Raw genomic sequence first — 72089 nt, 5'->3', positions numbered from 1 at the left:
ATGGAATGCTAATTATGAGCAAATAGTATAAGTATAGAAGTATTTGCTATTCTAGTTTAGTATGTACAATTCCATGATATTTTATGAGATCGCATGGATTGCATGAGATGCATGAAAGGGAATCATTGAAGGGTTTAGATGATGTTAGGAAATGGAAAAATGATAATTTTGTTAGATACCGCCATACGGTGTTGCTGTGTACAAACTATGATGGTGAAGCTTCAGACCTTGCGAAGGGGACACTTCGGTGTTCGAGCATCAATGTTAGGAATGGTTAAACAGAGGAATGGATGGAATACAATAGGAAGAGTAAAATCACGGCTAGGTTATGGGTTTGATCGGAGGCTATATGCCAGAATTGAGTAAGATTATAGCTAAAAGACGCTATGGCGTCTTCTTTTAATAGTCTGTCGAGACAATAAATACGGGTTATATTATGTAAGAACATAGTTGAAAAATGCTTCGACATCATAAATAGTCCATTAGGACATTAAACCAAGATAGTCCGTCTGGACAATAAACACAAAATAGTTCGTTGGGACGTGAAACAAAAGGGGATAAAACCCTAGTTTGGAAATGATAAACAACAGGGTTCACTAGGACGTTTGAACACATGGTAGATCCATAGGACGACAACATGGAAATGCATGAATAAGAAAAAAGGGTTAAAAAGGAAAATGTAAGTAATGATGAATGAGTTGAAGAGTCCGTCGAATAAGTAATAGCCCGTTTTTTAGTGGCGTCAGAAATAGTGATTTTGGGACCAAAATTCTGATGTGTGAGTTAAAAATATTAATTATTTAATATTTACGAGATCATTAGTATTGTATTAAAATTTGGTTTAGAAATTTAACGTTTGAATAGTTAATTAAGGAAAAAGGACTAAATCGTAAAAAATGCAAAAGACAATTACTATTAGAGTTTTAGTGCCAATTGGGTGATTAAGTAAAATAGAATGGGTTAATATGGCAAATAAGCCATTTCAATAGTTAGTGGACGGTAGGTAATTGGAAATGGATTCGAAATATAAGGAATCACATTTTTGTAATTAAGTTGAAATCAAAATAAAAGGAAATAAAAGAAACTGGTCATCATTTTAGTTATATTTTTGGCTGGAAAATAGAATGCCATTGTTGGTAGAAGAATAAGCTTTGGTTTGCTAATTCTCCCTTGCATGTAAGTGAGTTTTTATGAATTTTACGTTTTTAGGATCGTTGCAACTAGGTCCAACTAACTCGTACCTCTATTTTCGAAACTGTCAAATGTTTTGGAAGATGCCATTTATGAGTTTAGGGTGTTTTTGAATTTGAATGGTGGATTTCAATTCTTGGGTGTTAGTTAAAAATACTTTGTTAAAAGATTTTATATGATTTTTAAGTTTACGGATTTAATTGGAAATAAACGAAAATATGTATGGTTTTCTTGTGAAAGTTTAGCATATATGAAATATTTTGATGTGGTTAAAATTTGGTTCTATGGGTTGAGGATTAAATTGTATAATTAAGCTTGATTTGGTTTTATGAATTAAATTGAAGAAAGTGTAAAAGTTTGGCTCAAATGTGCAAAATTGTAAATAGGAAGGTATATGCATAAAATTGAATAGTATATGAAGTTAATATTAATAATTAAAATAAATTATATTATAGATCAAGAACAATTTGAAAATCACGGAAAAGGGAAGGTTACTGAGTAGTTCCTGAACTTTTGTCGTTACTACAGTTTAGCCTTGGTAAGTTCGTTCAGTTTATTTTGAAATATTTTACAATATGAATTGAATGAGAATTTAGTTGCTGATTGTTAAATTAAATATTTTGATGTTAAATTAGTATGAATGAGAATAATAAACTATTAGACTTTCTTTAGCGATAATATCGCCTGAACCGAAAAACGTAGGATAGAGTACGATTGGCATGCCAATAGGTTATGGTGCACGCGGATGTAAAGCCAATAGGTTAGAGTACAATTGGCATGCCAATAGGTTAGAGTACGATGATTCCTAACCTGTGATTTTACACTTAATATACTGTAGTCCAGCATTTGTTGCGGCCTATCGTGATATATTACAGTGATTCTGGCTTAGGCAAATGTAAAGCCTTCAGGCTTGACACTTAGTGCCTAAGCGTGTTTTCAAAGGGATGATAGCCTACAAGCTAGGCATTTGGTGTAACGCCCTGATTTATTTAACTTTGTTGTTATGAATTTTGTCATAAATAAGTACTTGTTTTAGTGGTTAAGTGTTCTAATTGTGTGTTTGAGGTCTTGGGTTCAAGTCTCATTTTTGGAAAATTACGCTATTTTTTATCCTAGCCTTATCTTTAGTGGTTTGGCTTATATAATACTTTCGGTCAACTCATATCAGAATGAGCCTGTTGGTTCAAGTGGTAAGGTATTAGCTTCTCTTAAGGTCTTATGTTCGAACCCTTGTGTGAGCGAAAGATGTTAATTTTTGCTTTTGTGAGTGTGTGCCAGTTGTGTAGTAGAAATTCGATGGGATTGAAAGTCTTTGGTAGTTGGATGAGGTTAGTGGGTAGGATCCTGTGTGGGAGTTTTAGTTTTTTTTTTAATTTTAATTAATTAATTTTGTTTAATTTTAATTTTGTTTTCCAAAAAAGCCCCCTCTTGATTTTACATTATTTTTTTGTTTTCTCTTCTCTTCTCTATATAATTTTCTTTTTTTCCTTCTCTTTTTGAGTTTCAAATCAAAATTGTGTGTTACCTTTGTGGATCGGCGTCGCTATTTCAATTTATCATCTTCTTGTGTATAACTTTAAATTGCATTCATTTCTGTAAGTTTTGTATAGGTGTGGTTTTATTATTTCTTGGCTAGTAATTAATAGAGGGTTTTTTATTTAACTCTCGGTTAGGGAAAAGCAAGAAGCAATTGGTGCTCCTCCAACGAATTAAGCGTTGAGAGTTTCCTGTTCATTGTCAGTAAATGTGCAGATGCGTTGAATGTTGTTGTGAGGCTTTGTTTTTTGGATAATCTGTGTTTGAGTTTTGTAAATGTTTTTTGAAATTGAGTGCTGGAATGTTGTTTTTAGGGTTCGGTGGTCTTGGGGTTGATTTTGCATCAGAATCGAACTAGGTGTGTAACAAAAACACAAAAAAAGCGATCCGCAAAAGTAAAAAATCTAGCATGTCGACGCCACAAGGGCTTGTGTCTAGCTGTGTGGTAGGCTGTGTGCGACACACGGCCGTGTGATGGGTACGTGTGTGGCCGTGTGGGTCACACGACCTAGGCCAAATTGGGTGTGTAGGCCATACGAGCATATGGGCCATAATTTTAGAATTTTTCCCTAAGGTCGTACACGTCATTTCGATTGACTGTGGGCTTTCCATAGGGTTGGTATGAGCTTAGATAGGCCTTAAAGCACGAGGTTTGATAAACTACATGTATGGCATCTAGCATAAGCAATACCTAGATGCATGTAATGTAATATAAAATGTGTGATCTGCTATGTATATGCATGTTTGTTGTCTATTATACGAGCATGTTGATATAATAATTCTGGTATCTGGTATCTGGTATCTGATAATCTGTTTTTATCTAGTATCTTGTTGTATTTCACTGTGGGGCAAAATATGTGATATGTGGAGGAAGTATTTTGTGAGGCGATATCTCACCAATATACTTGTAGCACGGCTGCGATTATCTTGATAAGTGTTGTATGGGCGCTATGTGGTGTGTAAGGTTGGGTGGGTGTTTTATACCCCACATAGTGTAATGGGATGGTCAGAGTTGGTGTGTAGAGGATGAGGGTAGGACTATGCATATCTGTATCTGTATGACTTTGTTTAAAATCTGATTCTGAAAAAATGTTTATGTTTGTATCTGTTCTGTTATGCGATAAAATCTGAATTTATGTTTCCGTTGAGTTACGCATTGAGTTTTCTTAAAAACTCAATCTTTGTTTATCTTTTCTGTTCTATTCAGGTAATCATCAAGCTTAGGCGGGTTGTTGTGATAGAGGCTTAGTAGTGACGACACATCCGTAAACTTTATTTTCATAAAAAGTTTATTTAATTTTTTTTGTTTATTTTGAGAGTTTAGTAATTTTGGGACTCTCTGGATTGTTTGGTTTTAATTTTGGATTTGTTTTTTTGAAATTTTCCTGCAACGTTCGACAAAATGGTTTATAAAAATAACTGTTTTATACGATCAGACATTTTTGTGAAAATAAACTCAGTTTTCAAAAATATAATGACTTTTAAACTTCTGCTGCAAATTATTGTTTTGTCCGAAAGAGTAAACAATCGGTGGTTTTATTAATGAATATAATAACAAGTTTTTAAATAGGTGAACTCTTCTAATAATAAAGTATACGATGTTTTAACATGATAAGGTTGGATTCTTAACCCTTCTTCGTAATATTCCGGATCCGGCCATTACCCCTAGGCCGGGTTTGGGGTGTTACATTTAGTGGTATTAGAGTTAAGTTGTAAAACTCGAGCTGTGAAATTTTGGGTTCAAAATTTTGTAAAAACTAGTTTTTAAGAAAATTTATTTTGCAATTTGAAAAGTATGTATATGGTACACCGAGTCTCCAGCGTCGATTCTATAAGTACTTCTAACCTAGAAAATTTTAGTTAGAAGACGTTGAAATGACTGAAACTGCACGAAGTTAGTTTGAGACTGAAACCTTCTGAAAATTCTAAACCTTCTAATAAATATTTGAAGCATAAAATACTTGCTAATAAACACTGAAACTGATATATAAAACTTTGTAATGTAGAGAAAACTATGATTACAATGAGCGCTAGTGAAACTCGTGGCCGTGGTACTCGTAGACGTGGTAGGCACCATAGAGGGACTCGAGCTGAGTCTTCCTCAATGGGCAGTATGCCTAATTTGGATATGAGTGAGACACCGGCTACATCTACTGTTGAAACTGAGTATTAAAGTCACTCAGCTAGAGATGACGCATTGTCCCAAGCCATACTGAGAGTGTTGGAGAGGGTCGCTAGACCCTATTTTGGTTTTGGGGGCTATGGGTCAGTAACTGAACGACTCTGTTCTAATGGTGTTGAACTGTTTAAGAGTGCCACTGGAGTCGCTCCAACTGTGGCCGAATACTGGTTAGAAGCCACCAAGAGATTAATGAATGACATTGACTACACTCTTAAGCAGAAATTAATGGGTGCAATATCTCTACTTCGCGATGAGGCGTATTAGTGGTAATTATAGGTTGAGGAGGGTACTCACCCAGATCGTATTAGTTGGGAGTATTTCAAGAATGCCTTCTGAAAGAAATATGTAGGGGCGAGTATATGGATGCTTGCAGGCTCAAGTTCATGAACCTCACTCAAGGGGATAGGGCAGTGGCTGAGTATGAGGCCGATTTTCTAAGATTGAGCCATTACGCTCGAGGGATGGTGGTGTCTGAATACGAAAAATTTGTCACTTTGAGGATGGCCTAAGAGATAGTTTGGGAGTTTTGATAGCTTCGCAGAGGGAGCGAAAGTTTGCTATTTTGGTGGACAATGTGAAGATCGCCGAAGAGGTTTATAGTGTTAAGCGCCAGAACAGGGATCGTGAGAGAGGTAAGAACTAGAGGGATTCACAGCCCTCTAATTCTGTTCAGAGCCCAAGAAATGGGCTAGACCTGATGGGCCTTCTAGAGTTGGAGTTTCAGCCGCTCCTACTGTGGCTCAACCGTGTAGTGACTGCGGTAGGGGCTATCTGAGCGAGTGTTGAAGAAGGTTGCGAGCGTGTCTACGACGTAGGTCATTGGAACATCGTATCAAAGATTTGCCATAAGGTTTCTATAAGATGCAAGCTTCAGTTATAGATTTTATTCAGCTTCAAAGGGCAGTTTAACAGCCACCTAGGGGTTGTGGTCCGGCCAGAGTTGGTAATGGTATGGGTAAAGGACAGAGAGCACCAGGCGAAGTGCTAATCAGACTGAGGCGAGATAGCCTACACTGGTTTATATTGCTCGACGTCGTAAGGATAGAGACGCCCCTGATGTGCTTTTGGGTACATTCCCTATTTATGATGTTTCATATATTGCACTAATAGACATAGGGTCAACGCATTCCTACATAGCTACTTCTGTTTCTTATAACTTAAAGATTCCTGCTGAGAGTACTTCTGGTGAAATTTTTGTACTGAGTCCGTTGGGTCAATATATTCGGGTAAATATATTGTATAGGAATGTACTGTTAGAAGTACAATGGGTTATATTTCTGGCAAATCTGATGGAGCTACCGTTCGGAGAATTTGATTTGATTCTGGGTATGAACTAGCTTGTGGAGCATCGAGTCAGTTTGGATTGTGCAACCAAAAGGGTGCTTCTGAAATCTGAGAATGAAGTGGAAGTGGTTGTAATCGACGAGCGTCGGGATTACTTATCCAATGTAATCTCCACTCTTATGGCCGAAAAATTAGTTTAGAAAGGGTGTGAAGCGTATTTAGCCTATGTGAATTTTTCCTTCTGTGGACTTTTTTGTTGATAACATCAAAACAGTTAGGGAATTTCTGGATTTTTTCTCAAGGAGTTTCCAAGTTTACCTTTGAATTGGAAAGTTGAGTTCGACATCGAGCTTCTACGAGTATAGCTCTTGTAACCATCGCTCCTTATCGTATAACACCGAAGGAGCCTATGGAGCTGAAGGCTCAGCTTCATGAGCTTTTGGATTGTGGATTCATCTGTTCTAGTGTGTCTCCGTGGAGGCACCGATTTTGTTCGTGAAGAAGATGGTACTATGAGAGTATGCATCGACTATTGACAGTTCAATAAGCTGACTGTAAATAATAAGTACCCACTTCTGAGGATCGATGACCTGTTTGATCAATTTTGTGAGGCTTCGATATTTTCTAAGATAGATCTCCGTTCTGGGTATCATCAGTTTAAGGTTAAGGAAGTGATGTTTATAAGACAGCTTTTAGGACTCATTTTGGGCACTACGAGTTCCTAGTCATACCCGTTGGTTTGACGAATTCTCCAGTTACATTCATGGATCTGATGAATCAAGTTTTCCAGCCGTATTTAGATCGGTTTGTCGTAGTCTTCATCGACGATATTCTGATATAGCCTAAGATCGAAGATGACTATGATGAGCATCTTAAAGTAGTTCTTCAGACACTTTGAGAGAAACAGCTCTACGCTGAGCTGAGCAAGTGTGAATTTAGGTTAAGAAAAATAACTTTTCTGGGCATGTGGTTTCCGCTTAGGGGATCCGAGTTGATCCTAAGAAGATTAAAGCTCTACTCAATTGGAAATAGCCTAAGAACGTTTCTGAGATCCACAGTTTTCTGGGTCTTATAGACTACTACTGTAGGTTTGTCAAGGTGTTCTCGTTAATTGCAACTCCTCTGACTAAGCTATTGCGGAAGAACACTCCTTTTGTCTAGACTGGTGAGTAGCAATCGAGCTTTGAGAAGCTCAAATATGTTTTGACTCAGACTCTTATTCTGATATAGCATGAATCTGGTAAGGAGTTCATAGTATATAGTGATGCGTTGCATGTCGATTTAGGATGTGTTTTGATACAAGATAGTGAGGTTGTGGCTTATGCATCCCGATAGCTTAAGTCACATGAGGGAAACTATCCAATGCACGATATTAAGTTAACTACTGTGGTTTTTGCCTTAAAGATTTGAAGACACTATTTGTATAGGAAGGAGTGTATCATCTACACTGATCACAACAGCCTTAAGTACCTCCTTACTCAAAAGAAATTGAACCTTAGGCAGCGTAGATGGATTGAGCTGCTCAAGGGTTACAACTGCACTATAGAGTATCATCCTAGTGAGGCCAATGTGGTGGCCGACGCTCTTAGATATAGAGCAATGTCTGATTTAAGGGCGATGTTTGCTCGCCTAAGTCTGTTTGATGATGACAAGTTAAGCCGACTTCGATTGATCAAATTCGGGATAAGCAATTAGGGGCTGATTCACTAGTTCTATGTTTTTTTCAGGTAGAGAGTGGTAGTACGTTTGATTTTAGGCTAAATAGTGATAGGGTTCTGTGTTTTTGAGGATAGGTTTGTATACTAAACGACTCTAATTTGATACAGTTGATTCTGAGGAAAGCACATAGTAGCTCTTATGCTATGCATCTCAGTGTAAATAAGATGTATTGGGATCTTCGTGAACTGTATTGGTGGCCAAGTTTAAAACAAGAGGTAACAAATTTTTTTTCGTTATCTAACGTGCCAGCTAGTTGAAGCTAACCATCAGTTGCCTTCAGGTTTGCTCATTCCCGTTAAGATTCCTTTATGGAAGTTGGAACATGTGACTACGGACTTTATTAGTGGGTTGCCTTTAACACTTACTCAGAAGGATTTTGTTTGGGTCATCATGGATCGGTTCACCAAGTCTGTGTACTTTATTCCCGTTCAGACAGATTATTCTCTTTAGAAGTTGCCTGAGCTGTACATTTCTGAGATTGTGAGACTTCATGGGGTTTTAGTTTTGATAATTTCGGATAGTGATTCAATTTTGGAAGAAACTTCAAGAAACTCTGGGTTCGATATTGGACTTCAGTACTGCGTTCCATTCTCAGACTGATGGTCAATCTAAGTGGGTGATTCATATACTAGAGGATATGCTTTAGAGTTGTGTGATTGACTTTCAAGGTAGTTGAGAGGATTTTCTGCTATTGTCCGAATTTGTCTACAATAACAGTTTTGAGTTTAGTATTAAGATGGCACCTTATGAGACTCTATATGGTTGTATATGTTGGACTGAGTCGGATGAACGTCGAGTTCTGGGTCTTAGGTTGGTTTCCGAGACTGAAGATAAAGTGAGCTTGATTCAGGATCGTCTTAAGGAAACTTCTGATAGACAAAAGTCCTATCCAGATTTGAAAAGAAGGGATATTGAGTACTCTATGGGCAATTTCATATTTCTTAAGTTGTCTCTATAGAAGAAGGTTCTGCGGTTTGGACATAATGGCAAGTTGAGCCTTAGGTTTATTAGGTCGAATCAAATTCTGAAGCTTGTAAAACTGGTTGCTTATCAGTTGGAATTACGTCCAGAGTTAGACTGTATCCATGACGTATTTCATGTCTCTATGTTGTGACGGTATTGGTTTGACCCATCTCATATTGTTCCTGTTGAAGAGATCAAGGTTAGAACAGATTTGACATTTGAGGGGGAGTGGATTCAAATTTTGGATTGAGACGTTAAGGTCTTAGGTAGAAATATATTCCGTTGGTTAAGGTTTTGTGACAGATTCATGGCACCGAGGAAGCCACGTGGGAACCTGAGGTCTTGATTCATCAATAATGACCTCATCTGTTTGAATCAGGTAAATTTCGAGGCCGAAATTTCTTTTAGGGGTTAGAGTTGTAATGCCCTGATTTATTTAACTTTACTTTTATGAATTCTATCATAAATAAGCATTTACTTTAGTGGTTAAGTGTTCTGATTCTGTGTATGAGGTCATGGGCGTTGGAATGTTGTTTTTAGGTTTCAGTGGTCTTGTGGTTGATTTTTCATCAGATCGAACCAGGTGTGTAACGAAAACGCGAGAAAATGACGATTGGTGAAAGCCAAAAATCTAGCATGTCAACGCCACACGGGCGTGTGTCTGGTCTTATGGTAGGCTATGTGCGACACACGGCCGTGTGACAGATGTGTGTAGCCGTGTAGGTCATGCGACCTAGGCCAAATTAGGCGTGTTGGCCCATACAGGCAGTTCAAAATTGGGCGTGTGGGCCAACACGAGCATATAGGCCCAAATTTGAAAATTTTTCTTTAGGGTCATACACGTCGTTTCGATCGACTGTGGACCTTCCGTGGGGTCAGTATGGGCTTAGATAAGCGTTAAAGCACAATGTTTGATAAACTATGTGTATGGCATCTAGCATAAGCAGTACCTAAATGCATGTAATTTAATACAAAATTTGTGATCTGTTATGTAGATGCATGTCTGTTATCTGTTATACGAGCATGTTGATATAATAATTCTGGTATCTAGTATCTGATAATTCTGTTTTATCTGGTATTTTGTTTTATTTGACTGTGTGACGGGATATGTGATATGTGGAGGAAGTATTCTGTAAGGCGATATCTCACCAATATACATGTAGCACGGCTGTTATTATTTTGATAAGTGTCGTATGGACACTATGTGGTGTGTAGGGTTGGGTAGGTGTTTTATACCCACGTGGTGTGTAGAGGATGGGGATAGGACTATGCATATTTGTATCTATATCTGTATGACTTTTTAAAATCTGATTTTGAAAATGATTTATGTTTGTATCTGTTCTGTTATGTGATAAAATCTAAATTTATGTTTCCGTTGAGTTATGCAGAGATTTTTCTTAAAAACTCACTCACTATTTACCTGTTCTGCTAAGATAATCCTCAGACTTAGCGGGTTGGTGTGATAGAGGCTCAGTAGTGACCCCACATCCATAAACTTCATTTTCATAAAAGTGTATTTAAATTTTTGGTTTACTTTTAGAGTTTTTGTAATTTTGAACTCTCTGAACTGTTTGGTTTTAATTTTGGATTTGTTTTTTTTTTAATTTTCCTGCGACGTTTGACAAAATAGTTTAAAAAAACAAATGTTTTATACGATCAAACATTTTTGAGAAAAGAAACTCAGTTTTAAAAAATATAATGACTTTTAAACTTTCGCTACAAATTATTGTTTTGTCTAAAAGAGTAAACAATCGATGGTTTTATTAATGAGTATAATAACATGTTTTTAAATAAGTGGACTCTTCTAATAAAAAAGTATACGAGGTTTTAACATGATAAGTTTGGATTCTTGACTCTTCTTCTTAACATTCAAAAATAGGTCATAACGTCTAGGCCGGGTTTGGGGTGTTACATTTGGTGTCAAGGTGTGTTATCGGTTGGATTGGCTCGTTTGAGCGTCCGATGTGTTTCGAATGGATAATTGTGTACTCATATCTGTATATCGTTCATTGGGCAATGTTTCTTGTGTTAAATGTCTTGTTGTTAAATTCGTTGGATGATTATTCATGAATTTCTTGATAGCATTGTGGCTTGTTAATGAATGATCTCGTATAAGTATCTCATACTCGTTTGTATATATACTCATCTGTTATGGATTGTGGTTGATAGGAAATTCTGACTTTTTAGTATTGTTATGTTTAATTCGGTAAGCTTTATCATTTTAACCATCGAACTTACTAAGCTCTATAGAAGCTTACTCGTGTTATTTATCTTATTTCCTTAAAGATAACATTTTGTGAAGTCAGGCGATCGGATCAACTTGAAGATCACACTATCTAGATATATTTTGGTAGATTTTGATATGTTTATTTTGGGTTATATGGCATGTAATAGGTTTTTTTTGTATATGTTTAGATACTAATTACAAATGTTATGTTTTAAGCTTGGTATAAGCTTACTTGTTTAGGTCCCTTTAATCTTGGTGTGAATATGTTCATATAAAGTTGTTTTGGTCCTGTGATATAAACCTTATTTAAGTGTTTGAATCATGGTATGAATGAATGTGAATGATTAAGAAGAAATGATAAGTTTGGCATGAGTTTTATATATAAACTCATGAATTTGAATGCAAATTAGTTGTTGTGTCATGTGAATTGAGGTTGATAATTGAATTGTGGTGTCAATGAGGACACATTAGTTAGGCACTTACGTTGATTGTTTTGGCATGTTTAAATGTGTTTTTGAAGTATGGAAATGGTTGATTTTGATTTGGCTTGGAACCTAGGTGTTGGATGAAAGTTTTGCCTTGTTTTGGAAGCTTTTTAAGGTGCACAGCGCCTGAGCTTTGCCACATGGCCATGTGTCTTATTAATTTTTAAGTGCAGGTTTTTTCACATAGACACAATTAGTTACACGGTCTTGCCACACGGACGTGTGGGGAAGTCGCCGCATGGGTATGTGTGAAACCACACGGCTTGACCACACGACCGTGTGACCATTGTTTTCAAAATTTTTAATTTTTTGCATATTTTTCAGTTTTGATTCAAATTAGTCCTGAATTTTTCCCAAACTATTTTTAAGGTCTCGTAAACTCGATTTAAGGCCCATAAGTGTTTTTGTACCTTATTTATCATAAACTATTGAATGTTATCATTTATTTTATATTTTTGTTTATGTTTAATGATAAATGTCTTGATTTGTACAATAATGCTCTATAACCCCAATCTGGCGACAGAAACAGGTTAAGGGTGTTATAGGACAAGGAAAAGGTGATGGAAAAAGGGGGATAGTCCCAGAACAGTGATCATGGAATCCAGTAAGGCATTAGTGTGATAACCTAATATGAAGTGATCATGTGAAATATTCACCAAGGTGGATCTAGCCTGAAAGGTCGTTTAGAGGGTAGGCCGAAGAACTCTCTTTATAGTAAATGGGGGAAAAGAAACCCACCCTGTAGTAAGGTTGAAAGAAAGGATATAAGTAAAGGAATGACAGAGATTGCAAATCAGAGGAGTCGTTCAGGGAACCATTAAGCTCGAATGATTTCGAAAAGGGAGGTTTGATGATTTATCCATCAATAGATAAGTTTGATAATAAAACAAAAATCGTCGGGTTGTCTCAAGAGAAAATTCTCCAAGGGAATAGGGAGTTTATTTTTATTCTAGTATTATTTATTTGAATCCTTGCGTAGTGGGGTATGTTTTGGTGTAACGAAGAAACTCACTATGTTCATGTGAACTTACCTAATCTGATTTATGTATGCAGGACTCGTCGAATAAAAAAAGATCTTAGGGAGGGACCCAGTCAGACCAAGGCAGATTAAGGAGCGATTAAAAGATAATGTCATGCACTTAGGGAAAGGGGTACGCTTAGAGGCGTCACCTCGTGGTGGAGCATTCTGTAGTTACGTTGATTCTTTCGGGAACAAGTTTAGAGATGGTAAACCTTTGCCTTAAAACTTAGCGATTTTGTTGTAATCAAATGGTTCTAAATAAATAAAATTTGTCCATAAGAAATCAAGCTTAAAATTTAGGAATTAGTTCAACTCGACCCTATTGTGGCACGCCACACCTGGATTTGGCAATTGGGTCGAGTGAGGGTGTTACATAATTGAAGTTTGAAGTGAGAATTAAATTAATTAGTCATCAAAGATTTGTTGAATAAAGCAATTAAATATATTTTCCTCATAGATTTTAATACCGTAAATTTGTCATAACTATTAGAACTAGATTGAGAAAATAATTTAATACAAAAATTAATTTAGTTTAATTTAATAAATTAATTAATTAGTATTTTGAAATAGAAAATATAAGTTGGATTAAAGTCCAATAACACATGTAATTGGACCCAATACATGAAAGGTCTAACTAGGCTTTATGGAACACAAAGGGCAACAAACCTTAGTACTGTATAAGGCATGTCGCTGCCCCTACTACTTCTACTTAGAGTAGAAGTTGTATGTTCTATGAAAATATTATTATTTAATCAAACTTTATTCGAACAAAACCCTTGTACTTATGCTCTATCAATAGGAACTATGTGTTGAACTATTAACACACTTTATTTACATCATTATTCTGCCAAAAAATGGTGGCAATTTATTTTACAGAATAAATTCTATTTTCTAGAAAAAATCAAGAGAATCAAAGGAAAAAGAAGAAGAGGACTCCACCATGGATTCGGTAGTTTCTAGAATGTTTAAAGACAATCCCGACATTGAAGAAAGGAATTCCAATCCGAAGAACACCATACCTTAGATTCGAGGAGATTCAACGGGTAGATTTGCATATTTGAGGGGTTAAGGTTTGAAAATGGGTATTGAGATTCGAAGATCTTGAGTAGCTTTTTCGGGGAATTTGACTTAAAAAAATGAGTGAGAAAGTGTTATGCTCTTATTTGGTGGCCCTAGTTGGCCAAAAAGGCACAAGTGATCGTCGAAGTAATTGATGGTTAAACCCTCACTACAGCAAAATAGGTTTTTAGCGGCATTTTTTTGGGCTAAAACAATTTGCGGCGTTTTGATAACCGTCTCAAAAAAAGCCGCTATAGAACATGACCTTTAACGGTGCGTTTCCTAAAAATGGTGCAAAGGTCATGTTCTTTAGCGGCACTTTTACCAAAAAAGCTACTAAAAGTTATGTTCTTTAGCGGCATTTTTAGTAAAAGCGGCGCTAAAAGTCATGTTCTTTGGTAGCGTTTTTAGTAGATTTTTAACAACCCGTTTTCATTCATATAGAACCCTAATTGTCAACATAATTTCTTGTAACATCAAATCCAACTAAAAACTGAAAATTTAAATGATACTTCAAATCCAACAAAAGAAACATGTATATGATCTAAATTAATAAATGAAATAACAAAATATATTATATTCAAAAGTTAGATTGTTAAAATATTCTCATAATAAGAAAACAAACGTCAAAAATGATAGATTTTGCGACTGCTGAAACATCTTCATCATATTTTGAAGCCATAGCTGGAGTTCGTCATATTTTCTGCTTCCCTCACTGCTACCTCCGCTTTAAGTTGTAGCTGGAGTTCTTCATATTTTCTTTGAGCCTCTGCTTCTCTCGATTTTGCCTTCGCTTTAAGTTGAGCAATCTGCTCAACTGTGCTCTTTTGCATCTAAGCCATTTGGTCTCTTAACCTCTGAACTTCAGCTTGAGCCTAATTCCCCTAAGGCATGTATTGTTGCTAGCTGGATCCAAAATATTGGGTTGGGTTAGCAAAAGATCCTTGAAATCAAACCCGACAGTACCTTTCAGGATCCAAAACTTCAGTAATAATTCAGTTATCAATGTCATCAAGATTAACAAAACTATCACTCGAAGCTATCGCTTCATACTCCGCCGTTTTATCCTTTAGTTTCTCCTAATAATTCAATCAACGAGTTAGAAACAAAATATATAATCAAAACAAATGCAACATAACTTAACATTATTTGCATTACAAACGACGATTTAAACCATTATAATTAAACATGATAAATATTTAAAATAATTGAAATTTTATTAAGTAAATATACCATAATTTTTACAGCTTCAGCAGTCATAGAAGATTCTTCTTTCTTTCTATGTGTATTCTCAAAAAGCTGAAGGTGTCCAACTTTTTGACCAGACGACAGTTCCTACAATATAGTAGGAAAAATATTAATTTGTATAAAATAATTAATATTTGACACAATTAATAAATTCAAAATACCTCGTCATCAGCTACACAAGCAAAACTTTTCGACCCAACTGTGTGCGTGAATTTTGCTTTTTCCTACTTGTAGTTCCAACTTGCTCACAATCCTACATTATGAAATTATTATTACGTATATAGTAAACGCTATAAACCAAAACAATTATAAGAGTTTGAAAGTACATAATACCTTCCATTTCTTTGAATTCCAAAATCTAACTGCATCTTCCCGTTGGTACCTCAGCATTCCCGGCGGGACATTTCACAATTTCTCTTCGAGGCTTATATTTTTCCTAAAATATTCATTCTTTAAAGCATTTTTATGGTCTTTCCATTTTTTTCCTAATGCCTTCTTCACATAATTATCTGAGACCTCTAAAGCAAATCTCTCCTACAAATAACACAAGTTTAGAAAGTAAATGTAAATGAAACTTAAACCAAAGTATTATAAATTACATTAACGTTATTACCTTAATATTATCAAGAGCTTGATTTTTGTTACTATCAGGCATATGATGCCATGACTCGTAGTTGATAGGCAACAGATTGGCATTTCATGCTATAATGCCCAAGTATCCTGTTAAAAGTCGAGCTTTTGATCCAATAGGCTGACCAAGACTGTTTCTAGCTACTTTGACATACTCGATAGAATTTTACTCGTATAAATCTTTTAATAGCGAACGTCGTCGAGTTTTACGCCTCCCACCACTTTCAGCTAAAAAAATGGTATATTATAATATAAGAATTTGAAACAAAAATCAATAATAAAAGTCAACATGCATGTAAATTAAAGTTAACATTACTTTGAATTTCTGCAGGTTCGTCAGTTGTATTCGGAACATTTGAAGATCCAATAGCAGACTGTTGTTCACTATTTATTTTTTTCCAAATTTGGAGGATTTTGAATAATACTGAGATCTCGCAATCTTCTTTTAGGCATTTTATTTGCAATACACATAAAAGTTCTTAATAAATAGATATTAAGGGAGAATTTATGAAAAAAAAAATTGTACGTGGATATTTCGAAAACAGTATTTTAAAAACCCAACCATCTCTATTTTAGAAGTGGAAACACAAAAATATACACATTTTGTCATGTCCTTTTTAACTCAAATTCATGCAGTTTCTGTTAAATTATTGTCGAAAAATACATAATTATTATAAAATAATTATTTTAGACTTAATTTATTAACATAATGGATTTTAAATAATTTTATAATAAATTTTGATTAATTTTGATCATTTTCGACAGGTTTGCACAAAGGGCGAAAATTAGCTCGGCAAACACTGCTAGAAGTGCAAAACTGAGAAGTGATTTTTGAAGCATCGAGACAAATGAGTTTTTCAACTAAAGACAGTCCAAATTATGTTGGCCCAATTGAGCTAAACCGAGAGAACCGAACCTATCAAGCTTTGGGCAACCCTAAACCATCAAGCATGCTGATCTAATCAGCTTGCTTGGCCGATTAATTGGCTTGCAAAAAAGCCCTTAAAGACTTCGTCAAACAGCAAACAAACCCCTCCACTATTCTTGCCTTTCTAAATTTGCCCCAGCCTTAATATAGCAAGTTTGAAAACTTCAAACTTGCCACTTGTGTGGCCAGCCATGGGAGGGCTCTTTGGTTGCTGATTTTGGCTATTTTTAGCATCCCTCTCACCCTATAAAAACCCCCATTGGCTGCTCATTTCAACACACCACAACTTTCTTATCTCTTCTATTCCCTCTCAACTTTCTCTCTTTATTTTTTCCATCTGTTTTCGTTTTTCCTCTTGCCGATTTCACCTCTTGAAAAAGAGTCGTTCATCCATCATTTGGAGCAGCATTCAAGTATTCATAAAAGCCTTGGTTCGACAAGAACAAGTGAAGAAGGAAGAGTGGAACAACCCAGCCAAGCCACGGAGAAACATCAGATTTGCTTCTTGTTCCCTATCTTTTTAAATTCTATTGTTGTTATTATGAACATGTCTATGAATATTTATGTTGATATGATTTATTTAATTAATATGACTTAGATTTTATTCTTGTTAGGTTGATTGCATTTCGTCTTCTTAATTTATTAAAATTATGTTTGTGTTGTTATAGGCCTCGGTAAGATGTTTGATTAAGTAAAACCATGACTAAGTTATTCTTGCATTTTACAATTGTAAGCTAACAAATGTATTAATTATTTAAACAGATTGAAATTGTAATTAATTGACACGATACTTAATCAGTGCATGTTTAATCATCTAAGGTAGTTGAGGGTTAAATTAGCAACGGTATCGAGCGATACAATTGCCTTGCATAACTTGCAAGATTATTGTTACCTCACGTAATCTTTTATGTGCTTATGAGATTGAATTAATTGTTTGAATTAGCATAGAGATATGTACAAGAGATTATTTAAATTTCATAGGTATGTATGTGCATTAATACATTTTCTTATTAAAATCTGTTTAATCAGTTGAATTGACATAGAGATATAGTCAAAAGATAAATGTGTTTTGGTATGTAAGTATGTTCATAAGTTGGCAAATTACCGAGTTGCCGTGAATTTATTCGTAACAACATAAACATGAGCTTAATATTTCTAAGTTAAGAAATGTAATTAACCTAATACAATTATGTCATCTTGATTAAAATCAGCTTTTGAAATCGTGCATTAGGACTTTATTTTATGTATTTTACTTTGTTTTCGAGCTTTTAATCACTTTTCAAATCAAAATATTTTTTCTTCACCAAAGTGTTTTAAACTGCATTCATAAATAATTCTTTTTACAGTCCCTAAGGGTATGATAACTCGACATTTACTTGTCACTTTATTACTTGTTACGATTGTGTACACTTGCACATTTCTGTCGTTCCAAGAAGCAAATTATTATAAATTTAATAAACATATGATATATATTAAGTAATTTTTTCCGACAAGCAATATATTTAACAAATTTTAAGCAAAATTTAATAAAAATACTAACTTTTTTTTTTTTAAAAAAGCATTCAACCTTAAACAAATTTCCTAAGAAGACCATCACTTGTGTTCATCATTCCCCAATCCTAGAGATAGATTGGTTCAGTGCAGAATAGCATCAACAAAGACCACCAAATGTGAAGATATCCAAATTTAATCCATATAAGGTATTCAGACATTTATATACATAACAAAAGTTTGAAACAATAATCAACTAAACTAGATCAACAAAACATAAAACCATAAAAACGGCACAGATGAACTAAATTTGAACTATAAAACATTAAGGAGGAACCAAAATCAAGAACTAATGAACATCCACTAGCAGAAAAAATAAGACAACAATTATTTTTCTCCTACAAAAAAGAATCAGAAAAGAAAAGCAAAAGCAAAAAACATAACATAAGATAACAAAAAAAACCCCTAAACCCATAAATATACAAGGCCTGGCTTCACTACTGTACTTTTACAAGTTCAAATTCTTCATGGGATAATTCCATAAAATCAAATCCGATGTTAAAATCAAATCCGAACAATAGATGAAAGAACGAGGGACCTATTTCTAAGCAAATGAAGAGCAATCTTATTCAAAAAGGTTTCCATTTTAACCAAAATAAACGCATGCAGAAACCCCGACTATTCTTTGCATTTGGAACATACATAGGAAGACTTACATGGCGATGCAGCAGAGGAGTATCGATGGTGATGAGGCAGAGGAGTGTCAACGGCGATGTTGCAAAAGGGACAGTCAACAATGATGCAGGAGATGGTCGGATGATTTGGGGAATTAAAGATTTGGGGAAAATTTTTAAGGGAAAAAAATAATGGATTTCAGGGATGAGTTGGGGATAAAACTGAGCATAGCAAAACGGCGTCGTTTCGTTTAAAATAAAAATATACTTTGCGGCGTTTTTCTCCTAGCACGGCTAATACATGACCTTTTGTGGCGTATTTCTGTTAGCGCAACTAATGTATAATATTTGCAACATTTTCCTTCCAAACACCACTAAAAACACCGCTAAAACCTTAAATTCCTGTAGTGCCTACAATTAGGGCGAAAAGAATAATAGAGTGTAAAAAAAAAGAGAGAGAGAGAAAGAAATAAGAAAAAAGTGTGGGGGAGAGAAAAAAACGAATAAAGAATAAATATGATAAAGAAAAAAAAAGAAATAAGTGGTAAAGCCTACAATAAACAACTTGAAGAATTAAAGACATAGCATCCAAGTAAGCATTTAACAAGCTACATGTGATTTTCATTACACCTCTAACGGCAAATAACAACACAGTGACCAAGTTGTTATAAATTGATAACATTAATGACCAAACAATAACAATAGAAACATCAATGACCAAAACATAAATTTAAACAAACATAAGGGACTATTTTGCAATTTATCTTTAATATTTCTCAATTTTATATATAGTTATAGGTTATAGATATTGTTCTGGAAACAAATAACCAACTAAAGAAGGATATGTTGTGTATTTAATCAAAGCAAGTTTTCACCATTTGTTATTATTGTTTATATAAAAAGGGCTTGAAATCTATTCAGGGTTTACATTGTGAAGTCGAGAGCTGTAGAGAGAGGTTTCGAGTGAATCTTAAGAATGGGAAAGAGAGCTTCAATGAAGTTTGGTAAAGCAATGATAAAAGAATGAATAGATTGATAGGAGGTATTTAAATAGGTTGGTCTTCATTTTTTTAACTTCCTAGTGTTATATGAAAAAAAAAGGTAGGTTTTAAGTCATGATGAGCCTTTTATATAAGTCTTAGATCAACTTTAATAAAGATCAAATGAGGTTTACATGTGAAGGGACATGTATCTATAATCATGCAAGGGGGTCAAACCCCTCTAAAATGGAAAATTCGCTTTTAGGTCTCTTCAAAATTTATAAAATTATAAATAATATATGATAAAGTTATAGTTTGTGAAATACTCCATACTCAACCCGATTTTCAAATCCAAGCATGTGATGTCTTATTACGTTGCCAAAGCAACTCAAGCTAATCTATTTCATAATCATAAAATTTAAAACATAATATAGCAATTAACCAGTTTAATCATCAATCATACTCACAATTATTCATTTATTATGATTAAGGTTCAAAATCATTGTTAAACGGTGTTAAGAAAGGTCAAATGTCGAATTCGAACTCAAATGTCAAATGTCAAATGTCAAAATTTAAATTCTTTTATTGAAACAGGTCATAAATTATTTTGGGATTTTTAGATTCAAAGTTATTATGTCTCAAGACATTACTAATTGTCTCAAGACGAACCTCCCCTATTTTCTTATTTTTTCTTCGGTGTTTGAATGTCTCGAGACAAAGATCACTTGTCTCGAGACCTAAGATCAATTGTCTTAAGAACATTTATGTCTTGAGACCTCGTGCTTTTAAATGTAAAATTTAAATGAAACTTGTTATAATGATCTTGAGACATGTTCTTTCTTTCTCGAGACTCAATGGTCAAATGGCCTAAAATGCACATTTTTTAAGCATAAAAACCTTATCTAATTGTACCAAAAACATACTCAAATATTGCACCAATAAAAAGCCACCAATTTAGCACATGTAAACACAATCAAACATCGTTAAATCAGAGCATCCAAAGCATTAAGGTTTAATCTACTAACTAACACATTCAGACATATATAAACAAACATAGATAATCATAATTCAAGTGATGAAACTTAGCCTTTAGAAACGTTATCGGTCATAGTGCCAAAAGTATTAAATATTGACTTAAAAGCATACCAATAAACTTAGGTACATGCCACAAGACTCAAAACACATATATATATTCAAAAAGGATTGAGATATCTTCTGAGTTGAGTTTGGAGAAATTAGATGCTTGAACTTGAGTCTACAAAAGCTTTCATTCATCACCTACGCACAGAAGAAACAAACCATATGCTGAGCAATAGGGCTCAATGGTACTAATGTAACACCCGAAACTCGACCTGATCGTTGGGTCCGAGCTATAAGGTGCCACATTCATTGTCGGAGCAACTAAGATTAAACTACAAAAAAATGAATGATTAATTTTAGTAAACACATGCATACAATACAATATAAAACTATTTCTAGGTCTTAAACGAGCTTACTAAGGCTTTCATGCTAACTCGAGATCTAAACTGTAATGTTTACAAAATTTTAGGTTGACGTCGCGAAGTTATAGGGTTCCTCGTCGCGACACAACATACTAGCTAGCTTTCATCTCAACAACCTATGCTTGACATCGCGTCGTGGCATAGTGGCCTGATCTCGTCGCGATGATCTACACTCGACATCGCGACATGACAAACTGTAATGTTTACAAAATTTTAGGTTGACATCATGAAGTTATGAGGTTCCTCGTCGCGACACAACATACTAGTTAGGTCTCATCTCAACAACCCATGCTCGACATTACGTCGTGGCATGGTGGCTTGATCTCATTGCGACGATTTACACTCGATGTCGCAATGTGACAAATTGTTTCAATCTACCAATTTGCTTAAACACAATCTAGTTTCATCTAAAATATGATATTCAAATGAACCAATTCTTGAACTATAACACTTATTCAATGATACACCAATATCATATTTTTTTTTATTCAACCATTTAACACAAATCATTCCTAACTTCAAGCATAAATACCTATTTATCAATGCCATAGAGCAAAGCAACATTTCATACCATTCAACCTCATATTTTGAATTCATCTAAACATTGTATTCAATTGACCAAATTCATACTTTAAACTTCTAAATCAAAAGTGTATATAGACATAGTTTTATACCAAAATTGACTCAACCTAGGTATACACCATACTTAAAACAAAACGAGATTTACAAACGTTGTTGAGTCGGGGTTGCTTCTTGGATGCTGGATCAATTGCTCAAACTACCGACAATCTATTTTACTTGTGCACGGAGAAAACAAATCGTACGTTGAGAAAATACACTAAGTGGTATTTCTATGATTCAAGCAGACATTATACAAGTTTAATACATATGCATACATTCAATCCAATTTCAATTCATAGACTATTCTTAAATAAGTTTATGCCAACAACTTACAATACATTATAAACATACAAATCATCATTTTAACATACTAACTTAATATGCATACATATCAACTTACCAATACCATTCATTTCACATACTACCTAATCAATTCATAATGCCATTTATATGTACTTATGGTTACTCTATTGGAGAAAATCTGGTCTAAAAACAATTTTCTTATACAACGGAAAAACAAAATTTTAAAAATTGAGTCAGTTTGTGATATTTATAGCAATAAACCATTTACCGAAATCACAGATATGTTTTCAGCTAGAAGGATCCTTGTTGTTCCTAAATTTTAACCGAACAGACTTTTTCGCTATTCTCGTACCACGAACTGCTTCTAGTGTGGGCTCGAACAATTCAAATCAAACACAGAACCAAATATAGTTTTCTTTACTTTCAATGCGAAAGCAAAACTTCTCTCAATAGAAATCGGCAGAATTATTATTCTCGAAAATAGAATTAATACTTCGAGAATAAACTCTCACTATTTTAACCAAAATGACAATATCTAAAAGTTGTGTATTTTTAGCCCTATCGGTGTCATCTATTTATAGGGAGAAAAGGTGAAAACCTAATTGAATTGTAAAAGTCTATTTCAAATAGAAAAACGAACTCCTTATCTAATTAGGAGTATAAGGGGCAGCAACCCTAGTTAAACAAACTAGGGTTTGTCGTCCCTCTCTTTAAACATGAAGGCTTTTGGGCCTCTCCCATATCAGGTCCAATTACAAGTACTTCCTGAACTTTTAACCCATTACTTTATATTTCAATTCAACCGGATATTTTTTCTATTTCCCAAAATAAACATCTTAAATAAATTAATTTCTCAATTAAATAATTTTCTAAGCCAAATTTTAATTCCCTTAAAATTATGACGACTTTACCGTAAAAGAATCCATGAGAAAATATATTTAATATTTTTACATTCAACGGATTCAATATGACCAAATGACATATTTATATTTTCAAACTTCATTTAATTCAAAAACCATAAATTCATTTCCAAGTCATTTTCATTTTCATTTTGGAGAAAACCAAATTCATTTCCAAATGTTTCCCATTTCTCCATTTTTACCATTTATGTTCATTTGATTCAACATGCAATTCATTTTTTGTTTCAACAAGCTAGCGGAAGGACCGATCGGGGCTTAAATTATTTATAATTAAGTTTTAAATTTTCGCTTATTAATTATAATCTCATTTAGTCATAAAGTCATTCCACTATAGCATTGTGATTGAGCTCTCTCCAATGGCATACCATTACAAAAGTAACTCGATCAGTGCTCGTCCAATGAACTTGTCATAAATGTGTTACACTTATAGGATATCCTTAATCTCTTTGGGATAAATTTGTTCTCCCAATATGACCCTATTTTATCTCATGTTAATCATTACATCTTCCTTTATAAAAAGTCAATTACTATTAATTAGTAATCAAGTCATTCATCACAAAGATAAACGACCCGTGATCACGTTTACTGTAACACTCCTAACCCGTATCCATCGCCGAACTAAGGTTAAAGGCGTTACCAGACGAATCGAAACATTTTAACTTTCATTTCATATTCATCAATGCATCAGAGAACAACATCAATATAGAGTCCCTTATATAGGTCATCGAGACCTTAAACATGCTTTAGAAAGGGGTCGGGACTAAACTGAACACATACAAAATTTTTCCAAAACTTAAACATTTTTCAAACAAGTACAGGTCACACACCCGTGTGAACAGTCTGTGTGCCTCGCACGGCATTAGACACGTCCGTGTGTCTAGGCCATGTCAAAACAAGGCATACATACTGACTTGATCACATGGCCACAAGACACGCTCGTGTGCCTTGGCCGTGCTCAAGCCTGATTTATAATTGTAGGATACCCCAGGGGACACACAGCAGTGCAACATAGCCGTGTGTCGCACACGGCTGAGACACACGCCCGTGTGGACAAAAACAGGCCATTTGATTAGCCAATTTGCCACCCTAATTTGGGTCAACTTTCAAGCAAAGGAACAAGCATATTTGCTCAACCAATTCAGCCAAATACAATACCAATACATAAGCCATTGATACCATAACATTATCAATCATTTACATATACCATAACATTATCAATCATTTACATACTTATCAACCTTACCAATTTATACCAAAACATAAGGTAAGATCATATCAAAACCATCATTCAATCTCATGCCATGAACTTACCAAACTTACCATCTCTTTTAACCAACCAAAACATACCAGAATTTAACATTGGCATCACATATTATATACCATTATCAACTATAAGTTCAAACATAAACTAGCCAAATCACATGGCTAAAAATATATGTACATCACAAAGCATAATCCCACAACTACTAGCCTATACATGCCATACTTCAAAATTTACATTTTCAAAAGTACCAAAATGAAGTTCGATAGTGTGGTGTCGGTCCTTAACGATCCTCGAGCTCACAGTAGCTTTGATATCTATAAAACAATGCAAATACACACAAAGTAAGCTTTCAAAAGCTTAGTAAGCTCGTACTAAAAAAATCATTAACAGAGTATAAAATATAAAACATCAACATATAAGTATTTATAAATTCTCAAAATAGCTATCCAATTATACCAACACCATCCACATGTTTATACCATTTCAATAAACTTTATATATATAGTACCATCTACCACATAGGTATTATACGTACCTGAACCTTCCCATATTCATTCATTTTCATTATCACCTCTCGTTTAGGATATTTTAAAACTTTCCGAAGATTATTCATGCTATAACCATCCGTACACTTAGTGCCTTAAGGGTTAGCCGAAGCTATAATAATTCTGCACACTTAGTGCCATCTGAATAAACCAAAGCTATATCGGTATCGCACACTTAGTGCCTCAAGTAGCCGAAGCTAGTTTGAACCGCACACTTAGTGCCAAATACAACTGATTTATCATCGTATTCATCCAAACCAAATATATATACAATCTATGTATCATCAAAGCATCAAAATATACTTACACATCATGTTTTACATACGAACTTACCTCGTACTCAGAATTTGTTGACTCAGATCATCTACTCTATAATCTTCGACTTCCTTTGGTCTAAATCCGAATTCCTCTTTTCTTGATCTATATGTATTCAAAATTAACCCTTTTATTCAACAAATCATTCAAAACAATCCATAGACACATATTTAGGGCATTTTGCAAACTAGCCCTCACATTTTTACATTTTGACACTTTAGTCCCTAATTCACAAAATCACAAAATACACAAAATTTGCTTGTACACAAGCTTAGCCGAATTTTCATAATTCTCATACAAGTCCATACACTTCATTTATTTCACATTTTAGTCCCTAAACTTCTCATTTTCACAATTTAATCCCTAATATGCTTTTTTACTCAAAATCACTTTACAAAACATATATATCAAGCTGTAAGCTTTCATAATTCATCATTTAACATCACAAAACTCATGAATTCATCAATGGAATCTCATAAAGTCATCAACAATTTCATGAATTTAAGCATGGGCTAGCTAGAGCACTTAACAACGATCACAAAAACGTAGAAATTATTAAAAACTGAAACAAAAACATACCTCAATTAAGCTTTGAACTAGTCGAAACCCTAAAACTCTTTTTTTTCTTTTGTTCTTAAATTTCCGGCACCAACAACATATAATGCCTTTTTTTCATGTTTTGTTTTAGTTATAATTCATTTAATAATTGTTTTACCATAGTACCCTTGCATTAAAACATTAATATGCTATCAACTAATGTCCAATAATGTCATTTAATCATAACTTTGGTCAAATAACCTCATAAGGACCTCACAATTATAAAGCCAAGTCAAATAGGCACTTTTAACATCTAGCACACAGCTTTTACATTTTACGCGATTAGGTCCTTTTTCAAAATTAAGCACACAAACATTCAAATTTTCATACGAGACTTTTACATATACTCATTCATACATCATAAACACAAAAAATAATATTTAAATATTTTTATAACTCGAATATGTGGTCCCGAAACCACTATTCCGACTAGGGTCTAAACCGGATTGTTACAATTCTCCCCCTTAGGGATTTTCGTCCCCGAAAATCTTACCATTGAACAGATTCAGATATTACTGTCTCATAGAATCTTCAGGCTCCCACGTGGCCTCTTCAATACCGTGTTGATGCCACATCACTTTAACTAACGAAATTTTCTTATTTCTCAGATCTTTAACCTCGCGAGCTAAAATACGAATACATGGATCATCCAACTATCACACCAATATATCTAGCAGTCAGTGCCTCATCAGTACGTCAAAAGTATAAGATGCGTTATGCACCTCATTGATATAAACTGAAGTAAAATCCTATACACTAATCCTATTGCATGTCAACTATACCCAACCCTATCTGAGACCGTTAATAAGATAATTATTATCTCAATAAATATATATTACATTATATCAACCATCATATAGAAAGTTCATATCAATCAAACCATTAATGTATCAATACATAACATTACTTAACACGTCACATATCTTTAATTTAATCATAACATGAATATTTACCAGATCATGAGGCAAGTATTGATGTTACTTTAATTAAGCTATATTTAACGAATCACATACATATTTAATTCAAAGTCATGAAAGCACAGACTAGAATTGGCTACTCGTCTACGGCTTTTACCTTTCTTTTATCTCGAGACAGTCTGACATCGTCTTTAACTACATAGAATAAATTTGATAATAGAAATAATATTAGTTTCACACAAACATAAGAAACACAACAATTTAACGTAATTTTTATTTTATTCATTTTAGTCCCTATATCTGAAATGCTCATATCTTTCAATATTTAGAATCAAATCAAAATTTGGTTTTATATGTATTCACCATGGACTTCATACTTTTAATCTATCCTAACATGCTAAAAACTCATACTTTCAAAATCTCACCAAAATCAAACTTAATTTCATCAATATCCATTAAAGATAATCAGATTAGAACTCAACAATTAAAAAATCTAATACATGGACATGAATTGTTGCTTATATAATTAAAATTCTATAAAAATTATTAAAGGAAACATTTCTCGCATTGATTAATTGATGACCAAATAAGGAAGAAAACTCAAAGCCTTTATAATTTCTTTTTCTTTGTTTCGGTTGGGAAAGATGAGGAAAATGATATTTTCGTCTTCTCTCTCCCATTAAATAGCTATATATATAATTGGTAGTTTAATTACTCATCACTAATAATGTGTTTAATGTTAATTAATTAATATTAGTGGAGAAAACCATGGAATTTCACTACCACCATATTAATTATGGAATTTATTTTCAAGGACTTGGTTATTAGCTTATTAAGGACTTATAAAATTAAAAACCAATTCTCTATTCATTTTTAATCACTATGCAATTTAATCCTCATACCAATTATACTAGCTTAATTTCTTGAATTATTATCTAAGTTTGTTTCTTGATCCCAAATTAGACTCAATTTTTTTTCCATTCAACTTTCTGAATAACTCAAAATTTTCCAAAATTGACTTTTCCAACATTAAAAAGAATTGAATTGTTACAATTTGTCCCCCTAAAAATGATAAAATTTTGATTTAATCCTTTTAAAAACTAAAGATTTAAATTGACATATTGGTGAAATTAATTTTAGTTCTTATAATAAGATATAACTTAATTTCGTACCTTTCAAAAATAAAAATAAAAATCTGCCTTCCCCCCTTATGCAAGCGGTTTCTTACTCTTAATTGAGGTGGTTGTAGTGAAATGTTCCAAGCAAGACCTCTGGTCAAAGAAGTTGGACTTGATGAAATCCTACAAGCCAAATGATTTAAAGTTACAATTCTGAATGTTTTTTATTCATTACGTAAATTAAAGTTTTGGGTGTAAGCAAACAAAAACCTTTAATCGGAGTTGAGACAATGTTGTGTGTTTTTGCATGTTACATCAATAAATTAAAAGCAATCAAGATGAACATTTTAACACGTTGGTGCCAACCAAAAATGAAAAGGAATCCACCAATCTCACATTCTAGAAGTCTCCTTTGTTAAATCCAATTAAAAAAAGTCTCCATTGTCCAGCGCTTATAAAAAAAAAATCATATTCAAATAAACAATCCTTTATTTTTAATTGAATTTAAAAATTAAAATTAATGAAATGTAACTTTCCTTTAAATAATGGTCATTTTTTATTTTTCTCAGTTAAATTCTATTTTAAACAGAATTATTACTTTTTTAAAAAATTTATACAACATTTTTTCACCATAAAGCCATAAAAACTATTTAATTTTAAATTTATTTAGATATTATCAAACTAAAATTATATTCTAATTTTAATACACGTTAAACATTTAAATTTTATCTGTAGATAAATACATTAATTTATTTTTATTTGAAATAAATAAATTATTAATATTTAAAAATAAATATATTAAATTATACTTTGTTAATAATAAACTGAATTTTATTAATAGAATGCTAAAATTAATAAAAGTTGTAATTTATTTGATAAAATTAATTCCGAATTTTATTATCATATTTTTAGGAAAATATAATTTAATCTATTTATATTTTAAATATTATCAAATTAAAGCTAATAAATTAAGACTAATTGAACTAAAATTTTCACACATGAAGAGATTTAGAAATTTATTATGTATGATATGTCTCAAACTGCATACTCAAAATTTAAGACCTCGGCCTTTACCAAATGAAAATGCCACCTTAATTTTAATTACATATGTAATATTCTTTTTCTACGATAAAATATTAAAAATTGAAAATTGCTGTAATGGTTTGAATTGAATTATATATAAAATTGTTAAAAATATTTTTTTTTAAAAAAACACTTTAAAATAATATAAAAGGATGAATGTTATTTTGATAAGATAAAGTTAAAAACTAAGAATCGTTTAAAAATCCAAAGCAATCTATTTCTATCTTTCCTATAGCTGAAAAAGGAAAAAACGAAATCCATGGAAAAAACAAAACGGCTGCGTCTGCATGGCGACACAGCTTCCCCTCTCTTCTCCCTGTAATACAAGAAAAAAATGAAAAGAAAATTTAGAAAATCCCTAGATTTTCTCTTTCTAAATCTATAACCTACATATAAATGGAAGGTGAACTTTCTTTATTTTTCCTTTTATATCATTTTTGGTCCATCTACAATCTACTATATCTAAAATTAAGATTTAATTTTTACAATAATTTGATCCTTATTTTTTATAATATTTACTCTATACTCTATTCTCATTAAATTATTAATGCGGACTTTTTTAAAATATTATTTTCATAAAAAATTATTTTAGGAATATATTTTTAATCCAAATTAGCTATCAGTGCTAATTATTTGGACTAATGACATGATTTTTTTTCATTTTTAGTCATTATAAAATAATGGTTAAATTGTAGTTTCAATTTCACTACTATGCTCATATTTCACATTTAGTCTTTATTTTTAATTTAACATAATTTAATTCTTTACTTTTATAATAACATTAGTTAGTCTAAAGAATGTACATTGTTGTAAGTGATAGTTATCTTATTATTTTACCATCACATCTTTTGTATGCTAACAAATATCCAAAGATAAAAAGTAATTTGAAGTTGAAAGGTCAAAAGTGATTCTTTTTTCAATTATATATGAACATTTTAGTAAAGAGAGAGCATGAACGTGACAAAGTGCCATGGCACCGTATTTTCTACTAAATATGGTCAGATATCAATTTTTGTCACTATACTACGCTTAAATTTAAGTTTTAATCTTTTTACTATAACTTCTTGACATAATCGAATACCTCAATTTTTACAATGCCATTAATTAACCCAAATATCTTATTTTGATTAAAATGATTATGTAAATTTTATAAGTTGATAACACCATTAAATTTATTTATTAAATTCATGTCCATTTTAATTTTTTTTTGGTAATTTTAAATGTGACTCCAATTCATTTAAAAAAAAACCTCAGAACTGAAAATACAAATTTTGAAAAGGAGTGAGCATATAGAGTATAGAGGGACTAAATCCATCAAAATGCATTGTACAGGGATTTTATAGAGAATTTGACCTATGTTTTATTAAGGGAAAAAACTTTAAAAATAATAATGCGGTAAAGCAGCAATTTATTTGATTGTTTTACTTAGTTCTTAGCTGTAGCAATTAGCAAAGCTACCTTCTTTCGAAGATCTACAATATTTTCTCTCTCCTTTGTTTCTATATTATATTTATATTTATATTTATATTTATATTTAATCCAGTTTTTATTGCTCTGTTATTTACATAATATTCTTGGAGTTGGATCGGAATTTATTGAATAAGAAGCCACCACACGTAAAGCTTGAGAAAATTCATTTTTCTCTTTGATTCCTGGTCAGTCCTTTTCTTTTTCCTTTTCTAGAGTTCCAAACACGTCACTATTTATCTATTTGCGCTGTTTTCTGTTGTTAGGGTGGTTTGATTGTTCAGATCCATTGGTTTTGGTTAGTTGAATTCTTTTTTCTTTGTTTTTTTTTTTTTATATTACCAGCAAAATGTTGGTCTAGTAAGGAAAAATAAGAGATTTGTCGTTTCGATTGTTTGATTTTGCTTGGAAGTGTAGGGAAGTTAATGTTTAATCAGTTCTATGGAATTGGTAATAATGTAGATAGAAGGATTAAGCCAAAAATGAAAATAATGTAGAAAAAGGAATTTTGGAGTTAACTGGGTTAGAATCTAGTGATTTTTTTTTTTGTGCATCTGCTGGTGATTAATTATGATTTGGAGAAAATTCATGCGGACTTAATATATATATATATATTATATATGTACATTTAATTTTTATTTTTGTCTTTACTTATTTGATATAGGAAGAGTGTGATGGCGAGTCGACTAAAGGAAGATGAGAAAAATGAGCGAATAATTCGGGCTCTTCTCAAACAATCAGAGAATCGTAGATGTATTAACTGCAACAGTTTGGTATGGATTTCTTGTTTTCTTATAGATTGATGAAATAAAACTCTAGGAGTTGTTCATCAAGTGACTCTTTCGATTTAGTTACAGATATATACTTGCTTGTATACATAGGCTTTGAATTGATTGCTCGTTTGCAACTGTGATGTTGATGAAATCAATAATGCTTCTGGTCCGTTTGTGATTTATTGTATGTTATTGATACTTCTATATTTATATCCCTGCATTAATGGAAAATTAACCCCTGAGTTCTGAAGAAAAAAGAATGCAGGGTTTGCTGGGGTTGGTACTTATGTCTAGTGAATGTAGCTATATACGTTTGAATACTGTATGGATTTGTTACCATCAGAAAGTCTGATATAAGTTTTGATGATTTCTGGAATCTTCACTCTTGAACCTTTTGGGAACTTCTTATTGTTCCATAAATATTTGTTTGAATATCCTCCTGAAATGTTGCTTTTGCAGTTCAAATATGTTTTTGTAGCATTTTCCTTATGCTAAATTGAATATGATTTCTTTATAATGTGTAAATGTGGGAGTGCTTATACTTTGTCATAGTGTTGCTATTTGCTAACTTGTCAGCTGAGCAGGGGCCTCAATATGTTTGCACAAGTTTCTGGACATTTGTTTGCACCACCTGCAGTGGAATACAGTAAGTGTTCAAATTATTTTGGCATATTAAGTTTTCTCAACATATTGCCTGCTGATTAGCTTTTATCTGAGACACTAGTACCTAAAACTGGCTACTGGTTTAAATTGTTTACAGTCGGGAGTTCACACACAGAGTTAAATCAGTATCTATGGCTAAATTTACTTCTCAAGAAGTTAGTGCTCTTCAAGAAGGGGGAAATCAGGTAAATATTAACATTCTCTCTCCCTCTCTCTTGATAAAGAGTAAAAGGAAGAGATTTTTTATGTAAGTAATTCTCTTTTCATTCTATTAATCCATTTTCTCATTCTTGTTCTTTTTTTTTTTCCCTTATTTGCAGCGTGCAAAAGAAATCTATTTTAAAGAATGGGATCCACAGCGTAATTCTGTCCCTGACAGGAGGTTATCACTTAAAAATCCAATCTTTTGGTTCTGTCTTTATTAGTTACAATGCTTCTAAGCCTAAGTTTTGTTGTCAGCAATGTTGAGAGGCTCCGTGACTTCATTAAGCATGTCTATGTGGATAGAAGATATAGTGGTGGGAGAAACTATGACAAGCCTCCTAGAGGAAAGATGGTATGGTGCCCTTCCCTGTTCCTATTTTAAATTGAATGTGAATCAGTTATGAAGTCTGGGATATGATATGATGGGCATTGAATTTATATGTTAGGTTCCTGCTTCTGGAGGAGGGAATTTTTATACTGTTGAATCTTTAATTAGTGTTATGGTTTTTTGAATTTTGGACTTTGCAGGGTGACAAGGAAGACTTTTATGAGAATAGGAGGACAGATGGATATCAAGGAGGGTCCAGAACTCCACCATATGAAGATACATATGAACGCCGTTTCAGTGAAAGGTCCAGTCCAGGAGGAAGAAATGATGACAGAAATTCCAGATATGGTTATGATGAAAGAAGCCCTGGATATGATCAAGAAAGTCGACAATATAGTGACTACAGAAGTCCTGGTCGCCATGAAGTTGTCAATGACTGGCGCCGAGAAGATAGATTTGCTAATGGGAGGAAACCTGAAGATCATAGAGTATCTGATGGAGATCCAAAGTTGGAAGGTAGGTCACCTGAGCGACCAAAAGATCTAGAGTCGTCCGGTCCCCCAGTGGCTCGTCCTGTTAGAGAAATTTTGGGTGAAAATGTAGTCTCCCTTCGTATAAGTGAGCCTCCAAAAGTAAATGGCAGCAGAACTATTGATGGCCCTCAAACACAGGTAGTTTCTGCTGGTGCCTGTCATATTAGTTTATTGTTATAGTCAAGGTTCTGTTTTGGTTTAGTTTGCAATGTTCACAAAACTTTTCTTTGTTTTTTTGTGCTGTTCTGATCCTGCAAAAAGACAAGTTTTTCATTCTTCATCCTCTTAAAGCAATTTTATTTGTCTTAGCCTGATGCATTTTTCTTTTCCCAAAAGTTTGTATTTTCTGTTTGATGCCATTTACCACAATTAACTACTTGGCACAGTTTCTATTCCTTTGAATTTTACTTTTTCTCCTCACTTTCTGCAAGTGTATTTAGAGTATTTGTCCTACTTTTAGTTTGACTTAGTAGCTCTTGTCCTGTTGGAATTCCATGTATTTCCAAGTTATTCAGAATTATTGTCAATTTGATTATGATACCATGGTTCTTTGCTGCATCATCACTTTTATGATGTTTGTCATGATAATATCTACCTCAAAGTTAAATTAAGTTGTTTGCAATCGAAAAATCAGTAAATGAATGTTTATCACTGTTCAAAAATCATATTTGTGAACTTTTTGTAGTCACTTTTTAAGATTTTTTCCCTCCTAGTATTGCATGAAGGGAAAAAAATGTTGCCTGTTTTTCTTTACTTCTGCTCAACTTTTGTGATGGTACAGAGAAAGGAAATGGACTTAGGGGTGTGTAATCAAGTTAAGTTGAGCCGGACACAAATAGTGCCAAGCTCGAGCTTGACTTGAAATTCAGGGCTAAATACTTGACTTGAGCTTGGCTCGAGACATAATTGAGCTCCTAGAGCTCAAGCTTGATTAAGCTTGTTTATTAATTTTTGTACTCATAAAAATGTAATTTCATAAATAAACATATATTAAAATGAAAAGCTCAATTAGGCTCAGGAGCCATTCGAATCGAGTATTACGCTGTTGGAATTCGGCTTGAGCAGGTCAATAATTACCAAAACGAATTCAAGTATTTTTTTAATCGAACTCGAATAACTTGCGAGCAGCAGGATCTCATTTACACCCATATGACTTACTATTATATTACTTTTGCAGAGAACTGCATCTTCTAGCAGCTTAGGATCTACAGGCAGGAATCCAGCAGAAGTTCAGCTGGAGATGACTGGGAGCTTAATTGATTTTGATGCTGATCCAGAACCTCCTGTTGCTTCCACAGTTACTCAGGCACCACAAACAACTGAGACTCAATCTGTTGTACAGACAATAAGTTCTAGCAATGACCAAAACTGGGCCTCTTTTGATTTTGCTTCTCAGAAAAATGTTTCTCAGGCTCGTTCAAATATGAACACCCTGGACTCCGTTCTTTCTCAATTGTCCGTTCCAGCATCTGTACCTGGTGATCAATCAGGAGTTTATAGCAGTGGCGGTGGACAAATACCTGCTTCTATGGCCAATGTGAATGGAACACCTCTTGGCATCAACACCAATATTGCATTCACAGGGCAGATCGAAATGTCACCCTTTGGTACTGCTGCTCCTGCAGCTGCACCAGTTAGCAATTTCACAACACTGCCTTCTACTGGTGCTTTGGCAGCTGCCCCTGGATTGATGCCTGTCAACGGTGGTAGTTCCCAGGTTGGTGGTTATAATGCTGAACAACAGCCTAATATGCAGCAGCAGCAACAGACTTCTTTTTTCTCTGCAGCTGGTGGTCAGTGTACTACCCAACAATTTATTCCACCTGTTGATGGAGCTTCAACCAATCAGGTGGGAAGTATTTTCTAGTATTGTGGTATTTTATAGATAATCAACTCTTTGTTAATATAACTTCACGTTGCACTTTTTATGGCAGCCATGGAACTTTGCTCCTTCACAGCATATGCTGGGGCCTTTGAGTGCATCAGTTGCACAAATACCTCAAGCTGTCTCAAAACCTACCCAAGATGCCACTTCTACAGTTGCATCAAAGCCGCCTATAGAAACAAAAGAAAGTGGAAGAAAGGAACTACCTCCGGTAATATCTATTTAGGCCAAGGACATCCAAGTTCTTGGTTTTGAGGATTATTTATTGTGTTGGCCTCTTGGTTTTTGCAGGATCTATTTGCTTCAAACTATCCTTCCTATACTGCTGCTGCACCAGGGTGGCAAACTGGCCCACCACATGGGATGGGTTTGACGATGCAATATAATACTGCAGTGGTACTCCTACATCATAAGAGCAATTTCGTTCATGAGCTCATTCTTTCATACTTAACTGAATGTCCAATTACTTGATGCATCACTTATATTTCTACATGCTTTTTGTTGTTACAGCCAATGTCTTCATTTCCACAGTCATCAAGGTCAATAAACCCATTTGATCTTGGCAGTGAAGCACCTGCAGTTCAAACTCAAACAGTATGTTATTCACATCTTTTGAACTATTCCATTGCTTCTGGCCATGACCGACTCTTTTTTTTGGTTTAAGGATTCTGCAATAACTTTGTGACATACTTGTAATGCCGGCATGCTTCTCTTCTGCATTTTTTTTAGAATTTAAATCTCGTTGTTTCAGAGAGAGAGAGAGAGAAAGCAAGGTTATTTCTTTTATGCATGAGTGCCATTTTGATTGTTAAATCTTTTATGCACGACGATTCATCCGATAATCACTTCCCAACCTACTCTTACTTTTTGAAATTGGAACACAAAGCTAGCTATCTCTCCTTGAACTTACCCAGGACTTGCTCATGTATGGTGTTTGACAATTTCTTTATGTAATGTTGCTTCTGATGCAGTTTCCATCAATGGCTTCCTTACAAGGTGCACTACCAAATATGTCACCTCCTTCTGGCCCAGTGCGTACTTCTGGCCTTGGTACTCCATCACCAGCATGGATGTCACCTCAGTCTTTACCTTATGCATCAGGGATGTTATTGCAGTTACCTTATGCATCATCAGTGGCACAACGTAACGCTTTTTACCCCTGCCCCCCTTTCTTCTTTTTGCTTATTTTTATTTTGATCTTTTTGACAAGCTGAATTTCTCAAAAACTTATAGGGCCGTACCAAGGAGCACAGTTACCTAATAGCTTGCCACCTTCCAGGTAATTCATTCCTATCTCTTCATTGCACTTGTTTCTGCATGTACGTTGTCCAATGTTTCTTGACATTACTGTGTTAGCCCACGCAATGGCCATTTTATGTTTAAACCATTGTTCTGTTTTATGCTGTGGCTTCAATTTGGGTTACTGGCTGTGCCTCAAGTTGCTGAGCACCACCTGTTAAAAGTTAATTATAGGTTTATTTCCTAATCTATGAAATATTCTATGCTTTGCAGCCATCAAATTGGCGGCATCGGCAGTGAAGTGTCTTTTAGTTTCGTAAATACCAATCAACAGGTGGCTGGTAGATTGGCAGCACCAGCTGCCCCACATCCATTCTCTTCTGTTGGGGGTAACCCGTTTGGCTAAGCATCCCCTTGCTGCCTGTAAAATTGATGGAAAGTTTTGGTTTTAAAGTTGGAATCATCCAAGCCCTGTATAAGTTTTTCAATATTTTTCATTTCGGAGTTCAAGGATTTGATGTCGGTATTGGCAATTTATAGTTAGTTTGAAGCTCATAACGGAAAAGCGAGGTGCAAAGCTCAAATGTAGCGATGGTATTGCAGCTAAGTTTGTGGGGATCTATTTTACTTTTTTAAATTCTTTTGTGCAGATATGATGTTTTATTCTAGTTGTGATCAAAGTGATCTGTGCGTTTGCCTACAAATTTTATGCCCCCCCCCCCCGGGGTGTTGTATCATTTTGCAGTTGCTATTTGAACCGTAAAAAGGTAATAAATATTTGACATAATGATTTATTTGTCATCCAATTTTAAAAAATTTATTTTAATTATGTATTTAATTTTTCGTTTTTTAATCTTTAAACTTATGTTGTTTATAGTAATTAGATTAGAAAAGTTAGTGTTTGTTAATTTTGTTGATGTAATATATTGTTATATTGATGTATCGTGAGTAATTAATTAATTTTTAAAGTTTAAAAATTCACAAAAATTATAAAAGTATTTAAAAATATTTTTTAATTTTAAAAGAATAGTTAATTGTAAACATAACATGTGGCAATTCATGTGTATGTCACATCAATAAAGCCTCTCGAACTCATGTATTACGTGTTGAAAACAATGTCTATATTAATCAATTTAAGACTCAATTGACTAATTTTAATAATTTTTATATTGATAGTTTTAATAAAATTCGCAATAGAAAGGTTTTACATGTATAATAATTTATGAAAAATAGTAATAAATATTATTTTAAAATTTTACCTAAGCTTTAAATGATACGAATTTTTTTAAAAAGTAAATCCATCATAAATATTTTTAAGGAGTTTCCATATACAATTATGAGTATAAATTATAAATAATATAAATTCGGTAATCAAAACACATCAGATAAAAATTAAACTATATCTAAACTTTATTACAAATACAATATTTTTAAATTATATTTTTGTTATATTAATCCAAAACCTTATGGCATCAATGTTGTTATGAATTGTGATCCATGGTGTAAAGGTATTGTAAATGTATAGTTTGGAAACCCAAATTTAGTTATGACCTGTTTTGCTGTTATCATTAATTTAAGAAAAATATTTGATATATTGTGAGTGATGTTTTAGATTTTACAAATAACATTAGAAAATTGATAAATATTCAATAAAAATATAATAAAATATTAAAATATATATTTAATAAAAATATATATTAAATTTTTGAAGGGTAAACTATTAAAATAGTCACTTTTGTTTACCTTGATTTTTATTTTAGTCACGTTATCACATTGTAACATTTTAGTCATTGAATCGTTAATTGCTGTTAACAGTGTAACCGTAAGCTGACGTGATACGTTAAGTTATCATTTCAAACAAAAATTTTAGGTTAATTTAGACAATCGGTCCCTATATTTTTTCGTTTTGAGTATTTTTTTCTTTTATTATTTTTAACTTTCTTTTTTTTTCTTTATTTTCCATTCTCTTTTGCTTCTTACTCTGTTTTCCTCCCTTCTTCATTTCATTTAACATAATTTTTCTATGTTTTCTATCTGTTAAAACTAGCCTCTATACTTTCTTTTTTTTTTTTTTGAGTGAAGCAAGTTTGTGAACTAGTTTTAGCAAATGAAAAATATAAAAAAACTACGTTAAAAGAAATAAAAAAAAAAGGTAGGAAAACAAAGGGAGAAGCAAAAGAGAATGGAAAAAAAAGTTAAAAGAACATACAAAAAATTAAATTGCTCAAAATGAAAAAATATAGGGACTAATTGTAGAATTTAACCTTAAATTTTCTTTTGAAATGATGATTTAATGTGCCACGTCAGTTTACCATTACACCGTTAACGGCAATTAACGGCTCAGTGACTAAAATGTTACAAACGTAAGTAACTAAAACGTAACATTTCAAACATATATAAGTGACTAAAATGTAATCTGAAACAAAAAAAATGACTATTTTGATGATTTATCCATTTTTAAAATCACTTATAAAATAAAAAATACATTATAAATATACCAAATAATAACCCACAATTTAATTACAACTAAACATTTGTTGTTGTGTGGAAATATTATTAAAAGTGAAGGCAAAATAAGGACATTAGTAACTAACTAAAAATTATTTTTTGAAGCAAATGTGGTCGGAAATTGAAAATAATAAAAGTATGAATTGAATTTAACAAGTAATTAATTCATGTTTTCTTCTATTCAACACGGTTGCCCTGGCTGCCTACATTTCCTGCTCGGCCGCCGCCGCCGCCAAATCCTCCTCCACCGAAACCAGCACCGCTCCGAAAACCTCCTCCTATCCCGCCTCCACCACCACCTCCTCATCCTCCCCCACCATAGTAGTGCCCTTTATCATTTTCCTTATAATGCTTTCCAAATTAAAGGCACCAATTCCACCACCACCACCACCATTCTGAACATAACCAGGACGTCCAAAACCAAAGCTGAAGCCTACACCCTTGCCGAAGCTAAAGGAATGTCCAAAACCAAAGCTGTTCCCCCGTCTAAAACCACCGCCGCCAATTCCCCAACTGGGGTTACCATCAAAAAACCATTCTGGCTTTTTCTTCTCCGCCTCTAGCTTCCTACTCTCAACACTCTCATATCCCACCACTACCACCAAACAAACCCACAACCCAACCCAACTTATAAACTTATTCCAACCCATATTTCAATGCAATGCAACGCTCTACTCTTTCACGGCCATACCAGCTGAGCTCACCATGTTTATAAAGCTATTTCTTCTCTCTACAAAATTAAAAAAAAAATGATAACCATAGTTTGGAATTAGTTGAGATGGATTAATTTCTTCACCGCTGGCTATCTTTAAAACAATGTTCCACTTTTACGTGATTTGATATTGGTGTTTGCATTCAAAGCCACCATTTGTCGAGAATCACGTTCTACCCATTACCCAACCTCCAAAAGTTGGCATGCCATGCATGCATGATTTTAAATTAAATGGGAAACCCCATAAATGAAGATGCAATGCAATTATTCATCTTCATTTTGACTTCTCACATTACAAAATAAGCAGCTTTAGCAACTTAGAAAGAATCGGTCCTTGATTAGCTTTTGTTCCTAAACTTAATTGAAAGCCTCCAATGATCGTCCGATTCAGGTTCATCTCCTCCTCCGCCCGAAAAATCCAAACCCTATAGGGTTTATTCTCCCCTTGGAATTTCCCTTTGTATGGCCTAATATGTATTTGTGATGTTTATTCTCCTATTTACCGCAATCTCTTATATCCATATCGGTTCTATTCACCTTTATTTCATACAGTGATTGAGTTAGCCTTACGAGTTAATCGAGTACTAATTCGGTTAGGAAATAATTAATATACCATTTCATTAAATGGCTACTATTATTATTTTAGTTACCTTTTGTCTTTTCATATTTTTAATAATTTTAAATAAAAGAACTAAAATTAACATAACTAGAGGATTGAACTTGTGTTTAATAAATTTATAAATACTTTTTTACCACTCACGATAATAATTCTTAAAGATAATTTTACCGATTGAGTTAATCTCTTAAGTCACCTCGATACTAACTCATAATTTATGACAACACCATAAAGTTAAATAGGTAAATACATGTAATTAAGAATATTAAACACACTCAAATTATTTTCTAGCTTGTACTATTAATAAAGCTTTAGTTGAAGTGGAAAAGTTAAGGTATTGTAAATATTGGTGGCATAGGTTCAAATCTTGCCATATGTAATATTTTTACTGTTTTATTTAATATAAAGATAAAAATACCATTGTAATAATATATCTTATTTTAAATATGAATGGTCGACATTATAATAACCTAATCGAATTGGTATCTGATTGACTTGTAACATCAACTCAGTTAGGAGATTAAAATCTTAGTATAGATACAAACGATGTGGGTGAAAAGGTTTGTTTAATAATATTAAAATGTACACAATTATTAAAATAAAGCTTTAGTTGTTGTGGTAAATTTAAGGTTTTGCAAATGTTGGTGGCATGAATTCAAATATCACTATATGTAAATTTTTTGTTAGTTTTATTTGAAATATAAAAGACAAAAATACCATAGTAATAATATAACTTATTTTTATATATGAAAGTACATTTTAGTATTTTTTTCAATCGAGCTAGTGTCCGGTTGACTCGTAACACTAAATCAATTAAGGATTTGAATAATAGTAAGTATAGATATACAAACAATGTGAGTAAAAACAATTTGTGTAATAATATTAAAATGTATAAATAATATTTATTGCTTTGTAAAAAATGGTAACCCTTAATAGTATATAGTCAAACATTGTTATGTGTCGTATCTTTTAAGGATTATTATCTTATACATAGCTAATGGAGTAAAAAAAAAAACACTCCACAAGTGGGTCTAAGATGATACCATTTATTTTTAGAATGTAATTAGGTAAGGATAATTATTTGACACACATGCGATGAAAATATTAAGATTTTTTCATGTGCTATAGATTCGACAAAAGGTCTTAGTCATAACATAAATAACATAAAAATGGATTGTGCAAAATCCATACTTTATTTATTTATTTATTTTAGTTATTCTAGTAAAATATAAAATAAATGGAAATAAAAGATATAGGAAGAAAGAAAAATAATAGAAATAATATTTGATTTTATATCATAGGAACGAAATAGGACTTTTACTTTTGATTGTTGATTTAATGCAATAACAAGATTTTTTGTTACAACAAGTCAGATCGTAAAATCATAGGAAAAATGAATTAATTGAATTGAAAATAAAAAAATGAGCCCAATCGGGTACTGACCAGGCCGGTCTGTGGAAATTGAAAATAGAAAAGTCCCCTTTTGCGCGAAATCAAAGCGATATTCTTTCCTTTTTTTTATTTGAGATATTTCTTTAGCTCCTTTATTTTATTTAAAATATAAATGATATAGAATATAATATAAATGAAATGGAATTATCGATAAAAGTTCTATATCTCTATAGAAAAGTTAGATGTATCTATATAATCAATCTATATCTATATAATAATAAAAAATTTAGAATCTATATATCTATGGATTAGTAATACTCGACCAATTGTCCAAAAAGCCCATTTCCAAAAAAAGGAAAATGGGCTTTTTTCAAAAATAACGAGAATAGTCTAATTTTTTAAAATGCGCTAAGTCTGTCGTCATTTTCAAGGAAAAGTCGAAAACGTGTACAACTTAGCGCTTTTTTCCCTTTGACATGTAAAACGCGTCCAAGTCAACGCGTTTTGTAACAACCCAATTTTCAGTGGTGTCAGAAACAGTGATTCGAGATTACTAAATCTGACGAGTGAGTTCAAAAATTTTATTATTTAAATATTATTTATGAGTCAAATATAATTTTAGAAGACTTTTGAATTAGTAATTTGTGATTTAAAAGAATTTATTAGGTCAAGTGATTCCGAAAATGAGGTATTGAGACCTCGATTTCATAAACTGAGCTGTAAATATTTTTATAAATATTTACGTAGTTTTATTAAGTTAGTATAAAGTTTCGTTAGAAAATTTTAACGTTTTAATAGTTAATTAATTAAAAAAGACTAAATTGAAAAAAGTGAAAAACTTGCCAGAGTGATAAAATAGGCTAAATGTTAAACGAGGAAGAACTTAAGGAGAAATTATGCCTAAAATAAAGGCATGAGGCGGCATAAGCAGAAAAGAAAACAAAAATAATGTGATTAAAGGGTAAAATTGTAAATTTTATGAAGTTAACTTAAATAAATTGAATTCTAAACTTTTCTAGGCTATTCTTCTTCAATTTATCGGCTAAAAACGCCATAAGATAAGGTTTTAAGCTGGTTTTATTTATTTTACTTCATGTAAGTTTAATTCTTGCCTTTTTCTTGTAATTTTTGTGTTTTTAAGACTTTTGCAATTAGGTCCAACTATCTAATTCATTAGTTTTTTATTTTATGGGTAACTTTGAAAGTTACCATTGATGAGTGCTGGATGTTTATGATGAATTAACATGGAATTGAGGCTTTAATTTTGTTATATGATGATCTTATCAAGTAATTTTAATAGAATTGATTTTAGAACCAATTTGTGAAAAAGATTAAATCTTAGGGTTTGGTATTAAATTATGTTTATCAAAGGCTGTGTAATAGCTTATAATATTTAGATAAAAGGTTAATTGAGAAAAATTAGCTCATTTGATGGGTTAATTGGTGAGGGACTAAATTATAAAAATTGTAAAAGTTAGGTCAATTGTGTAATTTCAAAAATTAAGGGGTATTAATTGTGAATTAAATTGAATTGAAATGTATGATAATGAATAAATAATTTTACATTTTAGATCAAGAGCCCGTAGATCAACAAGAAAAAGGGAAATTAACAGAATAGTCCCTAACTACTACAAATTCCACAATTAGCCCAGGTAAATTCGTTTGGTTAAATTTTAATGTTTATTTAATAATTCATGAATGTTATTATGTAATTAGTCATATTTTTGTTGTTGAAAATAAAAATTATTATTAAATTGTAAAATCGAATTGAATGATTAAATTGAATAGAAAACGGGATTGAGTATAATCGTTTTGTGACAAAGGATGATTTGACAAATAAAACCATGGTTGGACCATGGCAGTGTTTATATATAAGACCATAGTTGGGCTATGACATTAATGTAAAGGATGAATTGACGGATAAGATCATAACTGGGTTATGGTACTCTAAACGTAAAACCATGGTTAGACCATGGCAGTGTTTATATATAAGACCGTAGCTGGGCTATGACATTAATGTAAAGGATGAATTGACGGATAAGACCATAACTGGGTTATGGTACTATAAACGTAAAACCATGGTTGGACCATGGCAGTGTATATATGTAAGACCATAGCTGGGCTATGGAATTCTGATGATAAGACCATAACTGGGTTATGGTACTACGAATGTAAGATCATGGCAAGGATTATGGCAACATATATGTAAGACCATAGTTGGACTATGGCACAAAGAAAACGATGTACTCATATATGTAAGTCGTTCTTCGATTGGTAAGAATTGGTAAAATACTTATGTGATTGGAATTTGAAAGATTTATTTATCATTATTGTTATTAATTTGAAGGAAGTTTGTTCATTGATTTATGTTGTGTTTGATAGAAAGAATGTATGATTTATTTGCAATTTAATTTATTATATTGAGTTCGATAAGATCAATGTTTAACCTAATAAACTTACTAAGCTTCGATAAGCTTACACGTGTTGTTTAATGCTCTTGTAGATTAACGTGAAATTAGAGGATCGGATCAACACATCGAGCCACACTTTCCAGTTTGTTCCGGTAGATTTTATGATTTATACTATGGTTTATATGGCATGTATAGGGATTGGTATGATTTTAAGTAAAGTTGATTTGTGTAATATTATGATGTATATTTTGTTTAAGTTTCAAATCAACTTATATAAGAATGAATTAAACATGAATGAGATGTGTTTAAAATGGTTAATTAATAGGTATAACGAGGTATAATTTGACTTAGTAAATTTAGTAAAATATGCATAAATGTGTATATAGTTTGATTTGGTAAGATTGGATATTTGAATATTTGTAATGATATGTTAGTTATAAGACTTGGTATTGGATTGAATTGAAGGTCTTATTGTATTTCATGAATATGTAAATGGTTGTGCCTAGGTTGATACCAAGATGGGGTGAGAAAAATGGCCTATTTTCATCCAGGGCATGTGTCCCTTGTTCCTAAGAAAATTTTTGAAATTTTGAAAAAATTTTCTGAATATCTGGTTTTGTCCCGAATCACTTCTAAGGTGTATTTTGGGTCTCGAGGGCCCATCTAAGGGACAATATAAACATTATATAATTGATTCTTAATATAAATAATAAAGGTGAAGAAATATCCGTATTAATTTCGTAAAGTCCGATAATACTCTATAACCCTGTTCTGGTGACGGATAAGGGTTAGGGGTGTTACACATTTCATATGTGCATGTACAAATTTCATATGTGCAATTTATTCTTCTTTTTCTTTTTTTATTATGGTCGTTTTGTATATGCTAACAATTCTAAAATGCAAGAAGATTAAAGATCTCAAAATGTAATTTTATAATATGAGAAAAGTTAACAAAATATAAAAATGGAAATTATTTTGTAAAAAATTATTAAATATAATGTAACGTTTAATCTTATGTTGTTAGTTAAAAAAAATAAGGAATCTCGCATTATCTAGAAACAAGCTACAAACCTATTCATGAATTTATATATACACATATCTCACATCTCACATTGCTTAAGAAAACAAAGAAAATGAGACATTGGATCTATATAAAGTTTTGCTTTGTAAGTTTTATGTCCACATTAATTAGTGGCACAAAAAACTTAAAAGAAAAATAGTGTTGCCACTTTGGGTCTATATAAAGGCTCATTCTTGTAAAATTTCAAAAAATTGGCCTATTTTCGTAATTCTTTTAAAAAAATGTATTTTTTTGGAAATTTAGTCATTGGAACGTGGGCAAAAAGAGTGCTGACTTAGAAGTGCTTTAACAAAACGTGCTGACCTTTATGCGTTTTACAGGTCAGAGGGGAAAAAAACGTTGAGCTGGACATGCTTTTTTGACTTTTCCCTGAAAACGACACCAGCTCAATGCGTTTTAGTAAAATCAGACCATTCCCATTGTTTTTTAAAAAAGCGGTCCATTTTCATAATTTTTTTGGGAAATGAGATTTTTCTAGTCAATTGGTCATAATACTCTATATAAATAAATAATAATCTATATATAACAAAGTAAAAAAGGGCTTTTCTCAAGCCTATCTTTTAGGTGCTGTAACATAGTAATTATCTTTTCTCAATTAGGAGAGATAGTTGAGTGGAGTAAAGAAGTTGTATTTTAAAAATAAATAATAAATTAAGAGGAGATATGACAAAACCTTAATTTTGTTTGTGTTTTTAATAAGTTTTCATCGCCAATATACTAAATAAAAAAGAGGACATTTATATTTTTTGAAAATTTTTATATATTTCGTTAAATTTTTTAAAATTTGGACAAGTTAAGAATATTTGTAAATTTTGAAATTTAATTTTTAAAATTATGATTAAATTAATATAATATGTAAAAGTTAATGGCTAAATTTGTTATTATACCAATTTTTTAACTGTCATGTAAATCGAATTATGTACCGTGGATACTTAAATTGCAAATTTTTATTTTGAGTCACTAAATGAAATTTTTTTGTTGGATGATTGTATAGTTTACTAAAAAAAAACAAAAGGGTAAATCTCAAAACTATACATGAACTTTGGTCTAATGTGCAATTTTATATATAGACTTTGATTTTGGGCAATTTTATATTTGAAAATTTGATTTGATACAATTATCACAAATTATTAACACAAGTATTGATTTAGCATCATTTTATGTTTATATATTGCATACATATATAATTATATTTATCAAATATAAAAAAAATTGATGTATTTATTTTTTAAAATGTGTATGATTGAATAAAATTAAACTTCCATGTATACATTTGAACCACAATTAACGTTTCATGTGTATCATTGCACTAAATCAAAGGTCGTGTCTCAAATTGTAGAATAAATCAAAATTATTGTATAATTTTGAGATTTATTTCAAAAACAAAACAAAATTAAAACACGGTGGGCAGCGACTCGAATCCGAAACACGTTGAAGTTTTACCCTACTCATTGAAAATTTAAAACTTCTCAACAGATGACACTAAAGATGGAAAGCATAGAGGATACGAGTCGAAATCAACCTTTGCAGTGTCCATTGAGAAGGCTGAACTTCATTTAAAATTGAAGCTACGCAACGACCAAATGCCCCTTACATATATAAATATATATATATATATATATATATATATATATATTTTATATTCGATTTTGTTCTGTCAAGATTTACATGCGTAATATAATACAACATTCATGACTGTTTCAAGAACAAGAACCGAAGAATACATTGATATCAATACAGGGATTTCCCACATACAGATTCCGCTGCATATTCTCAACTCAAATACACACTCAACTACCCTCAACCCTATGTTGCTCAACAATGCCATCATTAAGCCTGTTTGTCGTCTTCCTTCCATAAGCTTTTTAGCTTTCCATAGTGAGCCAAGTCCGTCACATTCACTCTCCAATACTGCTATCACGTTCGCCATGTTCCCCACCACCATTACATGTGCGAACATCACGCAAAAAGGTATCCCTAGCAACCCCACAACACCCCAAAACCCCATTCCAACTGAGCTGATTCCAAATGTGTAAAGCATCTTTGGTGCCACTGCTAAACCAACCACCATTGCTCCAAACAGGCCTAGTATAACGAGGAGCTCCAAAGACCTTGTGTGGAGAAGCTTAATCCAAGCCAAACCACTTCTCATGAATAGCCTTCTTCCATCAAGTTGTATGCCATTGTAACTATCTGAAACTGCTTGGATGGTGGCTGCTCTTCCAAGAAGAGAGAACGTAACGGAAGAAGGGGTGCATACCATGATGTGAACAAGTGTTTTGGACGGGAAATTCGGCAGCCCTTGTGCGAATAAATGATCTGTGATTGTTATAACTGAGGAAGGTATTTGGGGGAAATGGTGAAGGAGAAAATGCGATAAGAAAAGAGAAACCGGGAGCGGCGAGAAGAGGAAAACAGAGATGGAATGGAAATGAGTAGGGTGAAGAAGGATCACCCTGATGGATTCTCTAAAAATCTCAACAGTGTTCATCAGATAGATGGAGTCAAGAACTTGTGTTGTTCTTCTTGCCATATTCTATGTAATAACATTAGAAGCAAGAAAGAAACATAGAGAGCTGAGTTAATGTGAGAATTTGTATGGGTGTTAACCAGTGACAAGGAGAGTATAATAAGATCAGATTGCTGATCGCTTGCGTGCAAATTCATCATGATTGAATAGGTTTGTAGGTCGGTCGTGTAAAAGTTGGTTGTTTTTTTAAAATGCTTTTAATCATATGAATGAGAGGTAACGTGTTGGAATCTTGATATTTTCTCAATATATAGATAGTTGAATCTATAGCTTTTGCTTTGGAGTCTTAAAGGGGGCGTATGTTATGGCTGGTAGTTGCCTAGTAAATCATTCGTTTGCCCTTAAGTAGATGTGTATGCTCGTTCGAGAGCAAGAAAGAAGATAATTGTGGGGTCAAAGAGAAAGGTTAAGGTGATAATTTTGCCTTGTTGTAATGAGGTTGTGTAATGATTGGAGCTGATGCCTGAAATATAGCAAAAGGGGGAGAAAATTTTAATACCAACTTGGGGGGGATTAACTTGAAAGCAAAGGCAAATTAGACATGTGAAAGCGTGGGGGCCAATTGAGGACCCAATGCCAAAGCTAAACGATTAATGTCAAAAAGTTGGAAAATGTTAAAAATGAAAAGTTACTAGCTACTGAAGAGCTATCCCAATTTGTATTAGATATGCAAATCTGATCATATGTCAATCATGCAGGTGTTAGCTCTTTTCATGCATACAGCTTGGGGATTTTAACCAGATTCCTTTTGCTTTTGATAAGCTTTCCCCTATATGTTGAGGTAAAAGAAAATGCGGAACTAAACAGAGCCTGGACTAAGGGCAACTTCTTCACACGACTAGTAGTAGGGATGGTGAAGAGGTGATCTGGGGATTTGCCTCGATAGATGGTTCATGGCTCCAAAGAAAACTACCGACAGGCAGCAGTTACAAACCTTCCAATCGTACATTCTGATTACAGAATTGTAAAACAAGAGAAAGAGACCTTACCGTTCGAGGCTACGTGTTTATCCCACCCCCAAATGTAAAGTCAATAAAATTATGTTGTATCGAAGATCAAGGAGATATAGCAAACGTTTAGGGCGTATTAAAACACTCGAGCCTCTTCTTGGTGATCCGATCAGCCCGTTTCCCAACACTTGTATTGGAGGCAGACAAACTAGTGACCGAGGCAAGGTGATCTGGCTATCCCCTTACCGTTTTATCCCGTGTCAAAATATACTGTCTGCTCTCCTAGAAGGAATTAAAATAGAGCAGAAATGCACGGCTATATAATCATCTGCAAATTGCAGATGATTGTTTCTTCTTCAAAGTAACCGAATACATATCAAGGATAGCTGACATGATGAATATTAAAACTAAAAACCAACAAAATATATAAGACAAGAGTTTAGTACGACTCTTAGCAAAGAAAAGAAACTGTACAATGGAGTTTTAGTGGCTGCAGCTGAATATGTACCTATGACCCTTAGAAAAATGGTTTCTGCAATGCAATCTGACAACCAAATGCTATTATTGTATTTAGTTGCTGGCCCCATATGAATTTTTTAGCTCATGCCACAAGCAAAATAATGTGTCGTAATCGCCATCATCGAAGTTACAATTTTCAACCTGTGAGACACTTACTAGGCTCCTTAACCACTCTTCATGGAGACTTGAGAACTCTGATCTCTGTTCACTTGACTTAAAACTTTCCCCAACACTTATTTTCATTACTTGTCCAGCCTTTGAGGCAGCTTCAACTACCTTTTCTGGGATCCCAGCCATGATTGCAACTTGCAAACCATAACTCTCCGGGCATGCTCCATTAGTAAGCCGATAAAGGAAACTTGGCTCTTGCTCACCTTTAGAACAACCTTCAGACTTCACCTTAAAAGAGCAAGCCATGTGTTGCAGTATAACATGTGGATGAGATGCAAATTCCTTTGTGAGTGGATGGTAATGTGTTGCAAATAACAGCCGACAATGAACCTTTTCAACAAGATGGCGGAACACCTACACAAACATCAAAGTAGGTTGTTTGAAAGGGGCATGAGTATTCAAAGTCTAGAATACGTAATAATTAAGTGCTGCAGAACAGAACAGAAGAAATCCAGATCATTCTCAGTTAGATTTGGCTAAGATGTTTCTCTGAAGCTATCAAGTAATATTTCTCTATACTATGAGCATAAGCAAACTTCATTTCTCAAAGATTTGCAACATCATAAATACAGTAGTGAAACCATTTGTGCCTGCCTTTCACAAACATGATTCATGGTGGCACTAGATTTTTTCAGTCTAAAAAAAATGCAATATTTATTCTCATCATCAATTGGAGCACATAAAACATAAATATTTTGCTTATTATACCATATGTTTTTGTTTTGTAAAGAGACTAAGGGTCAATATCTAGCAATGTAGCATATTGGTTCTCCTACTTTAGGGGGAATACGTAAAGTTGAAAAAGATTATTGAAGTTTGAAATCTCACAGCATATGCAATAGCATATCCATCAAAAGTGCTTGTTCCTCGACCCAGCTCATCGAGAAGAACAAGAGAATCTTGGGTGGCATTTTGAAGAACTGATGCCGTTTCAGTGCACTCCACAAGGAAGGTACCTACAAAAGTAGGTTGCACAATCAGACTTTGCAACAGAAAACGTGAATGTAGTCATGCACCACATACCCTAATGAAAGGCTATAGACAGATTAAGGAAACATGTTTTTAACTGTTTGAGAAACCCCGGAAAACATGTAGACTTAATTGAGGTACTCAACAATAGAACTATGTATTAAGCACAATCTGGAAAGGCAATTTTGAAAATTCCAACAATTAACTGTATGTATAAGGATCAGAAAAGTACACAGGTGATGCAACTCCCACTTCAATTAGGATATATTTGACAATAAATTCAGAAAAGCAAAGCATATTCATTTGGAACAGATAGTGTTGGACCACGAGAAAAGTACGTTAGGAAACTGTTGTACTTACTCTCGCCAGCCATGATCCGGTCAGTAGCACCAAGCCTTGTAAAGATTGTATCCACAAGTGAGATAACAAATGTCTCACACGGCACAAAACTTCCCAACTGCATGTAAAAAGATTAATGTGTGAAACACTGCAGCAACAGGTGAGACTAATAACAAAACAAGCTGATCACCAGAAGCCTGTGGAAGCAAGTGTTTAATTAATGGCAGCTCTTAGGGACCAAGAGAAACAAACCTGGGCCAGTATAACAGCCAGACAAGTGGCACGCAAGAGAGTTGACTTTCCACCCATGTTTGGTCCAGTCAATAGCAAGGCACGAGGAGTATAGTCATTTACACCTTCACCAAGGAAAATGTCATTTGGGACAGGCAGTACACCATTCTCCCCAAGGGCAAATGGATGCCAAAGCCCTGTAATTTTCAGTATTGGTCCTCCTTGATTAGAGGTCATGGTTTTTGATTGGGGCAATACAACAGGCCTTGCCATAGTCCCAGATGAAAAACTTGCAGTTACTGCAAAAGATCTTAGTACATCGATGCAGTTTAGGGCATGAATAACTTGAGACCATTGAGAAGCTTTTTCAATAAATAACTCGATCAGTATGGAAAGTGTTTCAGCATCCGAATCTGTTAAATCATGGTTCTGGCAGATATCGTGTCAGTTAGGTACCCAGAAAGCAAAAAAACTAACTTAAGTCACTGCTGAAACCAAATCTGTTACTAGAAAGCAATCAGTTTCTAGACAATCGACATGCATACCACATTGAAATTGATCGGCTAGCACTGCCTAAATGACAAGCTAAAGATGGGCCTTTTCCACCATTATCAACCCTATTATATTTTAGATATAATTTGAATTTAGAATATAAAATGCATAATTTCTACAAGAAAATATAAAAATTTAAATCCATAGCTACATACTCAGCCTAAGGATTGCCTGCTTAGAGGCAATATCCAGTAAAAATCAGAACTAATAGGATATTAGTGAAAGCTTAATACAAAAAATACTCCCATTGATGCATAATAAGAAAGCAGACCTGGTAATTTGGGAAGTCGCTCTCTATGGCTGCTTCAAATTGAGTGAGGAATTCATCAAGCCCATTAGCACCACTTAGAATTGGAAACTTAAAAACTTTTGATAATAGAGATACCATATCTGCATCCTTTTGTAATAGCCTTAACAAATCCATTCCACTCCAGAGACCTTTGACAAGTGTACCAAAAGCCTTTACCTGCCCCACAATAGGAAACGTTATATATCAAAATGTTTAGAAAGGAAGTGTCCCTGGCCAAAAGACCACAAAAGCAACATGTTTAACTTATGAGTCCAATATCTTCCTTTTCTACATGGAACCTATCAGTGAAACAAAATAAAAGAACATGGACTGTTGTTGCCAAAAAATTTGAGGAATAAATATTTTTAGGTCAACCATGCAGTTGTAAAAATATTAACAGTGAACGAGATGCTTTCCAAACACTAGTTTCCAAAACATGCAAGCAATGACTCATTTAGCATTTACTTTCCAAGTTATTTTACCCAGACAAAGCTAGAGGAGTACCAAATGGAGAGGGGGGGGTGACGATACAGATGTAGGAGACCTACCAGTTGTTTGAGTACTTTTTTGCCTATCATGGGAAGAGCGAGAGAAGCTGATGATTGTATGCTAGCCTTAACACGTCCAAGTAACCTTTCTAAGTCTGGAAGTTTGCGAAGATATTGACCAATGATTAACATAATTTCTGAATGTGACATAAGTTCTTCAACCACGTCTAGCCTTTTATTAATGCTGTCAACATCTTTCAGTGGATGACAAATCCAGTTCCTTAAGAGGCGCTTACCAGATGATGTCACACAGTTATCAAGATACTTATACAATGTACCTGAAAATAAGATAATTTTAAGGACTAAAAAGCTAAAAAACAACAGCCAGCAAAAAATATTGCTAAGCTAACAACATTCACCACTTGCCTGAAGAACCACCATCAGCACTATTACTGAAAATCTCAAGATTTACTATTGTCTGCCCATCAATTCTGAGGCAACCTTGATAAACATGGTAGGGTAAAACATCTCCACTCTGTAAAATGTCCTTCAGCTGTATGAAATAGAATTAATTAGATATCTAATGTGTATACTGACATGCTTATATAAATGCTAGTCTGCAGGCTTACCATCAATCGTGACATATGACTGACTAATCCACCAAGAGCACACATTGCAAAATCATGGTGCACCACACCATCAAAAGCATTAAAATATGAATTAGGCGACCCCTTAAAGTAACCTTTTGACTGAATCATATTTCTAACTTCAGAAGCATCCAGAAAATCAGTAGAGAATCCGGGACTCAGTTGAACTGCTTTAGTTCCTGCAAGATAAACAAAAATCAATATGCAGTTTGACTAACCATGATTAACATAGTTTCTCAGCATTTAAAGCTACATGAATCTTCAAGATAAAGAATCTAATTAAAAATGCAAAAAAGGAAGGGCTGATTTATGACAATTTTCAATTTACAGGTGCAGATTGTCCATAGAGTAGAAGGCTTTTTAACCCTTAAATGCACATGGACAAATTCATCTTTACCATATTGAATTACTGTTTTCGTAATTTAAACAAGACTTATATAACATAATTAAGAACCCAATAGGAAAGCAGAAGATGTAACTGTTTTCAAATACAAGAATCTCAATTCAGCTTTACAATATACTTCCTCTTAGGGATAGAAGGTACTCAAATAAAGCTAGACATATAGATTCATACACATAGAGAGAGGTATTGTTCAACCTGCAGATAAAAGAGTTGATAAAATGCTCACCGCTAAATGAGTACTTCTTTAGTGCTTTATGAGCTTCTCTGGACAGCCCTGAAATACTTGAACATATGCTTCAAATTAAGAGGCAAAACTTGTATAAAACTAGAACTCAAAAGAAGAAATATTGAAAGAAAAGTTCACCTCTATGTTCATATAAGACTTCCTTAGGAGACACCTACATCAGATTCCAACCAATACATTAGAGCTTATTTTCCAAACATAAAAATCCATCATGGGTAAATACAAGAACCTACCTGCATCAATAAAGCTCCCAGAGCAGAACAAGTAGCATCATCACTAATAGAACCAACCCAAAATTTTAGAGCAGCACAATCAACAAAAGCAAACCCATATGTAGTTGAACCATTCTCAACTCCATAGTTGCCCTAAGTAAAAAGGCAGTATGTAATCATAACATGTATATTCCAATAAATATTCAAATTACAAATAGAAAAGTAATGCACTTTAAATTGGAAAAACAAACTGCAATAACTTATGCCTAAGAACTTTGAAGATCCAAAATAAATGGTGCAACACTGGGAAAACAACTATCAAATCAGCTCATGCGGAAAAGGAAGCATGCATGATTACATAAATATTTCAACAATATGCAAATACTTAGCACCCTGTCCCAGACCCTGACAATCCCACCTACCTAACCCGTTAAAGAAAAGAGGAACAGAGAAAAGGAGAAAGATAATATCACTTCAAGAATTCAAAAAAATGAGAACAAAGTAATAAATAAACTTCAAGAAAACAGCAAAAGATTCGACCACAAAAATATGGTATGATAGATAAGCAATATGTTCATCCAATAGATAACACCTTCCAAACCCATATCTAAAATAAATAAATAAATATATTTTAAAGAGAGGGGGTGGATTACTTCAAGCCTCGAGGAGTCAACAGCATAGTAAAATACATCCAAATTCAGTATGATAAGTTTCAGGAAAGCATCCGACAATTTGAGCCAGAGAAATTCATATTACAGTTGAACTAGATATATTCATTCAGCAGACACTGAAGAACTAATTATTGGAATGTATAAATATATAAGCATAACCAACCTCCTTTATAGCAAGTAGATGAACAGCATCAGGTCCAATGTTACCATCAACTGTTGTTGATGGGGTGATCACTTGAACTAACTTTCTTTGAATGACCTGATAACAATCCAATGTAGTTAGTCAAACTATTTAGACAAGCCACTGAGCACAGCCATGGTGTAAAATTAAAGACATGAAACCACTAAAGAAAGTCAACATAAGTAGCAGAATATTTATTCAAGAAGCATGTACAGGGAGCTTTGTTGGAGAATCCAATTTGATGAAACCAGAAAGTATTGTAGTTTTAGACACATCAAGCATTTTTGAAGTTGGAAATTTTTAAAACATTTCTCTTTAAAACACGACTCTTGCTTGTTAGCCTTAAAGAAATACAATATCAAGGCACATAAAGGATGACATATCAAAGAGTAACAATAATATAAAAATAATATTTTAAAAAAAATAAGATTCAAAAATGCATCTCCAAACATGCAAAATTAAAAACTTACAGAATTTGCACCCCTAGCTTTTGCTTGCTGAGATGTCTCTAACTGCTCCATACGTCCCACTTTGTATCTTCAGAAAAAAACAGAAAATGTGAATAAGAATATGCTAAATTAAAGAAAGATGCCCCATCTAGAATTCAACATTGCACTCTCAAAAAGATGACCAAGGACATGGATCATCATTCCCTCTTTTGCACTTTCGACCATCAAACCTAGTCTTTCTCCCAATTCCAGGATGATTAAAAAACAACATTCTTGTTGACAGCTTATTGTAAAAGATTCTAAGACATAATATACACAGATGAGGATGAAGACAATCACAAATCCCTTCATCATTCTTACCCGCGAGCAACTAGCTTTTGAACAGCATCATCAATTCCACTTTCTGGTATACCAACCTGAACATAAAGAAAGATACCATGGGTATTGCATCTACACCACCACTGTAAAGGCCATATATAGAGATAATATTCCAATAGACCAATAGAAGAATGAAAACTAGAAAATTCACCTGGCGGCATTTGCCTACTCCGCTTACTGTCATCTTCCAATCAAGCTCCTTGTGGCCAATTTCAGCATCTATCTCATAAAGCTCATAGAATTTTCCCTTTTATAAAAAATCATATGGTTGAATTAGGTAACCACGACTAAGGAAAATAAATACAAAACTCATAACATGCATCATTCAATTAAATCCAACTTACAGATGAAGGGAGGTCTCACAGAATATAAGAGACCATTAGGTTGAAGAATAAAAAATCTAAATAGTGATATTATCCACATCACAAAATTAAACACTCTTTTCCACTCCCCCATATAAGTTATCCAGTTAAAGGTTCATCTCATATGACTAACATATAATCCAATGTTGGCAATAGCTAGTGACAAAATGAAACTAGAATGTGGCGCAACAATAACTAACCACTTTAAAGAAGAGAACAATATCCATATATTGACATTTGACACCCCAATATTGTTTTTGAGATGCTGACATATTCTTGAGAACATCGGGAGGTATAAAAAGAGTCTTCTTGTCGTAAAGGGGGTCACTAGGCCTTCTTCCATTAGCATCCTTTATGCGAGAAGGATCAAGCCACTCAAATTTGCTAGCAACATCACTATCATTCTTGTGATTATTGTTCCCAACAATAGATTCCTGGAGAAGCTTTATTCTTTTACTGGAGTCTAATAAAGAATTGTCCTTTTCCCCAAAAGTAGGGAAATAATCTTGAATTCGCTTGAAACGGGAAATACCAGGTCGTGTAGCAGGTGTTTCAGGTCTGAGATCGTCATCATTCTCGACGTTTAGAACATTAGCCTTTTCAGATGGTTTAGCAGTTAGCTCAACTCTAGGCAATTCCTCCACATCAGAAGATTTGTCAGCTGCCAGGTTCCTGCAAATTAAACACAAATTATTGACGAAGGTTATATACTCCGATGCTTGATAGTTAGAAATTTGAATTTAATTTTCTGAAGAAATTTATTTCAATGGACTACCATTTTCTTTTGTCCTTACTCGTTAAAGATTATGTAAAGTTTCCTAAAAAAAAGTAGAGAAATAAAAGAGATAAATTCCATCCTGTGTCTGATTATTAAACCCTAACAAACTTTAAACCGTAAAGGTACGTCCAAATCGTTTTTAGAAATACAACGAATTGATTTGTACGCCTAAAATTAACCCAAAAAAATACCTCAGACTTCCATTTTCTCTGTCGTCAGCCTTCACAAACTTGTGTATGATACTAGAAAACAGAGAAGAGGAACCCCTAGCCTCGGCATTCGATGCGAAGTTTACCGGTAAAACCTTACGAGGCACCTTCTCGGGTGGAGTATCAATGCCTGTGACTTCTAAAGAGGAGCCACAAACGTCACCATTCAAGTTCTGTTTTGAAGGAAACAGAGAAGCTCCTTGACCTTTTGCCTCTCCGACAGCACCGTTTTGGCTCGCCGGCGAAGGTTTTTGCAATAACGAGAGTATCGATTTTTGGCGCTGCATTTTCAGAACGTGGGAGGGAGAGAGAGAAGACGTTGCGATAGCGGTAAAAAGCACCTTAAGAAGCAAAATTTGGCGCCAACTTTTGCCCCCCTCCTTTTACAGTGTTTTAGCAAAAATATAGAGCGTCAGATTTCTGAAATACGATTTAAAGCGAGACCTTAATACCTTCGCTATGTACCATTTTGATGTGTTTTAGCTATTAACGACTTGTATTGTACCCATACCCGATTCAAAGGTGACAAAGCCAATATTTCACTATTGGGCCAAAATACCAACCACGCAATCATCCCATAAATTGATATAATAGCTATAATTGGATTTTGTTGAAATGAAAATTTTTTTTAACTCATAAATAGGAGAGATATAATGTGTTTCAATGTATTTGAAATAATATCCTTCGCATTGGTAATAATGCTAATGTCAATTGAGTTAAAATTTAATCAACTATTAAAATGGTAATATTAAATGTTAAAATTTTACAATGTTTTAAGTTTGACTTTCACCATGTGTAAGTGTTTTTTTTTAGATTTATAAAATTAATCTTAAAAATATCTATTGTTTATTAAAAGTAAGGGTTTTTAGTATTTTTATAACTAAATTTGAGACTTCGTCATGAGTGACATCAACTCAGTAAGTCACTTAAATATAATATTAATATACCTATTGTCGAAATCATTTTTAAAAACGGGGATTGACTCTTAAACGAGGTAAGGAGTCACCACCAATCCTTTTTGTTTAGGTGTGATCGGGTCACCTTGTGATCGATCATTTTAATAAAGCATTTTGGTTTATTAAAACAACGTTTTTTGTCTACGAAAAACTAGAAAACGGATTTGGGAGACAGTTACGCGCAAGGAAGGATTAGCAGCACCCTTGCAACGCCCAAAATTGGTATCGTATTGATCAATTAACATCCTAATGTTGAAAAGTTGAAAAGATTTTAAAACATGATCCCTTTAAAAATGTTTAGATATCCTAAATTGAATATTGAGATTCTTTCGTTCAGAATGAATAAAATATCATATCCAGCACAGTAGGACACAACATTTCCAAACCTCGATACCAAATCATCTCATGATTTCCAAAACTCATGCATTTGAAATTTTAAAAGGATATTTGGCTATTTGGCCAAACGGTAAATCGAAACCCAGCACGATTGGGCACGATTTATCGAATTTCCAAATACGAAATATTGCCTCATTTTAATTTAAGAAAACATGGATGAAATTTCAAAATAAAAAAAAAGGTTATGAATAAATGTTTTATAATTCATGTCAATGATGAATATTATGTTATATGTATTATTAAAAGCAAATTATATTACTACATGAAATATTGTGCTAATGACTAAATTACAAAATATATAAAAGTAATATATGAAGTACATGATAAGGATTATTAGAGAATTATGAATGAATAGTGAATTTTGAAATATAGTACATGTATTGAAGATACAGAAGATATAAGTATATGAATTATTGGTACAAGGATTAAATTGTAAAGCATGTAAAAGTATTATGCGAAAGGTGTAAAAGTGATATGCGCGCATGAAATAATTTGCCCGAGTAGACAAGATTAGAACTACTAGGATATTAAGGGACCTCAGTGTGTTCTCTGATTACTAGCACATTAGTGCTCTCTGATTATTAGTACATTTAGCACATTCGTACTCTCTGTATAGCAATTCAGTGTTCTCTGTTTAATAGTGCATAATAATGCACCTCTGTATAAGTCTCGTATATCCGAAGTGTTCTATCTAGTCTACTGGGCCTCTGCTAAGTAAAAAAAAAAGTAAACAATTTTCGTTACGAGGTAAAAGACTATCTCTGAGTAAACATGTTAGTAATGATGAAGCAAAACTCGTAAAAGTACGGATAAATGTTTTATAGTACTTGAGAATGATAAATGTTATATGATAAATACATGAAAACTTAATTATAAGGCTTTACGGTTTATACTATACAATGAAATTCATGAGATTAAGTTCAGAAGTGGAAAGTAAAAAGTTCAATAGTTGAACAATCGATAATGCAGTCGGAACTGAGAATGAGTTAATAGGTAAAAATGGGTTCTGAATAGAGATATTAGATTTTTCTGAAAACTAGTTGAGATATACAGTATCACTGTTAAAGAAAGAAATTATTTATTAGAAAATCAAATTATTCAAATATGATATTATTTTCTAATTACTGTTATTGGAAGTTGTGAAAGGTAAATGTGATATATTGAATTAAAATAAATTGTGAAATGAAATGATAGAGAACGGATATAAATGATAAACTAGGTAAATATGTGCAGAAAGAAACCGTAGAATTATAAAACTAATGAAGTTCACGATCAAAAGAAAATAAGGAAATTTCGAGGACGAAATTTATTAAGGGGGAGAGAAATGTAATAACTCAAATTTTACAGTTATCGGAAAAAGTGTATTTTTGAGTCTCCGTTACTGAAAAATGGATCTGAAAAATAATTATAATTTTTTTAAAAAAATTTAATTGAGTGGTTAATTAGAGTTTAATTAAGTGAATTTAGCTTAATTAAGGATAATGGATAAAAGGATTAAATTGAATAAAGTGTGAAAGTTTAATTGTAGATTAAAAGAAAATAAAAGGACCAAAATGGAAATTATGTCATTTAGCATAAGTGATGCGGTATATACTTAGATTTCAAATTATAATATATATATATTTATTAGTAATAAATGATATTATATTAATTTATGATAATTATATTATAAGATATTTATATGATAAATAAATTAGTACAAAGACAAATGTATAGTAAATAAAATATACAAGTGTATGGATAAAATACATACATTTGTAAAACATATATTAGATATTAAATAGATATTTATTATTTTATAAAATATATTTATTAATTAAATAACTATATTATAAGATTTTATATGATAAATATATTAAATAATGACAAATGTATGGATATAAATGAATATAAATGTACTAATAATATACACATGAATAAATAAATAATACTTATTATTTAAGTATAAATACATATGTGTATATATATATATATGAAAAGAAAGAAAAAAGGATAGAAATGAAGAAACAAAGCAAATGAAACAGAGAGCAGGGGAAGGAAAGAAAGAAAAAGAGAAAAGAAAGAAGAAAAGGGAAAATTAAAGGTGTGATGCTTGGAAGTTTAATAGGTAAGTCAATTTAGCTCTTTTTACTTAATTTTGATGTTTTAGAAGCTTTGGAACAAGATTTTGATAAAATTAAGTTGATATTTTGAAAGTTAATAGATTTCTAGATAATGTTCATGTTGAGTAAAATGATGAAATAAGGGTTTAATTGATAGAAATTCAAGTTAGAAATGAAATAAGGATTGAATTGTAAAGTAATTCATAAGTTTTATGTTGAAGGGCTAATTTTTAAAGTTATTATGGATGAGTGATGGAAGCATTTGATGAATAAACATAGAATTGAAGCTTTAATTTTGATATATGATAATTTTATCAAGTAAAATTAATGGAAATTGATTTTAGGACCTAATTGTGAAAATGTTTGGAATTAAAGTCTAGTGCTGAAATTATGACTTCCAAAAGTTGTAAAGTAGTTTAAAGTGATGTAATAAAGTGTTAATTGAGAAAAATCAGCTCAATTGAGAGGCTAATTGAGTAGGGACGAAATTGTTATTTATTAAAGCTTAAGGGAAAAAAATGGTAATAAACAGCTTGCACTAAAACAATATTGGACAGCAGCAGTAGAGTAACTTTTAAAAATCACCATAATCTTTATAAATCGAATTAGAAGATGAAAAAAATATGAAATTAAAGCTTATTGAGACTAGTTTCTCATAGAAGAAACGGTGTAAGCAATGGATTTGTAAATCATGAGATATAATGAATTTTGTGAGACAAAGTTAGAATGAATTCGGGTTCCTCTGTTCTGACTTTGGAAAATCATAAAAAATTGGATAGAAATAGTTATGGGCTTAAATTTATATTTTTAGAATTCTGAATGAGTCTATTTTCAAGAGAAATAAATGGAAATATCATTCGAATTTTGTACAATGAGATAATTAGTTTTTAGTGAAGAAGGGTCAGAACTATCAGACAGCAGAACATGCGTAACTTTAAAGAATAAACTGTACTTATTGGCTAAACCAAAAATTTTATGGTAAGAATATATGAGTCTAGTTTCAGAGAAAATTAGCGGATCTTAATTTGGAGTTCTATAGCTCCAGATATAAATAATTTAGTGACTATGACACAGATGGACAGCTTGAATATTCATAAAAATAAATAATAAAAATTATAGATGATGTTACTTACAAGTGTGTTATATACATTAAGGATGTGGAATGGAGAGAAGGAGGAGGAACATATATATGAATATCCAGCTAGCATGGCTAATTTGCATGTTTAGGCTTAAGGACTAAATTGAATAAAAGTAAAACTTTAGGGGTAATTTTGTAAAAATGTCAAAAATGACCAAATTGAAGGGAATGAATTGTTTTATTATCCAAATTAATAAATTGAATGAAATTGTCAATTTAAGATCGAGTGAAAATTGGGAAAATGGTAAATTACCAAAATGCCCCTGAATCTTGATATTTCTACAATTTCGCTAGGTAAGTTCGTGTAACTTGAATTATATTCTTAAATGCTTGAAATGTATGTTTTTTTATATGAATATGATTTGAATGTTTATTATATGAAAATTGATAAAACATTGATATATTTGATAAAAAAAGGGGGAAGAAATCCCAGTTGAATGAAAAGAAAATTCGATGGATCTTTGAAAAGGAATTGACGGTAAAAAGAATCTAGCCCCGATGGGTGATCCTATCCTGATATAGCCCTCCCGAAGAATATGTGGAAAATGGATTTAGCCCAGACGAGTAATCCGAATTAGGGTCTGAATTTAGCCTGGACTGGTAATTCAGATCCAAGCTCATTAGAGTAATTGTTGTTGCAGGGGATTTAGCCTGGACTGGTAATACCGACAATACTCTATGAGTTTATATTACAGGGGATTTAGCCTGGACTGGTAATCCCACTGTAAGGATGAGGTTCGCAGGAGTGTACTCTCTGATATGAAATGTGTAAGACCATGGTTGAAAGATACCATGGTAACCTAATATGAAATGCGTAAGACCATGGTTGAAAGATACCATGGTAACATGATATGAAATGTGTAGGACCATGGTTGAAAGATACCATGGCAACATGATAGAAAATGAATAAGACCATGGTTGAAAGATACCATGGCAACGTGACATGAAATGAATACGACCATGGTTGAAAGATACCATGGCAACATGACGGGAAAATGAATAAGAACATGGTTGAAAGATACCATGGCAACATGACAGAAAATGAGTAAGACCATAGTTGAAAGACACTATGGCATCATGTCAAAGATAAATAAGACCATGGATGGGAGACGCTATGACATCTATTGAACAATTGATATTCAGGTAATATGTACCGGATGACGAATGGTTATATAAAATGGTTGTGTGAAATGCTTACAAGAACTGGTCATATGGAAATATATGTACAAAATGGTTGTATGAAATAATTATGAAGATAGATAAACGAAATAAAAATAAGTACATGGAATATAATTTATGTTAAGTTTGATATAAACTTTACCGGAATAAACATACATAAAATATATGGAAATGATGGAGCATGAAATATTTATATAATGAAATGATTGATATATACTTATGAAAAAAAAAACGGTAAGAGAATGATATGTTTCATGACATGTACATATATGATTGTCTTTGATATGTTGATACAAGGAAATTATGTAAGTAAAGACAATTATTAAACTCAAGTGTGACATGTCGAGAAAATAAGTATATCAATGTTGAATTTATATGAAATATGTGCAAGTATACTAACAATGATGTTGTTTGACGCTTAGACAAGTACCAAGCTATTGATTGAATGGTAACATGTTTAATTATAAGGAGCATTGAAATCGTAAGTACTTAGATGAAAATAAACTTTAAGATTTTGCGAAATTTTTTTTATAATCCCGATTTAATTCCAGTTGGTTTCTAGTGTATGTTTGGGGCTTCGAGGGCCCAATAGAGAGATGTTATGATTATTTTCAAAATCTGAATAATAAATGACTCAGAATTATCTGAAAATGTTCAGTAAACTCGTCGAATGAAAAATCGAAACCCAGCATGATTGGGCATGATCTCTCAAACTTCTAAATACGAAATATTGCCTCGTTTTAAGAGTTTTTTTTAAATGAGGGTGATTATAAAAGTGGTGAAGTACATTTATTCGGTTTATATAAAAAACTGAATTGAACAATTTAAGATGACAAAGTAAGCAAGCTCAATCATAAATAAATACACAGAAATCCAAACGCAAAGTAACTAATATGGAATATGTACATAGTTAATATATTACACCATTTATCAACAATATTATAAAGGTGCAGATATGTAAATTAAAACACATAAAAATAAACAATAAACAAACGAACAATACATTAAATAAACTATATGTATACGAGATAAACAATACATGCAAAACTTTAAAATTAATTATAAAATAAATAAAAATAATTAATGCATAAAATACAAAATATTGATCTATCTAAATTAATAATATACATATAATGAAAAACTTATTATAAATATATGTACAAAATAATAATATAAAACGTTTGAAATAAACAAAAATACGTCATAAAATAACTTTAAAAGGCATAAATTATATATAGATTTAAAAGGAAATGTATAATCACAAATAGATTTAAAAGAAAATATATAAAATAATATAAAATCAACAATATATATAAAAAAATAATGTACAACAATTCAAAGTGATGATATAGTAAACATTTACATATATATAAGTGTAAGAAATAATTTTGTAATGAAACAAAGATAAGTGATATACAAAACAATATATATATATACAAATAAATAATATACACAAAATACAAATAGCTTAATATAAATAATTTATACACAAATAATAATATAATATTTAAAAAATGTTCATAAAAGAGAGAATAAATAAAATATAATAAAATGAATGAAAATATACAAAAGAAAATAACAACAAGAAAAAATTAAAATAAGGTGGAATCAATTAACAAAATGTTAAAATAATATGAAAAGGGGAAGAATGAATGAATTATAAATAATATAAAAACATGAATTTTAAAAGAACTCAATGGAAATAAAAACAAAATTAAGGGGATAATTTGTAAATAAATAGAATTCCTAAAGCGTAGACAATGACTAGAATGAAATGTACCCAAATAAATAAGGATTTAAAATAAAAAATATTCCAACTCACAAAAGGCAGTATTTAAATGAGGAGCAAATTAAAACGATGAACAAATCCTTCGAAATAAAAACCGTTAATCAATCGTTGTTTTTTTGTGTTCGTATTCAGCATCTCCTCTCCTTTTCTCCAAAAAAAAAAACCCATTTACAATAGTTTTGAATGGCTTTTATAGCCAAGTTTTACAACTGATTGCCTCCTTCCATGGTGGCAAGTGGGGTAATGGAGTTAGTGGGGTGGTTTAGTGGGGTGATGGAGTTAGTGGCAAGTAGGGTGATGGAGTTAGTGGTCGGTTTAGTGGGGTGCTAATTAGATGGTTGGTGTTCTGAGCTCAGCTTGTTGGGCCCGGGCAAAATTTGGGCTCTATAACTATCACACATGTATTTGTGCAAAAATTATATTTTAAAACAAACATGTTCATACGAAAATCAAAAGATATATAAATAATAAAACATAATATTTAAAACTAATAATAGCATAACACATGCATTGCACAAAATTTAATTAAAATCAATTAATTTAAATTATGAGTTGAATGGCAAATAGTTTTATATGTATTCTAAATGTTTTTCAACTTGCTCTGTCATGTTTTCATAAAATTCAAAATGTTATAATGTTTTCTTTTTTGTTGTAAAATGCGTATAAATAAAATTTTAAAATAACTTTAAACAAAATTACATGAATTAAAAATAGTTTGCTACTCTCTAGCACGGATTTCCGTCTGTCCTTATTGACAGGTTTGTTTCTTTAGTTTTTTGCGGTTCTAGGTCGGTTTTGAGCGGTTTTTCAGAGCATGGAGGATGAGATAGCAAATCTGCGTTTCACTGATGAAGAGGAAGATGTTTTCCGGGAAGATCCTAAGGCGTCCGATTATGATATTCAATTCTGCCTCGTTGGAACTTACCTAACGGATAATGTTTTCCACTTCCCATCTCCTCGAAACACAATGGTCGATCTATGGCACCCGATTGGAGAAATCGCTATTACAAATTTGGGTGAGAAACGGTTTATGTTTAAATTCTTTTATGCGGTTGATAGAAAAAGAGTGTTAGATGGAATGCCGTGGTTTTTTAATAATCATATTCTTTTGCTCCACGAATTACAATTGACTTATTATCATTTAACAATCAATCTCAACCATGCTGTGTTTTAGATCTAAATACATGATTTACCTCTGGGTGTGATGTCAAAAACAATGGCAAGGTGTTTTGGGTCTTTCTTGGGAGAGTATTTAGAGTATGATACCATGATTTCATCTTTAGGGTTACAGCGGTATATACGAATAAGGGTATGGTTGGATCTGACATTAGCCTTCAAATGGAAAAAAAAAACGGTTCAATTGGGAGATAAAATGTAATATGCCAGTTTTAAGTATGAAAAACTTAGTCTATTCTGTTTCATTTGTGGAAAGCTTGGCCACGGGGAAAGCTTTTGTTTGGTACAAGTTTGTGTAAACTCGAAAAAGATTGTTTTCGGCTAGAATATCACGCTTCAAGCATCAACAAGGGGAGGGTTGGCAAAGATTAGTAGATGGTTGCATCAGTTGGATGGAACGAGTTGTTGTATTTTGGAAAAGGAAAAAGGACTAAACATGCGTAATTCAAGGGATTGCTTGTGTAATTTAGGCCATCATTCTAGTTAGTAGGGGTGAGTATTCGATCAAGTCGAGTAAAAAATTTTTTAGTTAGTCAAGTTGACAAATCCTATTTTAGCAACCGTACTCAATTTGAATTTTTTTCGAATCGAATCGAATCGAATCAAGTTAAAAAATTTTGAGTCAAATTGAGTCGAGTTAACGAATCCTATTATTTATACTAATGTTGCATTTAGATGGACCGATTATTTAACTAGTAGATGAAGTACAAGATTATTTAACTAAATGAACAATATAATGATTTTGCCTTTTAACTTAATGGGTAAACATTTATCAAAACGACATAGTTTTGCCTTTTAACTTAATTATTTTGAATTTTAACTTTTAAAAAAGTAAACATTTATCAAAACGATGTAGTTTTGTCTTTTCTTATTCGGATTTTTGAATAATTCGAATTGTGTAATTTATATTCGAGTTAAACCGAAAAACTTAATTTTTTATTCAAGTTGATCTGAATAACTTGATTAACTCAAATAACTCAAACTATTTAATTCAAAATTTGAATTTTTTATCGAGTTTTTATAATCGGATCGAATTTTGCTCACCCCTACTAGTCAAGGATTTGCTGCCATCAATGGGGGATATCGTTCATAATTAATATTGGTACTAAAGATGGAATTTAGACCGAGCGGTATTGGAGATAATGTTACTAGGCTCATGGATTTGGGATCCGATAAGGAAAGTAGCCTCATTCACACTGATGAAAGGAAAACATCAAAGGACTTTGGTAAGTACGACGACAATCCTAGGAGCTTCAACTATGTCACGTGAACAGAATGATCAATTAGCTGGCTCTGCTAGGCAAGGCAACTGGACATTAAGAAAATCTTCAGTTGGAACGTTCATGGACTGTGGAATCCATGGGTAGTTCATCATCTCAGGAACCACCTGAAAGAAATTTGTCCTTAGATTTTATTTCTAATGGAAACAAAAATAAGTGCGAGGAAAATAGAGGGTGTTCGAAGAAAATATGGTTTTCATAATGGTATAGGGGTAGGTGGCGGGGGTTCAAAATGTGGATTGTGTCTAGGGTGGACGTAACATGATGTGGTTACTCTTCAGAGTTTCTCCCACTACCACATCGATGTTGAAATTTAGGATGAATAGGATGGTTTATGCTGGCGATTTACCAGGTTTTATGGAAATCTAGACAAATGACTAAGAGGATTATCTTGGGATTTGCTCCGTCAATTGGGTAATGATTAATGTCTCCCTTGGTTATTGGCGATTTTAATAAAATAACATTTTCTTTTGAAAAAAAAAAGGAAGTTGTATCTGGGTAGAGAAAAATAGGTCGGCATTTCAATCGCCATTATCCGATTGTAATCTTACAGAGCTGGGTTTTTTTGGAAAGTGGTATACTTCGGAGTGAGGCAGATTTGTTAACATAAATATACAAGAGAGACTTGATCGAGAGGTTGCTAATCAGGAATGGTGGGAAATGTTCACTAACTTCTTTGTAGCTCATTTATGTCATTCAATTTATGATCATTGCCCTTTGTTGGTAAATACAAGGGGATAGAATCCTTCACCTCACAAAACTAGCAGAAGGTATTTTTTATTTAATGAGGATTGGTGCTTAGAATGTAACTATGATGAAGTAGTTAAGAATTATTGGGAGTCTATTTCGGACAATCTCCCTACGAAACTTGAAAGTTTGGGTAAGGTTTGCGTAAGAAGCTTCTTGCTTGGAATTCTTCAGTAAAGACAAATCGGAAAGCGCACAAGCAAAAGTTAGTTGATAGGATGAATGGATTGCATGATGTAAAACCAATTTATGACACTCTTGTGGAATTAATTGAAATCCAGTTAGGCTTGAATTTTGAAACGGACAAGGAGAAAATGTTTTGGGAACAAAGGGCCCGAACAAAATGGCTCACCTATAGAGACCGCAATACTACCTTTTTCCATAATATGGCTACAGGGAAAAGGAAATGAAATTATATTAAAGGGCTTGAAGATGAAAATGGAATATGGGTCTCTGATCAATATGTTGTTCTAAAATAACATTTGGGTATTTCAACAAATTGTTCATGGCTTCTAAAGAGGGAGAGGCTTCGTGCATATTTGAAAATGTACAATGCAGGATATCAAACGAAATGAATGTATAATTGTTACAGTCGTTTTCTGCCGATGAGGTTTGGAGTGTAGTCAAGGCTCTAGGGCCACTAAAGGCTTTCAGGATTGATGGATTTCCAGCTTTGTTTTTCAGAGATATTGGCACATATTAGGACTGGAGGTTACTTTTTATTGTCTTGAGGTGCTTCGAGGTGATGTTGCGGACGAGGATATTAATGCCACACATATTGTTTTGATTCTCAAGGTTAGTAAACCCCGTACTATTATGCAATTTAGACCTATTATCCTTTGTAATGTAATATATAAAATCATTGCTAAGGTAATTGTCAACAGAATGAGTATGTTTTTAGATTATTGTATCTAGTTTTTAGATTATTGTATCTATAAGACACAACGGGCATTCATACCAGGTAGACAAATTTTCGATAATGTCTTGATTGCCTGTGAGATTCTTCACACTTTGAAAAATAAGAAATGGGGTAAGAAAGGTAACTTTGCTCTCAAACTCAATATGAACAATGCTTGTGATATTGTAGAGTGAGACTTCTTAGTCGGGATGATATTAAGGTTGAGTTTTCATGAAAATTGAGTGACGTTGATAATGAGATACATAGCTTCGATCACATACACAGTGGGTATCAATGGAGTCTGTAGAGACAGTTTTGTGCCGTCAAGAGGTTTGAGACAATGAGATCCCCCCAGCCCTTATCTATTTTTATTATGTGCTAAAGGGCTATCAACAATCCTAGTCAATGCTCAAAAGAGAAATCTGCTAAGGGGTTTTGTTTAGGAAGAGAGCGTATATCCATTAATCTTTTTTTTTTTTTGCGGATGATAGTATTATCTTTGGGGAGGCTACAAAAGAAGGAGTAGAGAACATCCATCAGGTGATATCGGAATATGAGAAAGCTTTTGGTCTATTGGTTAATTATGATAAATCTTTGATATATTTTGGGGAAAATATGGATGAAAGTGATAGAAGCACGATAATGGAACACCCCTAACCCGTCTCCCCACCAAATTAGGGTTACGGAGCATTACCAATCAATCGAAAAACATTTAACATCATATAATTAAGTAGATTAATCTCATCCAAAATCATATTAATCATATGCTTTTTTTCCTAAATCGAGCCTTCAAAGCCCTAAAAATAGCTTAAAAGGAATTCGAGACTAAATTGAAACAAAACAAAAGTTTTAAGAAAAAGTTGCAAAAATTGGAAACATGGGTCACATTGGCGTGTGATATAGTCCAGGCTGTGTAACATTTGAACAAGGGACACACGGTCATGTCCCACCCCGTTTCCTCACCCGTATAACTCACTAAGTAGGGTCACACGGTTGTGTGCCAGGCCGTGTAACTTACTGACTTGAAGCAATAGAATTTTACAAATGACAAACGGCTGTGTGAACTAAAAAAATTACCTAAAATCAATCGATTTAAAGTCCAATTCATACCTAATCATCTATACCATTTGGACATAAATTCAAGGGTCTAAATATCACTCAAACACATCTAAACATGCCATTTCACATCCTAATCCATCTAGCCAATATGCCATTCAAATGCACCACAATTGTATCAAACATTATTGTAAAATTACACATTTACAACTTATTTCTATCAACAAACAAATGTACCATCATTGGTACCACATGTAAATAATCAAACAACCTAAACACCAACACAATCAAATTCCAACTATTTTAGATATTATATATATGTATCACTTATCATATTTACAAGCATAAACACCAAAATATCAAGCCTATCTTACAAACATAAAATGACCATTTATAACATTTAATTCCACCACAAAATATCATAGTACCACAAGACTCTTCTTAATACATGCCACTTTTAACCAATTTCAAAACAAGCACAAAATGACTACCAAGGTATAGATGATAGTGTGTGAGCTTCCAAGTTGATCCAATCGATGCTACGATTCCAAGAGTCCTACAAAATCAAATTAAACGAGTAAGCATAAGGAAGCTTAGTAAGTTTAATAAGTCAACTCATTTGCTATCACTTACCAAATTTCCAAGGAATGTTAACATTTATTACATTGGCTGAAAGCCTGCTAGGCATTAAGCCTGAATAACACTGGCACTAAGCCTGCTAGGCACTAAGCCTGAATAACATCAGCATTAAGCCTGAATAACACTGTATTTGAATATATAGTATGATTCAACTTTTAAATAACGATACATAATAAAACTAAAAGATTAAATCATTACCAAGGAATTGAATATAACCATGCATATACATAAAAGGAACTTACAGGACTTGTTTGCAGTAATCGCCAAAGTAGAGGAACTACTCCGCAATCTTTTCTTTCCCACAATTGTCAACACGCTCGTGATTTAAAACAATAATTTCATTCAATTAACAAAATAAACAGCCAAAATCAATCGTTTTATACAATTTAGTCTTTTATTAGCATTTTACAAAATTGCCCTCAACTTTTTACCTTTATTCAATTTAATCCCTAAGCCTCAAATATGAAATTTACCCATTTTCTTTTACACCAAAACCTAGCTGATTCTTCCATGGCCTCACACCAGCCCCTACTTGCATTTATGTCTTTTCAAGTATAAACAATTTCATCATTTTAGCAATCTAGTCCTTAAACATTAAAATCATCAAAAACTACTTTACAAAATAGTCTAATATAACAACAAAACTTAGAAATCTTTCCAAAACCTTCAAGAAAACAACTCAACTCAATAATGACATGATCCACATCATTTGACAGTTTTACAAATTAATCCTCGGGCTTGCTAGATTAAGCTAATACAAGTCCAAAAACATAAAAATTACTAAAAACAAGTATCAAAACACTTACTAATTGAAGCCTTAAATAAATAATAATATGAACCCTAATCTTAATTTCTTTCTCTCCTTGTGCCATGGAGATGATGAAGAAACAAGCCAAAATTTCTCTTTTTCTTTTCTTTAATTTAATATATATACTTAGGCATTTTTGTAAATATCTCAAAGTTCTTAATTAAACATTAATTAACCACAATTTTCCTTAATTAATCTTATCCATGTAAATAAATAGCCATGTTGATTCACCCATTAAATCTTTATTGGCTAATTTATTCATAGCCCTCCTAATTAATAAACTCTACTTTTATAGCTTTTACGATTCAATCTTTTTTACCTAATCAACTATCTAAATGCTATAATCTCTTAACCAAATTTAAATACTACATTAATGACCTCATAAATATTTTAAAATAATAAATTTTTACGAACCGACAAGTTGAATTTGTAGTCTCGAAACCACTATTTTCGTCATTACTAAAAAACAGGCGGTTATAGGTAAGCAGTATATTGAGGGTTTAGGTATCGTTGAATCCTGAAAAATATCTTGGATTCCCTATGATAGTGGGAAGTAATAAAAAGAAGGCTTTTGCGCATTACGTGGACAGAATTCATTGTAGGCTAGAGAGTTGGAATTTTCGGTTCTTGTTTATAGGTGGGAAAGAAACTCTAATTAAGGCAGTCTTGCAAGCTCTTCCGGTATACGCGATGCAATGTTTCCTTTTCCGAAAACATTGTGTTTAAAAATTGAAAACATGTTTAATAATTTTTGGTGGAGAAACTCGAAATCTTTAAAAGGCATTCATTAGAGTTCTTGAAGGTCTTATGCCTGCCTAAGTTTGTTAGGGGCTTAGTTTTTCGTGATTTAGCCATGTTAATATTTCTTTATTAGCTAAACAATGCTGACATATTTGGTCTCAACTAGGCTATTAGTTAGCTACAATTTTGAAAGCATGTTATTTTTTGCATATAGGCTTCTTATCTATGGGATTAAGTTCTTACCCTTCTCTTACTTGGAGAGGCATTGTGAGTGCTCGCGATTTGTTGGAGAAGGGCATGGGTTGGCGTATTGGTAATAGGGAGACTATGAATATTTGGAATGATCATTGGATTCCAAGACCTGGAGATGGTCAACTATGATGTTAGAAAATTGATTTAAGATATACAATGGTGTCATAATTACTTAATCAAGAAAGTAGTACTGGAATAACGCAACCATTCACAAGATTGCTAATGAGGATCAAGTGCAAGTCATATTGTTTATACCTTTGGCCAGGACAAAACTACTCGATTCTAGGATATGAAGGCTAGATGGATTGAAGATGTATACTATGAAGAGTGGTTACAAGCCGCTTGCTCGTGGAAATTAAAAAATTCAAACAGATTCATCTACTCCTATGTCTACCTCCGTACAAATTTTTTTCTCGGTCTTATGGGCATTACAACTTCAATAGAAGATAAATATCATAATGTGAAAAGTATACAACAATTTTATTCCTACATATGCAAATTTAAACAAACGACATATTCCTACTCTTGGTTTTTGTACGTTATGTCATACATATTTGGAATTTGTTCACCATTTGTTGTGCTTTCGCCCAGTAACGAGGCAAGTTTTGGTTTCTTTGCGTCTTAATGTGCCCCCTATGTCAAAACATCTAGATTATAAATCATGGTTAGTAGAGGCCTTTCAAACAACAAGTGACAGAAATAGAAAATTGGTGACTCTGTCTTTTTGGTCCATTTGGTTTGCACG

General features: G+C 32.8%; 3 protein-coding genes across 4 annotated transcripts; 1 reads left to right on the top strand and 2 right to left on the bottom strand.

Annotated features, from left to right (window-relative positions):
• The first annotated feature begins 30210 nt into the window (after positions 1 to 30210).
• On the top strand, positions 30211 to 36599 carry LOC108486666 (probable ADP-ribosylation factor GTPase-activating protein AGD14). Of its 2 annotated transcripts, none has more exons than XM_017790835.2 (14): positions 30211 to 30458; positions 30935 to 31043; positions 31628 to 31689; positions 31804 to 31891; positions 32027 to 32088; positions 32166 to 32262; positions 32439 to 32909; positions 33949 to 34620; positions 34706 to 34867; positions 34948 to 35052; positions 35167 to 35250; positions 35628 to 35799; positions 35890 to 35935; positions 36169 to 36599. In XM_017790835.2, exons 2-14 carry the CDS (start codon positions 30945 to 30947, stop codon positions 36299 to 36301), a joined length of 2253 nt encoding a protein of 750 aa, XP_017646324.1. In that variant the 5' UTR covers positions 30211 to 30458; positions 30935 to 30944; the 3' UTR covers positions 36302 to 36599. The 2 variants fall into 2 exon arrangements, with proteins under 2 accessions (XP_017646324.1, XP_017646325.1); XM_017790836.2 differs by having other exon boundaries at positions 30444 to 30568.
• A 9527-nt stretch (positions 36600 to 46126) lies between these two features.
• LOC108485107 (uncharacterized) lies at positions 46127 to 47213 on the bottom strand. The gene has a single exon (XM_017788958.2). It carries the CDS (start codon positions 47146 to 47148, stop codon positions 46273 to 46275), a length of 876 nt encoding a protein of 291 aa, XP_017644447.1. The 5' UTR covers positions 47149 to 47213; the 3' UTR covers positions 46127 to 46272.
• A 1199-nt stretch (positions 47214 to 48412) lies between these two features.
• Positions 48413 to 56657, bottom strand: LOC108486285 (DNA mismatch repair protein MSH7). The gene is made up of 17 exons (XM_017790257.2): positions 56170 to 56657; positions 55401 to 55872; positions 54990 to 55085; positions 54821 to 54876; positions 54482 to 54548; positions 53994 to 54089; positions 53181 to 53312; positions 53068 to 53101; positions 52930 to 52977; positions 52283 to 52479; positions 52080 to 52206; positions 51714 to 51991; positions 51148 to 51342; positions 50346 to 50753; positions 50115 to 50211; positions 49614 to 49741; positions 48413 to 49139 (listed from the first exon to the last, which is right to left on the bottom strand). The coding sequence occupies exons 1-17, from the start codon at positions 56472 to 56474 to the stop codon at positions 48666 to 48668; spliced, it is 3210 nt and encodes a 1069-aa protein (XP_017645746.2). The 5' UTR covers positions 56475 to 56657; the 3' UTR covers positions 48413 to 48665.
• Positions 56658 to 72089: the final 15432 nt, after the last annotated feature.

This window comes from Gossypium arboreum, chromosome 6, assembly GCF_025698485.1.
Source record: "Gossypium arboreum isolate Shixiya-1 chromosome 6, ASM2569848v2, whole genome shotgun sequence".
NCBI lineage: Eukaryota > Viridiplantae > Streptophyta > Magnoliopsida > Malvales > Malvaceae > Gossypium > Gossypium arboreum.
This window is presented reverse-complemented; position numbering and strand designations above follow the sequence as displayed.

Bases quoted from the DNA above. Each gene is read 5' to 3' on its own strand.
- LOC108485107 (XM_017788958.2), bottom strand. From the start codon at position 47,148: ATGGCAAGAAGAACAACACAAGTTCTTGACTCCATCTATCTGATGAAC.
- LOC108486666 (XM_017790835.2), top strand. From the start codon at position 30,945: ATGGCGAGTCGACTAAAGGAAGATGAGAAAAATGAGCGAATAATTCGG. The intron at 32,910-33,948 runs GTAGTTTCTGCT...TTACTTTTGCAG, and splicing joins TTGATGGCCCTCAAACACAG to AGAACTGCATCTTCTAGCAG. The intron at 35,800-35,889 runs GTAACGCTTTTT...AAAAACTTATAG, and splicing joins TGCATCATCAGTGGCACAAC to GGCCGTACCAAGGAGCACAG.
- LOC108486285 (XM_017790257.2), bottom strand. From the start codon at position 56,474: ATGCAGCGCCAAAAATCGATACTCTCGTTATTGCAAAAACCTTCGCCG. The intron at 50,754-51,147 runs GTCTGCTTTCTT...GATATCTGCCAG, and splicing joins GCGACTTCCCAAATTACCAG to AACCATGATTTAACAGATTC. The intron at 50,212-50,345 runs GTTTGTTTCTCT...TTTTACATGCAG, and splicing joins TGGCTGTTATACTGGCCCAG to TTGGGAAGTTTTGTGCCGTG.